The following is a 72,089-nucleotide window of genomic DNA, read 5'->3' as shown; positions in this document are numbered from 1 at the left end:
TGTATCTTTACTTTGAAGTTTTTAATTTTTTTTACATCTTAAAACAACAAAGTAGGCAAGAGCTTAACATTAATGCTTCCTTTACTTTTCATGTTAAGTTATTTTTAATGTCACATTCTGTTTTGTTTTTCTCCTTATGTATATATTTGTTGCTTATAGCTATAGAATTTTTTAAATACACGTTTTTTATAGTAAAATATATGGTGTTTTTCTTTATTTCATGGCATTAAAAATTTTAAGTAAAAAAGTCCTAAAGGTCTTTCTGTACAACAGGTCCTTTGAAAAAATGTAATATGTCGATTACTTTATCGTATGCAATAAACCACTACTTAAGAGTTTTTAGAAAGAATAGTTATGTTGGCCTAAATTAAAAATTATATTTTGGCAGCTAGCTAAATTGTTCACTTAACAAAAGAAAGTACAACAGTTAAATTTCATGCTTTAAAGTTTAAACGAAATATAAATTTGTTTGATTGATTTTAATTTACAAGTTAAAAACTATACTTTAACATAATGCAAAACATGTTTGTATAATTCTTTAAGTACTTATTAGTAAGTTTTACAGTAAGGTACGTTAAATACTAAAACATATTTTATCAAAAAAGATAGTTTTTACCATACACAATTAAAAGTAAAAATATATTTTGTTTATTTTGTTCACATAACATTTTACAATAAAACAGATGTCTAAGCGAAGTTTTTTAAGGCATTATAAAACATATCTCAAAAACACAAAAGATTAAAATAAGTAGAAGATGATAAATAAACACTACCACTAGTAAAAAAAAACACTTCTCGTTAAAAACTTACAAGTGATAAACCAATCAAATGATTGTAAGTTAATTTGTGACAAAGTTTCTTTGTAAAGTGTTCAACCATAAGTTTTTTAATTAACAAGAAAACATTTAGATAAAATCCTAGACTATATTTTTACAAATAAATAATATCGCAAATAACAGCAAGCAAAAGAAAGAAAATTAAGTTAAAAGTTCTATTAGATGAATTAATGTCTCAGTTAAAAATAATATTTGTATTGAATTCTAGATTAATAATTTTACAGGAAAACTGTTTCTTATAAAACAACCAGTAACCTACAAAAATTAAAGGATAACAAAAGATCTATAAACTTATAAAAATAAAAAATTAGATCATTCTTCACTGAATCGTGGGAATAAGTTTCAAAATATTGAAAAAGTGAACAAATTGTTTAAGATTCAGATAAAATATGAAGAAGATCTTGATTAGATCTTCATTGGATCCTAGGAGCTCCGCAAGTGCATCCCACGGGTTGCACCTCCAAATATTCTTCCCCGCTCCCAACACGTTCAACCTGGATGAAACTCGGCATGGTGTAACTGAACCTGCTCCTGTCAGCCGTGAACGTTGAATTGGTGCGATGGTGCACCACACAGTGGCGACACGCGCAACACGACCACCCGATCACTGGAGGGCGCCTTTCAGTGTTCATCTGGTTTCTGTATTAGTTTTATCTATATTTCATATAAGGTAAGTTATACAAAAATAAATTTTTATTGTTTAAATATCTGTTTTATATATATATATATATATATATATATATATATATATATATATATAGTTTACACTGTTAACATAATGCCAAGTAGAATTTTTTTGACATTTTGCTGTTAAAACAAAACCCCTGTTTTTTTTTTTTTTTAATAGTGTTAGTTGAGTTTCTGTTCAAGTTATTTTTATTCGAGTTTTTACTAGTATGATATTTGAAGTGTGTTTTTAACTTGACTATGAGTTGAAAATAGTTTAAATACTTACGCTTGTGTTAAGTAACTTTAGTTTTTTTTTTTAAGGTTAAACTTTTCATTGTTGTGCTTATTGATAAAGCTATAAAAACCGATAATTTTATTTTTTTTCTGAAGTTAAATATTCAAGGTTATTGGAAAAATACTATCAATTCGAAGACTTTAAATAAAAGTAAATATAATACAAAAAAAAAATTGGCGCTATACAGAGTTCATCTAATTTATGTATAAATTGTAATATAATTTTTTTTTTAATTTTAACTGTTAAGCTAATGTTCATTTATTAATGTTTAAGTGAAACTTAAGTTTGTTAATTTTTTTTAAATTTAGTTTCATTTGAGCCCAATTAAATTTGAACCTAGTCTGATTTTTTATTTGAGCCGGTGTTTAATTTGATAGTTTAGTAGTTTTAGTTCAGTGTCTGTTTGAGTTCTTTTTATTCTTATTAGTAAAACTTATAAGGACTATTTTCACTTGAATTGAAGATAATCTAAAAGGTAACTAACTGTCTGTAATACAAGTGAAAAAAATTTAATAAGTTTGCTTTATTGCTTGTTTATTATTTTATTGTAGCTGTTGTTAACAAACTTGCTGGTAATAAAATTACGTCTTGGTAAAAACTTTTTTTTTAACCAAATGAAGTTAAATCAGACATTATTAATAAAAACATATTTCTAACATTTGAACCCAAGGTGCAGTGCTTCTTTTGTTTAGTGGCCATTTGTAGAAGGAGTTAGGAAAATAATTTTTGTTGAAATTCTTGTGGTAAGGACAGTAAATTCCACTTTTCACTATATCGTGGCAATTCATCTGTAAATATTTATTTTTAATAATGTTTATATTAACCAGAAGTCTTAATTTTGTTTTTATTTTAATAAACTTGTAAAAATTTTTGACTATGACTTTTTGCATCAATAAGTAAAATTGTTAATGCCAGTACAAACTATAATACTATCAGGAAGCAAATTTAACTAATATGACTATAATAGTAAAAATTTATAAAAATTATAATTAACATAAAATATATTTGTGTGTTAAGTGTGAAAACATTTAAATTGGATCGTTTAGCATCTAAAAAATGCTGTTGAAACTTAAATAAACATAAAGTTACTGAAGCAAATTTATACCATTTTATTGTATTACTTAACTAACCTGACGACTTTTTATCAATATACTGTAAGTCGATATGATAAAATATTTAGTTATAAATTTGTGTTTCATAACTACCTATAAAGTTTAAACTATATCAAAAGCAAATAACATTTTAAGCAAGCAAATGTAAAAATTAGTTCAAAACTTTTATAAAAAGAAAAATTATTAAACACTACCTTGTATAAATATTTATAAAAATTTTTTAATACAACTTTTTTTAGTTTTAACTTACAGGTATTTTGTTCATGACTAGATTTCCACCGGCGACTATTTTTTTGTGAATTGCAAAAGTGTATTCTTTATCGGCCTTATTTGTTCTATTAAATGAATAATTTAAACAGATACTTACTTTTACTTAAGTTCTAAAGTTTAAAAGTATATAAATAGTTTTCATTGATGAAATTTATCAAAAACTGCACAAGCTTTGGCATGTTTTTGTTTATAAAAATAAACACTATGTTGAACAGTACTAATGTTTTGAAAGTGCTCAAAAGCTTACCAACAAGTAAACTGTTTATTCAACAAATAATTATACTTTCACGCTATTCTAATTGAAAGGAAAACTTTTGAAAGTTCTTTCCTTATTACCTGTTAGTAAGCATTAACGATTTTAAAACTTGAACTCGATTAATTAATGTTTATCTTAATCAAATTGACAATAGAAAAATATTTGCCATGCTTAGTATTTTTTAAATATGTACTAAAACATGATTAAGGTAACGATATACTTTTGATAAAGTTTCTCATAGCCTTAATACTGTACTTTTAAAAGACTTTAAAATTGTAAAAAAAACAAATGATTTTAATTACCTCGTGTATCCAGCATTGGCAACTTTTGGCGCTAACAAGTGAAAAAGCAAGTATATGAAGTACGCCTGAAAAGATTCATAAACCTTATTAGATTAATGATTAGTACATTAAATTATTTTTTTTTTTTCAGAATCTGTTTGTTAGCTCTGTTTTAGCTATTTGTTCGCATTTATAAACTTAGCCGCACTTAAATAACAAGTATTTACACATTGTAAAAATACAGCAGCTATTTTAAGTATGAAATTTGGAATGAATTTTTTTTTTGAATTGATTAAAAACAAATAATTGATTCTAAATGTTACTTATTAAACAATTTTTTAAAAATTAAGCCATATATTTAACTTACTTTGCTGACAGACGTTAACATTTCAAAATTTAACAAAATTAAACGAAATCGTCAGAAAAAATTAAATTTGGAAAGTAACTGATTACTTCGCACTTTTTTGTTTTTATACTGGTGTTATACATTTGAGAGAATTGTGCTTGAATTACCAATTACTTTTAAAAACTAAAACATTTTACCTGAAATTCTATATAGCTGTACTGAAAACAAAAACTTAAAAAAGTGCTGCAATCCATTGCTTTTTAAATTTCATTTATTTCTGAGTTTTCGTTAAAAACACGTTTTTCATTTAAATCCTTTTTCTGTAACATTACTTTATTTTGAAATATATTTTTCAGTTAAGCACATGATATTTCAATTTGAAATAAAATAAATTTAAGTTTGTTACAAGTAACATTTATATCGCTGTTATACCTTTTTTAGTACCGTTTATTTTTATAACTATCAAGTTATAATAAAACAGTCTAAACATTTTTTAATTTTTTTTTTATTTTAATAGAAATGTAACTTAAGTATGTCTAAAGCATATCTAAGTGCAGTTTTGAAATGACATTGTACATAAATATTTTCAAAAACTGTTATTATAAAAAACTTGACTTACTTACTACTTTTAAACACGTGGCTTTAAACATGCCCCTACTTCAGCTGTACAACCCCAAATCAGTCAAAAAAAAATTTTTTTAAGCTGAGGAATTGAGCTTTAAAATGATATAAAAATATTTATATTACCTTATAAAAAATAAAGTTAATTTATCATGAAATTGTACAAAAAATACAGCCAAATATGTACATAAACGTCGTTAAATTCCCTGCTAAATTATTTGTTTTCAAATTTTATATTTGATGTTCAAATGTTCGTAAAATTAGAGCTGCAAGCTCAATCTGTGTCAGCTGCATTTTAAACGTTTACAAGTTTTTAATACAAAATATGTTGAAAAGTTTGTATCTAGAGCTGCATGAACTTGCAGCACCATGTGATTTAAATCATGATCGTTGTTGAAATTTGCTACAACGCGAGCACAATAAGACAAGTTGAACTCGAACAGAAGAAACTCAAGCAAAGAAAACTGGAACAAGGGCAACTCGAGTAGATGCAACTCGAGCAGGAAAAACTCAAACAGGGGCAACTCAATCAGGGAAAACTCGAGCAAGAACAACTCGTACAGGAAAAACTTGAGCAGGTACAACTCGAAAAGGAAAAACTCGAGCAGGAGCAACTCGAGTAGGAAAAATTCGAGCAGGGGCAACCTCGGTTTTTAAGTTACTTGCATGACTTTTTTGTTTTTTATTAACAGTTAGAAAAATCTAAAAATTAAGTTAGTAAATTTATAATTGTGCAAGTGCAGAAACTTACATGGACATAAATAAAAATAAAAGTAGCTATAGTTGTTTAGAAAGGGTGATGATGTACGTGGGTATAAGATATGTGCTTTTTTATATTATATTTAATATTCTATTCATTATTTAATCAAACAAATTTGTTCGATTTTTTTCTAAGAAATTTTCTATTTCTTCATAAAATCTTTATGATTTAAATCTAAGTGTTTCAGACTATGACATTTTTCAATTTGACAATGTCAATCTGCAGCACCCTCTAACAAAGTGACCACGCGACGCCACTGGTTATAGTCTAACATAATTTTAAATGTTTCTTACACTAATAAAAAGTTTTGTCATTTATTATTTGTTTCGCTAGTTATAAAGATGTGTTAACTATCACTGAACATACAATTCTTTATTTCTTATTTAAATCATATATTTTTCGTTTCATGTGAATTTGATTAAACATATTATATGTTTTGTTTATTTTACGAAAAATATTTCAAAACTAATACTTGATTTTAATACTTATAAAAATGTTTGTTTTTTTAATCTAGCTAAACTCGTTTTCACACGAATATCACATTACAAATTAAACCTAGTTTGTAACATAATAAAAACATTGATTCAATTCTTTTTAAAGAGGCAAAAATAAGTAAAACCTATCGAAAAATTATCTTTTTAAAGTGATATTCACTATACAGTCTAATTTAAATTGTAATGTATATCTTTTGAAACGAGACTTTATCTTCCAAACTGTTACTGTATATTACATATTCTTGGAAGTAATCTTAAACTAATGCATGTAATACGAACTTTTGCATATGATAGAAAAGTATTAATTTGTTGCTATTTTTGCTGTTAAAATATTTCTCTGGGTAGCTAGACAACGATGAATAATTGTTTGACGATAGTTACTTATCTAGTGTACTAATACGTAGATGTTTTTAGCTGCCAGCTGCTATTTTTAAATGAAAAACTTTGCATTGCTTTTCTCACTTGTATATTTGAAAGTGTCATAACAATATCTAAATAATTTAGTTTGAAAACGTACAGTCACTTTATATTATCTGTAAAAACGGTTAACTATAGTGTTTTGAACTTGTAATTTCATAATTGAATTTTTTCAAATTATTATCAACTTTATACACTTTTTTAAATGAGTAAATTAGCAATCAGTAACTTTTATTTACACATTAATAAGTTTTTAACTTTATTATTCTTACTCTTCAGCCTTTTACTCAAAGTTTTACTAAAAAATTGAGGACTAAGTAATTTAAAGCTTTATAATTCAATAAAAAGCTCAATAAGTTCAACTACGCAGTTTATAAGTTGATTCAAGGATCAGCAAACTGTAGCCAGCTAGCATATTCTTAGTATAAATGGGATTTGGCTCGCGAGCAAATATGTTTCTTAAATTTAACTACTTATTCTGATATTTTAAAAATAAATTAAGGTGTAATTGGAGGGAATTAAAAACAGGTGACTAAAACTACAACTGCAACCAACAAAGATTTTTTTTTATTTCGCTTGCGGTTACCAGCCGACCCATGAGCTAGGCGTAAGTAGCTAACAAATACTGAGACCCGAATGTCCTATTACCTTGTCCTATTAAAAATGAGTACTACATTTATTATTTACACATCAATTTTCAAAATTTGAAGACCGTACCATTTACACAATAACTGTAGAAAACATAATTACTTGCCTTATTATGCTTAACAAAAACAAAAATCAAGTAGAAGAGTAATGCATTTAAATATACATTTAAAAACTTAGTTTCGGAGTTAATTCTACTTAAAAAAAATTTTATAACATGTTAATTTGTTTTTGAAGTGTGTTTTATGTAGAAAAGTTCAACTAAGGCAAAAATTTTGGAAATTTCATGACTTTGAGCAATATTGTTTAAGCAAATAATTGTGGTATCCAATATTATAGTTTTATGTAAATATAACACTAAATAAAGTATTCTTTTAACCAAATAATTCAAATATATAGACAGGAACTTTATCCAATAGTCTAGGTTTTTTTTTCTATTTATTGTATAGTATTACTTAAAGTATTAAAAAAAACTATTTTGTTACTATTACTTAGAAAACATTTTGAAATAAACAGTGTTACGAAATATATTTTACGTAATTTCTGTAATGATTACTTATACTAATTTTGATTTTATTTAATCTCGTTTTAAAAAAACTTCATCCAAATTATATTTTTATCAAGTAAAATACAAATTTTATACAACTTTTATATAAGTCATGAAATTTAAAGGTGTATAGAGTTATAATAATTAGAAGCTTATAATCGTTATTCAAGTAAGAAAGTTTTTTTTTTCAAATTACCACAGTTTGTAGATCATTGTTTAAAGAAGAAGTTACAAATATTTTATAAATCTTAGGCCAGTTTTCTTATAAAATGTTGCTCACGGGTCAGACTACATAAAAAATAAATATTCTGCAGGCTGCAGTTGGCTTAAAATAAAATAACCAGCCTAAATAGATAGATAAGATAAGCAGAAAAAACGACAATTTAAGAGTAGATTTAAAATCAAGAGTCTTATTGTAATTTTTAACCATAATATTGTTTTAAAAGGTATGTTCTTAATGAAATTACCCTACGGACACTTGACCCGAGAGCTGCAGTTTGGTTTAAAGCAATCTGAAAAGAAAATACAAATAGATTATAAGTAATTAGCTTCACACAAAAAAACAAAGTTGTTCGAATACAATAACGAACAAACTTTTAATAATAAGTTAAAGCAACACCAAAGGTTATATTAGAAAATTTAAACTTATCTACACATTATCAAGATAAATTAAGTTAAAACAAAACAATCTCGTATTTACAAAAAAAAAGTCATAGCTTGAACTTAACTTATGCTAGATTAGCTTGTATTACACTTACTAGAAATAAATAAGTGTAAGTAACTGAAGCTCAAGGACAAATAAATACTTTGTGCAGTAGTCAAATGAAGAAAGCAATTAAACCAAAAATAAAAAACGTGTAATTACATAAAGTTCCAAAAGGTAAATACAAGAAAATTCTTCTGAAATTAAAATAAACCAACAAAGTTTGAAACAAATTTTGTTATAATATACTAAAACAGTTTTTTTTAGTTATTCGGTTTTTAAAGAAGTTTTAGTCAAAATTATAATTTCATATAATCAAAATTAAAGATGTTCTATTTTTTCTAACACTTTAAATAATAATTTTATTTTTATTGAGAAATACGTGCAAATATTTTTTATTTATTTATGAATTTAAAGCATATTATAACGACTTTATTTTGTTACTATATAATCGAGAATTCGAGGTAATTTACGGGTTTGCTTTCTCAGAAAATATTTATACTATATTTAGTACTTAAACCAATACTTTTAAAGGTTTTAATGATATAATTTATACGTGTTTTAATGTGCTTAGTGATATTACGTAAAGCTATAGTTAAAGAGTTAAAAATAATGAAAACGAAATCAAATGATTTAGTGAACAGCTTTTGTCAATCAAAAAATTAAAAGATAAGGTATAACAAAAAAAAAAAGTGTTTATAGAGTATTAAATATTCTCATCATTGTATAACTATTATAAAATTTTCAATATAGTTATTTGTTGCTTTGAACAAAGTACTTCTTTTATTAAACATGAACTTATTTTTTTACAAAAAATACGTATGTCGACGTCATAGGAATGTAGGCTTTCAAAAATTACTTTTTTTATTCATACTCAAGTATTTAATTCCTTTGCTGTGTTGTTTTTTTAATACAAGTTAAATTTACACTACGTTATGTTTGTATTTTTTAAAGTAAATTGATCTTATTTTGGTTTACTTTTATAAAAACTTTTTGACGTTATTGATTTAAATTTATTTCATACTTAAAATAAAGTTTTTTAAATGCGAGTTTTATAAAACGTTTGTAAGCTTAACAATGTTTTGTTGTTAGTTAACATTAGTATTTTCGTCCATAGCTTAATGATTTTCACAAAACAGTTTTATTCTATCAATAAAATAGTTGTATTAATATTTTTTAACGCTTTTTGCTTTGTAAAATAAATTTAATAAACTTTATTTGTAGAAATCTATTTCACTAAATTTAATACATATTTTTAGTATTTATAGAAATTTAAAACGAAAAAAAGTTTCAGACAAGATTGTTTAAGTTGTAAAACTACTTATAAAAAGTGACTGAAAGTTATTTCACTTAGAGTGGAGCCGCAACTCATAATAAGAAAAAAAGATTAGTATAAAGTGCTCTTTTTGACTATCAAAATTTATCAAAACCAAATACGTGAATTTTTTTTTACAAACATTGATTTTAAAGGAAGTTTCATTTCCAGTTAAACATGATTAGGGTACATTGTGTGATTCTGTAATAAAACAAAAAATTACAAATCTTTTTTAATATTGTTTTATAGTAAATTTAACTAATTTTTTTATTAATCTTTAAGCTACCATCTAATTTCTAACAAAACTTTACAAAATCAGATTTATATAAAGTTCAAAAATACCAAATTAATTTTACTTGTATATTAAAATTTAAAAACAAGTTGTATAAGGTCAGATTTCAGAATTTCAAATAATTTGGAAATAAAAATAGACAGATCAGTTTTACTTTCAAACTCAAATTAAAAGAAATACAGAATAAACTGAGAAACAAACTAATAGATAAATGGTTTTAAGCATCGACTTACTGGAAGGCAGAATGGAAAACTTTTGGTCGCTAGGTGGCAACGTTGAAACGTGCTTCTACGGGCATTTCGATCCCGACGAGGACGTGGTTGCTGTTACGTCACAAGAAGAAGATGACGTTTCGGAGATGATGCGCCGCATGTCCCTCCATGGCAACCAGAAGACCCTCTCCCGTTGCTACGGAGTGGAGAGAGTAGTGTACGAGAGGTACGAGTCGCTGAGGAGCTTCGCAAACAGATCCGTCGAACGCAACAGGGCCAGGGTGCGACAGGTGCCGACCGTGGAAGGGTGTCAGCAGTTGCTAGGCAACCTCAACCGGGACTTTATCAGGTACAAGGCCAGCGGAAGCGAGCCCCTGAACCTTACCGGGGAGTTTTTGTCGTTCGCCAAAGATGCGGACCAGTTTAGGACGCCAGAAGAGCTGATAGGGGACATGAACACGATCCACGTCGCTATTTTGCAAAAATACCTGAAAATAAGAATTCAGGAAATTTCAATGATGCATGCTTATTTTTGATTGTTAAATTTAAAATAAAAATTTACCTAATCTTTCTTTAAACAATGTAACTTCAGTTTTATGCAAGTACGTGTTAGTTAATATATATATGTATGTATATTGAAACTAAAATACACAAAATAAACTTTTGGAACAGCTGTTTTTGCGTTTAATACGCGTCTTCAGCTAAGTTTTATTCAATAAAAAGCAAACTTGTAAGTAGAGCAATAAAATTATATAAAATTAGCTATTACGTTATAATAGAATAGTTAGTTGATTTTAGACAAAACTATTAACAGAGTTTTTAGGTAAATGGTTTCCGATAATGTATACAGCCAGTTTGTAATTCGTTTCTTTTGTCTAGAGATTCAGATTTTTTAACTTTTAAAATTTCGATATTCTCCGCATTCCACAATTTACATCAATTTTTTAAACTATATTTGTTTTCCGTACTTGTAAGTATTTCCCAGTGAATTTTAAAATTAACTTGGTTATTTTTTGTTTCCAAATGTAATGCAATAAAGTTGTCGTATTTCTATGTTTTTCGTGTTTGAAGCTGTACTTGTGTTTAGTGTAGCGATTCTTGAACGATAGTCCAGTAGAGCCAACATAAAACTTTGTCTGGTTTTCAGTTATGACTGTCGCTTTATATAAAAGTTTTCCATTAGGCAACTTCCATTTACCGGGCATTCTTGTTTTTTTGCAGTCACATATTAGCCTCTCTTTGTCCTGCGTGTCTAACATCTTTCGATTGTGTGCCATTATAAGTTGTTTCATGTTTGATATGCGGGAATAAGAAACTTTTAGTGTCTTCCTGTTAAAAACTTTACAATATGAATGGTCTTCAGTAAAGTTTTTGTCCACAATCTCTAGGAAGCACTTCCCAGCCCGCGTTGCCACGCTTTTGAAGAATGGAGCATTGAAAAATAAATTATTTTTTCTCCTTCTTTTCTTATTCTGACCCTTCTCGTTTTTTTGGCTATAGGTTAATTCGTGATCGCACCCATTTTCTTTTATAGCTTCCTGGTATTGTTGGGTTGTTTCCTTGAAAATGCTTTGACTGCTAAAAATCTTCTGGAGGCGGTTATTCACTGCGACCGGTATGTGTTTTAACACATGCTCTGGATGGTTTGACTTGCTTTTCACATAAACTGTATGCGCATTTGGTTTTCTATATGACTTATGGCTTTCATTTTGAAGATCTAAAGTTACATTTAGGAAGTCTGTTACAAACAGACTGGTTTCGATGGTAACATCAAAACCAATGTTTTTAAAAACTTTTCTCAGATGTTTGACTTTTCTCTCCATATCTGGTCCCGATAGAATGTCCACAACTGCTAAACCATCTTTACGGTATATGCCAAAGTTACCTTCTCTAAAAATCTTTTCCTTCTTCAATATATTTAAAATATATAGGCCAACCAGTTCGCAAATTTCTGCGCCATGAAAGCTTCCCATTGGTACATCAAAGCTGTTTTTGTTATGCTTTTTCAACCATGGTTCACCTTCGTGGAGCAGTACTGATTTGCAGCAATGTCTAATTAACTCTTTTTCATTTTCCGTGATTTCTATATGTATATATCAACTAAGTTTTTGAGAATAACATGTTTTTAAAACTTAACAAAAATTAAAAAAATTATACACTTTTACTTGTAATCTTTAACATCCAAACTTAATACTTTTTTAGCTTCCTTTTCATTAAAATTTACATTTGAGAGTATTGTTACTAGAAATTTCTTACAAGATGAACAAGATATTGTTTTAGTTTGAAATAATTAAAAAAAAATTAAAAACTTATAATTTTTTTTGCTGACAAACTTTGAAAATTTGTTTAAAGGTTTCATAAAGTTTGTTACTTTCAGTGGCACTAAACTAATACTGTAACGATTTTTAAATATAAAACTTTGTAAAACAAACATATAATAAGTTTTTAGGTTTTTATATTTAATTGTAAGCTAATTAAACCAAATATCGAAAACAAAACTGTTAACTTAAATAACTAAATAAAACTACAATTTGTACAACAGAGGTTAAATAAATAATTTTCAATTCAAACAAACTCATTGAAATTCAATTTGTTAGTGTTTTAAAAAATATAAATTAGAAATTATTAAAGTTCTTCTATGTTTTTTTATAAATTGTTATGAATTATATTAGCAGTTAGCTATTCTCTTACTAGTATATTATTATATTAAGCAGAAGATCTTAATTTGTTTTTGCTCTTACTAAGTAGCTTAATTGCTCGCTATTTAACACTTATATTTAATTAACACAAGCCTCAGAAAATTTATTAATTACACATGGACAATCTTATCTTGTTTATTCTAAACACTGGAAACTTTTTATAGATTGTTAATAATGAAATATTTAAGTTATATAAGTTCTAGTGATATAAGGTATTATTTTTAAATCATAATACTAAAATATACATTTGTTGTATTGTAAGGCTTTATGTTCAAACTTTAAAAACTTTCTAGATCATATCAAAGGTAATGCACTAATTTTTCTTAAAACTAAAATAATTTATTTCAATTGCAATATAGTTTTAATAATTTAGAAACTCGATTTTTTAGCAAATCGTGTCTTAAAAGATAAATATACACTACAAGTTGTGTAAAACACCTAAACACTTTTTGTTTAATAAACATAAAAGAAAATGAACGTTAATCTCAATTGATGTTGTCTTAAAAATTGATATTATGTTAAAACAATTGCTCATAAAATATTCTATAATTTAATATATTCACAATCTTTCAAAAAAAATCGAGATTAGCTAATTCTTTTTTAAGACTTTTCAATCAATTAAACGTTTTCTAATAAGTTATAGTGATAAGTAACAAGCACTAATCTTATTTAGATATATAAAAGTAGTGACTTTTTATATTTGTGTTTTAAAAAGTTTGTATATGTGCAGTGTGTACAGGAGCTTTTGTTTATCACTTAATATTGTGGTATTTTAAAATTTTCAATTGATTTATGAGTTAGTGTATATATTTTTTGTAAATTGTATTAGCACATACAGTTTTATTAAAAGGATATATATTTATATACATCTGTTCAGCTCTAAATAGGAATCACAATAAACAAAGTAATTTAAAGTAATAAACAAAGCTAACTGATGTAATTTAAAATGTAAACCGAAACATTTTAAACTTTTAAGTGCATACTTGTACAAATTTTAATGTAAATTTAATCAAACTTTTTTATTAGTTTGACGAAAGCAAGTATAAATCGAATGCGTAGGAGTACAATAGTAACTTAAAACGTGTGTGAAGTTTAAAAAGATAAAATAAAACTGTATTTTAAACCAGTGTGGTACATATAGTTAAGTAAACACGTAGTAGTTTGTATAGAAGTTGTTTGAACGATATGAAATATGTTGCTTTTTAATTCAGGTAACTAAATTTGATCTTATAATTTACATCATTTTTTAAATACATCGAGAAAAAAAACATTTTTACCAAAGTTTATTAATAACAATAAATAGTAGATTTATCAGAAAAAAGAACATAACATTTAGATAAAAAATTTATAACTTCTTCGTTAAAGTGTTACTAAGTTTTTCCTTTCATTTTAATTTTTCTTAAATACAAATACAGCATACTTACTTTTATAACACAAAAAAAATCAACAAAAAATAAATAGAATTTGTAAACTTTACAAAAAAAAATATTTAAACACTAATCAAAGTCCAAACTTAATTCTTCTGTAACTGCGTTGTTGTTCAGATATTCCAGCAAATTCTCCTCATCAATACCTTCACTTACGTCTTTCACTTCAGCTGATGCAGTTGATACAGGTTTTCTTTCTGTTAAACTTTTCTTCTCGTTCCTTTTTGCATCGAATTCTTTGACAGTTTTTAATTGGCTGAGCAAGCCAGAAAGGTCTTCGTCCACATCTTCTACGTGTGTTTGCTTTACTTTCACCTTTTCAACCTTCTTTTCTTCTTTGTGTTTATCAAATTCAAACATTTTAAAGGAGCTGGCACTACTGTTTGTTTTGTCTCGTTGTGAGAAAAGCTCGTGGTCGTCGTCTGCTTTTTCTTCTTCAAACAAGTCGGAGCTGTCATCCGATGAGTCTTCGTCAAAGATGTCGCGCTTCTTTTGAGCCTGTTCCTTTTTATCAGCTGCCGATTTTTTTCCAGATGACATCTCTTCCGTTGCAGCTGCCAGCTTAAACCCGAAAAAGCGCAAAAAAAATTCCTGGAAAACGATCTTTTTCAGATCGCAGCAAATTTTGAAGAGCGAGTTGATGTTCTCCACCCCACTTCTGGCCTGGTTCCGCTGCTCGATCAAAGTCGAATTGCTTTGAACTAAACTCTTGGGAAAGGGCGGGAAGTAGGTGCCGGAAAACTTTTTGTCCAGCAAATTTCGAAGCGTCAGTATTTCGTCATAAGATTTTTTTATACTGAACGTCACGTCGCTTCCGTCTTGAACTTCCCGCGCTTTTTCCGCACTCCTGCAGCCCAAACTGGCCGCCTTATTGGTGCAAACAATCAGTTGGTAGCTAACTGAAGTTTTCCCGCCAAAAAGTTTTCCCTGCTGCTTTGTGAGCCGGAAGTCGGTAGCTTTCACTTGGACGCCAGTTGTTTTGTTTGTTACTTTTTCAATTGAGACTGCAACTGATGGTATGGGAGCTGACTGCATTTTTGATAACAGTAATTTCTATGGTAAAAACAATGTTTATGAGTGGCTAGAATAAAAGTTATATAAATTAAAAGTTCACATATTTTTTTTTTTGGTTCTTAAAGTGTTTAATAGTTGATAAGAGATAAAACTTTAGTATAAATAAGAGTTTAACTAACACTTTTAAAAATAATAGTTTAACTTTTTTTCCTGCAGTTTTTATATTTTTTTTTTAATTAATATTATCAAAAAAAAAAGCTTTTTTACAAATGTATACAGCAAATTGATTAAATTTGCATAAAAATGACTAGCACTGAAAACTAAAGAAACTAATTAATTACAAAAATACACTTATTTAGTAATTCATCTTAGAATACTATCTAATAAAAAAATTAACTTTAATTTGTTTAGTTAAAAAAACGAAAAATATATTACAAACTACTGATGCAGTACTCATCCATTTGTTAATCGTAATGCAGCTATTCAAAGCAAAGCAAATAAACAAGTTGATTATTAACAATTTTATCGACTATTTGAACAACTTCCGTATGTTAAAACCGATACGTTTTCTTTATCTGATTTAAGTAAACACTTTAACTTTTGAAACTTTATTTTTAAAAGTTGATTAAAACTTCCAAACAAAATAAGCTCGGTTATACAATGAAAATAATAACATGTTTAATTTTTCATGTTAAGTATTATAAACTTAAAAAATGTTACTTCTTACTAATTAAACTATAAAGAGGTATTATTTTTGCAAAAATCTAAAAGCACACCAATATTTAAACATTTTAATAAACATATACAATTTAAAGTTATTAAGCTACTTTTAAAAACTAACAAGTAAGTTAGTTTAACTATTAAAATGAAAGTTAAACTACTCTAATATATCAACAATTATATTAGAGGCCGGCAACATTCATAAGTCCTAGTTCAAAATTTTTTAAAGAAAATAGTCTTCTGATGGCCACAGTTATTTCAAACAACTGTAGTAGTCAACATATAAATACTACTTTAAACAAAAAATATGGTAAAATAAGTGATATAGTAATTAAGAAAATAAGAACCTTATAGTAAGTTTTTACCACAAACATTTTTGTTATTTGTTTTAAAAAAAGTTGTTTTAGCTGAAAAGTGCATCACAGGTCACTTTTGGCCCGCAAGCTTAAAGTATGCATTTGAAATAAGTTTAATGTAAGTAGCAACATGTAAAACAAGTCTATTTTTCAAAACATAAGAAATAAAAAGCTTGTTTTATTAGTTTAAGAACTTATTTATATCTATTGTTCTTCAAACTTATGTAATTTCTAACAATCGGGCTTTTCGTATAATTAATCTTTCTAAAATAGTAAAAAACTGTCATTTGATAGATACTAAAAGTTTGAGTACTATTTTTATTATCACATATATATTTAAAAAAAATATTTAACGTGAATATTTTAATTACTCAAAAACTTTTTCTCATACAGCAATTACTTTTATGTACACTACTTTGTACATGTCCGTAAAATCGGATTTATATTAAAATGTGGAAGTTTTGAACTATTAGAAGTATGGCTATTATCATAACAGTTTGAAATAGCTAATATAAGTTAGTTTGTAAACCTATTTAAACTGTTATACGTTTTATTAGCAAAAAGTGTAACATTATTACTTTATTAATACTTAGTAGCAGAATTCGAAGAAAAATAAAACAAATTACAATTAAACTATATCTACTACAATAAAGAAAGTTTTATAAAACACGTTTCAACGGGCATTTTAAAACAAAGCTATGATATTAGAAGTTTTACTTGTTTGAAGTCAAACTGAAATACTAATCTTAAATTATTAAGAAAATTATTCAAACCGTTAGAATAATATACTTTTATATTGTTAAAAATACTAATAAAAACGAATTATACAGTAATCTCCTTTATTCTACCAACATATGTTTCTGTGTGTCAACGAATCAACACACTTCAACTGGGTTCTGTAAAAAAATAATTACTGTAACAAGAGAACAGAAGCATAGAATAAAGTAGGTGTATACATGTTTTCATTAAAATAATATATTTTCTACAGATAATAGTTATTAATAGGTGAAATACTTAATATTAAATCCGACTGTTATAAAACTATATGATATTTGTAATTTTTAAGTCTAAAATAAATAAGTTAGCTAAATTACACAACAAACATAATATAAACAAACAACTCACGTTAATAGGAAAGATAACTAAATCAAAATCTATCGTTGTTAACTAATGAAACAAATACATTCATTACAACTAATAATTACGTCACAATATAAATGAGGTTATTTAAACTATTTAATTTGTATTGTGAAGAACATTAATTTTGTTTTTATGTACTCTATTTTGAACAAAAATAAAACATTAACCATTAGTTAGTAAATCAATAAAATTTAATAAAACTTAACGACGCTGAAGGCAATAAAAGTCACAGAAACTCAGTGTAACATGTATATTATATATTGAATGTTAGTAATGATTGAATCAAAGTTATAAAGAATTAGGAAGCAAATTTAGTTCAAATGTAAAAATCAAAAAGTGAAAAAATGAAAAAACTAAACTTTAAGGAAAAAAATTAAACTTTAAGGAAAAAACCAAACACAAAAAACATAATTATTACTAGGCTTACAATGTACTGACCGATAATTAATTTACAGCGACATACATAAAATCATAATGACCTGAATTAAATATATATTGTATTTTATAATTAATAAAATAATTAATTGGTAAAGTAGGAGTCGGCTGTTTAATTTAAATATCCCATACAGATATTTTATATATTTAATAAGTAAATTGTGTTATATCATATAGTTTTATAACAGTCGGATTTAATATTAAGTATTTCACTTATTAATAACTATCATCTGTAGAAAATATCTTACTTTAATGAAAACATGTATACACCTACTTTATTCTATGCTTCTGTTCTCTTATTACAGTAATTATTTTTTTTACAGAACCCAGTTGAAGTGTGTTGATTCGTTGACACACAGAAACATATGTTGGTAGAATAAAGGAAGATTACTGTATAATTTGTTTTTATTTATATTCCAGTGAAGTTACTTTACTAGGATCTTTTGTTAGCAAACAATTGAAACTATATTTTGAACAGTTAAAAATACTAATATTAACCTTGAATTTAGTTTAACGCTTTTCAAGGTTTTTCTGAGTCATTTAGTAAAAGAAATAACATCAATTTAACGAATCGTAAAAAGTAAACTAAGCTCACATAAACATTAATCATGTTTAGAGTTATTATAAACTTATTTTTTTAAGTCATTAAAGTGTTATTACGGTTTTTTGTAAAGATATTATAAAGATAGTCTTAAATTGTTTAAGCCTTTAAATAACGGATACGTGCATTCTTCATATAACAAATAAAATCTTAAAGTTTTATAGTTAAAATGTACAATTTCTAATAACTGTTAAGTTAGTTAAAATTAAGCTATGACAAATTTCAACTGCATTAAAGCATTTAGATTTCGAACCACATTAAAAGTAATTGTTTATTTTAAATTTAATAACTTTATATTTCTAAAGTTACAAAGCAAAAATAATTTATAGTTGTTATCTTGATGAGTAACGCACTAACTTTAAGTTTTAAAGTCTTATAAAACATATGTTTATTTACTGACTAAAACGCTTTTTAGTTCAAATATTCCATGTAATTAAAACAAAGATAAAAAGTGCTTTACGTTATTATGATAGTATCTTTAATTATATAAAAGATAGCCAATCTCTTAAACCATAACATATCTAAAAAAGTTCAAAATATATTAATTACAATTTTAATTACGACGTATATATGAACAAGTGTAGGTCATTAATTTTTTCTTTGATTCATTCTTTAAAGGCTAGCTTAGAATAAAATTTCATAATAAGACAGGACAAATTTCAATTCATAAAGTGTAAAAAAATTATGTTAAACTCAAGTTAGCTATAGGTAGTGTTGTATTAGTCGTTTAATTTTTTTTTCTAATCTTTTTAATTGAAAACATAAGCTTATTTTTCATTTGTAATTGTTCAATACTTATGTTCTACTTTGCCTCTTTATAATATTATCAGAAAATTTTAATTTACATATTAGTGCATGCTTTAAATTTTGAGTACTAGTTTTGAAAACTATTATGATACTATTTTGTTTCAAATATTAATAAGTAAATCATTAGAAGAAAGTAAACTTTCTGAGGTCTGTGTTATTTTGTTGTTCGATTTTTTTTTAAGTTAATAAGTTGGTAACAACAAACTCTAATACCTTCTAGCTAGTAAGGTAGTACATTAATACAAGAATAGTTAGTCATCATGAATCAAAAAGTGTTTTAAAACAAAGAAAATGTAAACACTTTCTTTTGATTGACTAAAAAAAACGAACTTATAGAATAACAAAATCTTGTTTTTGTTATAAAGTAAAATAAGCATTTATTAAACAAAAAACAGCTATAGTTAGTTATCAAGTTGAATTTTTTTTATCTCTTAAACATTGGTATAAGTTGAAACATCTTAGGATCAGACAAAAGGACCTTAAGGGGTTTAAAAAGTATTTATTTGTTAAGTAAAGATTTTTAGTTATAAAACGTTACAACTAGTTACAATATAGTATTGTAAAAGTAATATATTTTAAATATTTTTTATAAACGATGTGTTGTAATTGTAGTACTTTTGTTTTAGTAAGTTAGTTTTTAGAACTTTCGTAAAAGGGAATTTTTCAATTACTTGTAAATTTTCTTTGTCCTCTAACAAAATAACCATGCGTCGCCACTGGTTACAATGTTTATATAGCTTAGGGGTTTATAATCTTCCAATTTTACTAAATATTACCAATTTACTGTTTATTTATCAATTTAGTTGTTCGAATCCTCACTGACTATTGTTGTCCTTTAAAAAAGTTATTACCAACTTTGGGGTACCCCATTTTAGATACTAAAGACTTCAAAAGGAATCTTAGCAAAAAAATTCATTAGTGTATTATTTTTGTAAGTCTTAGAATTTTTTTTCAATAGCAAAGTACTCTTCACTGGTATTTATTTTTGAAGTTATCTTTCGAAATAAAATATTTATTATAATTTATAACTGTATTAGATTCTAGAAAATTAGCAACATTTAACATTCCTTTAGTAAAAAAATTGGTGTAAAACATAGATAATTTATTTTTAAAACTTATAAATGACTTAATGAAGGATTGTATAATTTAATTTTGCCTTTTAATAACTATTTATTTTATATATTCAAAAATTTATTGTAAACTAGTGTTATAAATTTCTGCTACTAAACTGTATGAAAATAGAGCCAACATAAAGTTTTTTTGATATTAGATTATGTATTTTCTTTGCTAAATGACGTTTAAACGGTGCTCACTCTAAATTATATTTCAAGTATGCAAATTTATTGTTTTATTGAAACGGTTACTGACCCTTTCATATTACAATTTATTAGTCGGTTAAAAATCTACAAGGTGTTAATTTATACGTCAGAAAGTTAAGCAAGTATACTTGAAATATAGTTTTTTTTTTCAACAATGGTATAACTTAAGTTTAATCAACAAAAGATAAATATACGCAGTGGTTTAAGAAAATAAATCTTAACCCTGTTTCGTAACAACTTCAAAATCGTTTGACTTATATAATTAGTTTAATGGCGTTCAAGATTAACTGACCGAAAAATTTCATTTTTATATTCTTTTCAGCGTGCTTTTAAAAAGACGAAGTTCAGATTACTCAAAGTTCAGCTACTTACATTTACTACTTTTATTAATTTTATTTTACATTTTGAAACTTTTGTTACTAAAGGAGATTTTATTTAAAAGATGAAGCTATTAAATATGTTATAATAAAGTTTAGTTATTATAAATTTTACATAATTTTTTAAAGCTTGATTTATACATAAGAAAATTAACCCTTATTAATAAATATCAAAGTTAAACCAAAATAACAAAATTTCCAAGTATAAAAAATGTTTTAATGATTATTTTTTATTGTGTAAATAAAACTATTCCTAGTTTAGTTATTCCTTAGTTTTACTTCACAAAATCGCGTAATATTTTTTTTTTGTTTAACGTATTAACAGCTACTCTTTCAAATTATTAAACAAAGGTGATGACATGGTTGCTTTAAGTTTATTAACTTGAATGCTTTTCTTAACCCAATGTATTAATTTTTTTTTAACATTTTTAATAATGATATCATTACTTGAAGAAAAATTAATAATAATAAATGCAGTTCAATAAAAACCTTTCGAGTATACTAATAATTGTAAAGCAAAATAATAAGAAACTTTTAGTATTCTAAAAGTTTAAAAAAATTAAACATAAAAACTAGACTTTTTTAAATAGATAATAACATGCTTTAGTACAAGAAAAACTGTTTTTTTTTCATTTTTAATTTTTTATAAAGGTCAAAAAAAAGTAAGCTACAAGGTTTATAAGTATTTTAACGTTAATTGAAAAAAAAGATCTAAAACTAAAAAGCTTAGAATCATAATAATATAGACTTGTATTAGCTTACTAGAAATAACTTTTAAAAAGCGTAAATTCTGTGACTGCTGACACTTTTAAGCAGTTAAGTTTTATCAACATATAACAGCAAGTTCATCTAAAGTGTGTTTACCTGGTTATTGAACATAATCAAACTAGTAGTTTAGATATCAGAAGTATGTGAATGTTAAAACGTTATACTTATAAAACTTTGTAGAAAAAAAATATTTAATTAAAAAAAAAAAACTTGTTGGAAGTTTACAAGTTAATTTGATAAATTAATTTTAATTAATCGGTTGATGACTAAAACCATCAGAAAAAAACTACATAGATGTTTAAAAAGTTTTGTGTTAACTTAAAAAAAAAGTATCAACTGTAATCTACAATTAAAGGTTGTTTTCTAACTTTCTATTAATATCAGATATTCTATTTTCTACCAATAATCTAAATTTTGTAAGATGCAAGTAAAAATGAAAATATTTAAACAACTCCCTTTATAGTTAGAAAAGATAAACTTTGAATTTTTATCAAATCAAAACACCAAAAAAAAGAATCTATATACTTTTATAGCTAATTTTTTACTTAATATTCTTTTAAAAAATAATTATTATCATATTAATACAACTGGACCATGTTGAAACAAGCTTAAACAAAAGTTTATCACTTTAGAAAACAAAATGAGGAAAAACAAAATATTTTCAGAATGATAAACTTTGTTTCCTTTTTAAAGCAGCTATGGGTGAAAAAGGACAGATATTAACAAAATAAAAATAAAAGTTAAAACTTAACTGAGTAGTTAAAATGTTTGCAAATACTTTAAAGTATTGAGTAATTGAATTATTTTTTTAAACCAAATTAAGTGTAAAATTAACAAAAAAAAAAAAATTAAAAATTTTTTTTAGACCGTGAAAACTAGTGTAAACTTATTAAGGCTTGATAAATACAAGTGCATAATTTTTATACTTATACTCGTGATAAAAAGGTAGTGTTCTTCTGATTATAATTATAAACTCAATAAGCACTACACTGCACCACCAACAACAGTCCAGGCGAAAATATGCGACAATGTTGTCCTTATTAGGACACATCAAGTAGACACTTTGAAGTGCTTGAAACTTTTCGATTCTAGCTAGATCAAACAAACGTAAGCTGTAGTTTTATATTGAAACTGACAACGTTTTAACAATGAGCTGTGAACGATCAATTGACTGGTGTGTCCTAATGAAGACAAAACAAAGTCGCAAAATATCACATGGATTGTTGTTAATGATCGTGTAATACAGTCTAGTGCTTTACTGAAGATAATAATAACGATAAAATGTTTAAAAACTTTGAAATTATGATATAAAAAAATTACTTTCAGAAACTTAGTTCTTAAATAAATCTTAATAACTTATCTTTGAAATTTTAAACTCGAAATTGCAAACATGAAAATTCCATCCTTAAAAATAACTAGTTTTATGTTATTTAAAAAAATAATATTTTTAAATTAGGCAGAACTTTATTTTAATTTTTAACAATCAAAAATAAGCATGCATCATTGAAATTTCCTGAATTCTTATTTTCAGGTATTTTTGCAAAATAGCGACGTGGATCGTGTTCATGTCCCCTATCAGCTCTTCGGGCGTCCTAAACTGGTCCGCGTCTTTGGCGAACGACAAAAACTCCCCGGTCAGGTTCAGAGGCTCGCTTCCGGTGGCCTTGTACCTGATAAAGTCCCGGTTGAGGTTACCTAGCAACTGCTGACACCCTTCCACGGTCGGCACCTGTCGCACCCTGGCCCTGTTGCGTTCGACGGATCTGTTTGCGAAGCTCCTCAGCGACTCGTACCTCTCGTACACTACTCTCTCCACTCCGTAGCAACGGGAGAGGGTCTTCTGGTTGCCATGGAGGGACATGCGGCGCATCATCTCCGATACGTCGTCTTCTTCTTGTGACGTAACAGCAACCACGTCCTCATCGGGATCGAAATGCCCGTAGAAGCACGTTTCAACGTTGCCACCTAGCGACCAAAAGTTTTCCATTCTGCCTTCCAGTAAGTCGATGCTTAAAACCATTTATCTGTTAGTTTGTTTTACAGTTTATATATCCACTACTTTTATTTTGAGTTAGGAATTTTATTACAAAATTTATATGAAGTTTGACTTCATTCAAAATTTTATTATCAAATGCTAGTTGCTTAGAAACAGAAAAAAGTTAAATTTTTTTTACGAAATTTAGTTTTTAGAAGTTACAATTGAATAACTATTGCTTAAATTGTTTTTTGAAACGCTTCTATTTATAAAAAACTGATCGCGAATATTTCAATAAATTCTAGTTTAATAGTTATGGCTTTAATTATAATAAATAAATCAAATAAAATACTACATAAGATGTTAAGTTTACTAAATATTTTTATATAAAACACTTGACTACAAAGTAACTTTTATACAAATAGTACAAATGTGTATGAAAAGACAAAACTTTAAACTTCAATATTCATTCTTTTACTTACAAAATCTAAACTATAAATCCAAAACCATAAGAAAAATAATTTGATTGTCTGCTTTAAAAGTTTATACTATAAAAACAGACTTATCCAAACAATTTTAGGAGTAAACATTTTTCAAGACTATAACTAACTTTTTCAATAATAATATCAAAAATAAAACTCAAAAGTATGAAACAAAATTGTTCTGTTTCACTCAACTCAAGTTCAAAAAAAAATCTTATTTAAAACAGTAAAAGTTAAAAGAATTGAAAATATAATTGTATTACTATGCTCAAGTTCAAAAAGAAGTTTAATGCTGTTTGCATTTCTTGAAAGAATTTCACAAATGCTATGATCGCAAATAACTCGTGATCGCTTACGTAAGAATGTGACGTCATAATACGCAGCTACATCCTTCAAAACCAAGTTCAGTAGTGTATTGTGAGAAAGTAACATCATACTTGATATCTAACTTGAAATGTAACTATTTTGACTAACTAACATTATTTTTAAACGTCCGAATATTTTTAATTGTTTTTTTCATAAGCTTTCATTTTTACCTTTTCAATAAACACATTTAAAACGCTTATGAGTTTTGACTATTTATAATTTTGTAAGCATTGTTATAAATAAGCAAACTAACCATGTTTTGAATATATGTTTTATAAATTTTTCTTTACAAACTGTACTTATGTTTACAAGTTTTGAAACCCTTATGCACCATTTCAAAAGTTTGTATAGCTTTGAAGTACACTAGATGACTAGAACATAAAAATGCATATTGTAATCTACATGTTAATTTATTAATATCTCATTTATAAAACTTATTAATACCTATGCTGAATTTTTTTTGTTATCAAATAGTAAACTGTCTCTTTCTTTTTTATTTAATAAAAACAAATGTGCTTAACTTAAATCGTCGTTAATTTTATCTAAAATATCTAGTAATGTAAAGCAAGCACTTTCAGCTGACTATTAAGAAAGTAATTGATCACTTCAAAGTTTGGACTGATAAAATTTACTTTAAAAACAAAGAAGGTTGGCTTATATAAACGCAAATAGCGTGGTTAGCACATTCTACAAAGCACATTCTACAAACCGCTGGCATCCTTCAAATCACGAACATGCACACTTTTCTCATATCACTTGCACTTGAATGTTTTTTGCTTGTGTAGGTAAGTATGCAGAAAGCAAAGTGTTTTGAATGCGGAAATGAAATAACTAGTTCTTTAATGGTTAAACTAAACATATTGCTTAAACTTTGTTTATACAGTACAATAACCTACTAATATATTTGCTCGTAAGTTTTTAATGAAAGTTTTGTTTTTTTATTGAATTTTTAATTTTTAAAAAACATTTTACCTATTACGCAAAACAAGAATGATTTAATATAAAGAATTTGTGGTGCTGTTGTTTTGGATCTTTTTATAAGTTTTAAAACATACATAAGATTAGTCACTTAAAAGTCTTTTTTACCCATAACTAATAAAATTAGTAAAATAAGCCAAGTAAATTAGTAAGATCATATACATACTACCTATAGTTTTTAGTAAAATGTAAAACTTTTATTTAAAGTACTTAAATATAACTCCTAATTAACAAAGTGTTTTTAAACCATTCTAATTATAATTTTACTTTTAAAGTAGTATGTCTTATACTAATTTACTAAATGCTTGTGGTTTTAATACGTTTAAGCAGTAGTAAACATTTTAAAACTTTACTTTCTGTAGAACTTTAATGTTTACAGTATGAAGTCATTAGATAAAATAAGTTTGTAATATTTTAATTTAATAATATTTAAAATGTTTAATATCTAAAAAACTTAATTTAAGTAATATAAATAAAAAGCTCATTTGCAAAGAAAAACAAAATACTACAGTTCTTCATCTAACTATATATATACTTTTACAATATTTAAAAAATAACTGACACTTCCTGTTAGTTAGTACTTAAATATTTTGTTTTCGGGATTTCCGCTTTTATACGACACTTTATATTCTTACTTATTTAGCGAAAAATAATTATACATTATTGCTCAACTAATTCTTTTTATTTTGAAAAACTTCCGCTTATTAAAGTTAAAATAATCAACAAAAACTGGTATTTGAGTTAAATGGTAATAATGCCAAAAGATAGGTACAGCTAGCTGGTAGGTTTACTTTTTCTTTTATTTACTTATTTCATGCAACAAGGTTAAGTGCAAAAAAAAAATAACAAGCTAGTTGTGGATATTTATTATTTACATTTTAAAGGAAAAATAAAAGTTATTTTATCTACTTGTTTAAAAAATTTAAAAAAAATCGCTTCTCTACATTAACTTGTTTTTTTTTTATACACTCTCTACAGTTATTAAAAAATTATGTTATGAACTGAAAATAAAAACACTATGGTGTATAGTTTTGCTAGTCGATTAAAGACTTTTAAAAAGCAATAATCAAAGTGATTTAGTTTTAAAACTTACTATAAGTTTATTCTCGGATATATACACATCATATAAATAGTTGTAGTAATTTGTATAAGATCTATGCCTATCACTCAAAACTCGCAATAACTTACAAAAGTTAAAAATCTTAGTCAACAACTCTTTATTTATACTATAAAAATTATAAGTAAGACTGTATTATGAAATGTGCCCTCTTTAGATATATTTTTTAAAAGCTACCATAAATTTTTTGAAATAAAATATATTTATATAATACTAAATACAAAAATTAGATCTACATAAGAGTATATATTTTGTAATTTAAAAGCTATACGAAGTTTGAGATAAAAATTTAATTTTAGCAGATCAGACAAGTTAAAAGTGCAACTATGTACTCAGCATATAAAGTTATACAGAATTTGTCACAAAATAATTTTTACTTTTAAAACCACTAAAATGAACCGCACGACCATAAAACCATGCAACATTCTGCAACCTAATTTCGTCCTTATTAATTTCATAATTTAAAACGAAAACATTCTAAACAATAAAGACATTTAAAAGTTAATTTATTATCATAAAAGCAAAACTCAGTAGTTTTAACAAAATTTTAAGCTCACATACGTATATTAAAAAAAATAAGACCATAATTAGAAAAATAATTAAATGATGAGTTTTGATTAACTCCTAGTTTTCAAACAACAAATCTAACAGAACTTCAAAACGTTTATTTATGAGATTATTTGAAATTGTAAAACTTTAACGGGGTTGCCACTGGTTTTTGAGAAATTTCTTCCAAGGTTTATACGTGTTTGGGTCTATTTTTGGTTTAAATTTAAGTTAAAAAACTGTGTTGTATAGCATAACAACAATGAAAATATACTATTAAGCTACTTTAAATGTGTTTTTTAGTAAAAAAAAATTATTGATGATGACAAACTTTTTGATCTATATGATTTTTCGTGTCGAATTAAAAATTTTCTTCTTAATATATAAAAATTGTTAAAAATTCTAGGTTGTTTAATGATTTGAGTTTACAAAGTTTTTTTTCCAAAAATTCCTAAACTCCAGGTTTTCAAGTCTTAATTGTCAAATTCAAGGTTTTGTGGCAACCCTGTTTTAAGTATCAAATTAATAAATTATTTTCTTAAAAGTTGTATATCTCTTATAAATTGTCGAAATTCTGACAGAAAAATTTAAGTTATAGAACTGTACTTTATTTCAATTTACTTGCAAAAGCCTAGGGACCGAAAAACTCCGCGGTGTACTTTTTAGCTGAAAACCTTTCCAGAGTTTCACCAAAACAATTTAAAATTTTGGTGGTAAAAAGTTATTATTCAGGCTTTTAAATTAACAGTAAATAGTAATAACTTATGATTTATTATGGCTTATACTCTGAACTTTTTGTTCAAACTAGTAACATTTTACTGAAAAACATATTTATTATAACTATGGCCCGTGAAAAAAAATTTTTAGAAAAAAAGCGGCCCACAACTTATAATGGCTGCCAATGTCACCGAAGAAGCGATAGTGGTACTGAGAAAAAAATAAAATAAGTCAGTACAAAAGACAAAAAAATTTATGCTACGCAATATTTTATTTTATTACCCATAAGTATAAAAACATATATAAAAAACAATCAAATAAAAAAACAGCTAGCTAGCATATTTAGCAATACACCAATACACAAGTAAAGCAACAACATATAACAAACATATATTCTAAGTTTACCAACATTACCAAAAGACAACAAAAATTTATGCTAAGCAATATTTTATTACCCAAAAGTATAAAAACATATATATATATAAAACAATCAAATAGAAAAACAGCTAGCTAGCATATATAGCAATTCACAAGTAAAACAACAACATATATTCAAAGCTTACCAACATTACCACAAAAAGTTTTTACTAAGTAATAATTTGCTATAAATGAAAAATTTAAACTTTTGTTTTACGGTAACTTTTGTGGCATAGTTGTTGTTTTTAAAATGATAACAAAGAAAAATACTGTAAAGTTTTAATTAAAAAGTTATTAAATTTTTTCGTTTTTTGTTTTAAAGGAAGTTTGAAAAATCATATATCAAAACAACAATAAATGGGCTTGACATTTTTCAAGATGTTAAAAATGATAGCTATACAAATAATGAAACATTTAACAACTTTGAAAAGTTATAGGTATTTAACTTGAACAATTTAAACTGTTAAAATTTGTTTTGTAGTTAAACAAATTTGAAAGTAATTAAGTAAATGTATTTAGCACCAGTAGACTAATTTTTAGCTTTACACATTGACAATTAAAAACTAAATATTCAGAACACTTATAATTCAAACAAACACTTTTATATTAACTTAATAAGACATAGGCTTTAAACACTTTATTATAATCTAAAATAATGTCAGTTTTTTAATTTTATTTTAGGTTTTTATATACTCATATAATAAAGACATCTATATGCTTTTAAAAAGAATGTTATACCATTAATAATGCACTTTTTAAATATATGTAATTAAACTTCACTCTTTTTTCAGATTAACTTTATATAAGAAGAAAATTAAAGGTAAATATCAAATTAAAAAAAAAATTAATTCATACAATGCTAAACTTATTTTAAGATCAAACACGACAAAAATAAAAATACTAATAAAGAAACTCAATTAAAAGTTAAGTACTTGCATGGCAGTAAAAGTAAAGTAAAAATATAATAACTTCAGCTCCTTTTTACTTCTATATTTCACCTCCACTCACAAGTTAGCAAGCTTGAACATAGAGCTGACAACTGTAATTATTTCATAATGTTAACAACATATAAAAAATATGATAAGAGTATAAAATTTTAAATGATTCACACTAAAATTGGTTTAATTTTACAACACTTTGTAACAAAAGTATGTTTACAAGTGCACAAATAATTCAATTAAATTAGAAGTATAACTTACTGCTTTTAGCCTTGACGAAACATTCCATGTAATTTTGTGATTCTTGAGGTGTCATGCGCTTAAGTCTTTCCTTGTCAAGAGTTATTTCTGGTTCAGGCTTCTGTATAAAATTTTAAGGTCTTAATTTTTTTTTAATAATAATTTACTAGTGTACACACCTAATTGAAAATAATAATACAATTAAATCAAAATAAATAAATTACATTACTTTTTTTTTATTACTGATAAATAAATTTACTATGTAAAATTAGTTAAAACGTTTAAAATAATTTTGTTTAAGCTTTCAAAAATGTAATCTCAATTGAAATTATCTGTTATACTAAACATTCTTAATAAAGCTCAAACATACTTTTATACTGTTTTCAGGAAATTTGACGCCTTTCTTAGGTAAAAGTTTGTTTTGACTCAACAGTTTTTCTTTATTAGTAGTGGACACAAACTTGAGAACATCATTTTCTTTTTGGAAATAAGTTTGTTTCACATATTCAGAACATCTAATCAGTTGTAAACTTAGTTATACATGTTTTCTAATAAAAAACATTCAAAAGTAGTTTAGCCTCAAACTAAATCACAAAGCTGCCACAACATCAAACAGTATATTTAATTTCAAATAAATTTACCACAAACTTTGCTTTGAAGTTTAAAACATTGAAAAAATATGTTTACAAGTAACTTGTAAACATATAACCATACACTCAAGTTAAACAAAATGTTTGAAAAAGTTTTTTTAATAAAAATATTTTAAACGTACTTGTTTCTGTTTGATGCTTCTTGTTGAAGCTTTGGTTGGCTCAAATCAGGTGAATTTTCAGTTACTTTTTCCAATTTCAGCCTTTTATTAAGAGGGCAATTCTGTTTAAAAATATACACTTTTTTAAACTCGTAAGCTAAGTACTTACAATTTTTTTTTACAGTGTAACTGCATAATATTATGTATTCATACTACTGACTAACACCAACATCATACTTAAAATTTATATAATTTTATGTTTAGTTATTATAGTTTTATCTCAAACGTATTTTTTTCTATGATAAACAAACAATTGTAATTTTAATAATCTTTAAATTATAGTTTAGTTAATTTCGTGTAACAACGGCCATATGGGGTCAACCTGTATTTTTACAAATAAATAATAGTTTGAAAGTTTTTATCTTAACTAATAAATAATTTTCACTGATTTAAAAACTTCAACATTTTTTTAAATTATTGGATTAAAGGTATGTAAAAACAATTTTTAAGAAGTTCTATTTGTGTGCCTTGTCCTAATATTTCAAAGCAATATTTTTTTCAATTGACTCATTCACATTAAAACTGTATTAGATAATGCAGTTTTGTATTTTAAATATAAATGATTAATTGTTTTTTTACCCATAAGGGCCTAATATTCTTTTATAGAAAAAACTGATATTTGTATTTGTAAGAACTTTTTAGTATAAAATTAACTACAGTTTACAAAATGTTGCAACATTTTTATCACCTATTGAGATTTTTAAACTTGTAACGAGCTTTCGCACACAATTATGGAGAAAAATTGTTCTCTTTTGTCAATTCTCTCAGAAAGATAAAAAGTTTCAAAAAACTACTTTTTTAAAAGTTAATCAAGCTACTGGTTTATAGTTTAAAGGGATTGTTTCTAACATAACAAAATATTGTAATCAAAAAATAAGTTTTACAAAGAATAAGGTCATTTAAAAAAATCTTTTTTAAACTTTAATAGAAAAATTAATAACAATAACTTTGTACTTTACAAATCTCAATAGTACTGAATAAAATTTTAATTTATTTCTTTTAAAACTGAAGAGAAAAATACAGTTTTAGTTAAGAAGTTTTTGTTTACCTTAAGTAAAAGAAAGTTTTTATAAACACTCTATTTTTGATCCGTTATGTTTCAAAAACTACTGCGAGCTTTGTAAGTAACTAAAAATTATGAGACAGTTTGAAAACACTACAAAACAAAAATTAAGTTTTTAATAACAAAGTGTACTCCTTTCCTTTTTGTCGATTAAAGTCTAACATTAAAAGGCTTTTTAATTAGATTTAGTGAATATTTAAACTCCTCTGCATTAGATGTATAACATTTAGTAATTTTTGAGAGAAAAAAATGGCTTGTATAAGTATGTATACTAGGGTGCTTATTTTTACAGCAACTTTTTAGTTTCCAGCTGGAATTAAAAAAAAATATGTTTATGAAATATGAAAAAAATACCCTGTGCAAAATCTTAGATAATTTGAAGAAACTTTCACCTTGGCACCGATAGATTTTCTAAAAACTAACTTAATACAAACTGTATGAGTCCCAAAAAATTCAACCTTTGAATTCTTTGCTGAAAATTTTTACATGTGGCCAATTATCACAAAAACACATTGTGCACAATTAAATGCACAATAACAAAGTTTTATTGAGGTGAAACTTGATTTTATGTAATTTTTATTAATTTTTGTAAGTTTTCTTAAATTTCCAGTTTTTTTTCAAAAAACAAGAAATGTTACTATAAACTTTCTTTAATTCATAAAAATTAAAAACAATGTGTTTTTGTGATAATCAACCACTTTGTATACTTCATTAATTTTTAAATGACTCCTTTTTAAACTTAAATAAAATGTTTATACTCTAAAAAGTTAAACATAAGTCCTTATAACAATTTTTTTTATATGTGTGAATAGAAACTTTGATTTTTAAATAAAACAATTGATTTTTTTATGCAAAATTACTATCAGAAATTTTCTCTAAAATCATTTTTTTGCTTACCTCTCCACTTTCAACAGATTTCTCTCTTTTTAATGCTCTTTTAGGTGCTGTCTCTTCATTAGCTCTTTTTTGAGCTTGCTTTTTTTGCATCTTGCTTATTTTCTCATTAAAACATTTTTGTACTGATATAGCCATTTTAGAAATGTAATGATCAGGCTGAGAATATATAATTAATTATAATGTATTAAAGCAACTAAATCAAAACCTAATAGACATTTTTAAATAACATTTAGTATTTTCAAGTTTTAAAGACATTCATTTTAATCAAATGTTGTTTTTAAATGAGAATTGTCAAATTTAGTTATAGTTTATTGTGTGTTATTTTAAGACAAAAAACTTTTTTTTAGTTTATAAAGTGCAAATGTTTAGCTATTAGTAAGCTTGAAAACCCATTTTTTTTAATAAAAAATATTTAAAAAAATATAACATACACCATTGTACTTGCAGCAGTTGTCAAACATAAGTTGAAAATCATCACAGCATTCATTAATGCTTTCATACTGATTATTTTGCAATTTTTTCTTGATTGTTTGCAAGCACATGGGGTTTTTAATAACATCAAAGTAGTCCTGTTTTTATACAATTGAAGTAGAATTTTTCATAGCTATACAGAACCCTCCTGGTACTTATAAAATAGGTAAATAAATTGTTATTAAGCCATTTTGTAAAACTTTTATAATGAAGAAAAAAATATGTTTAGAAAATAACTAGTATTTTTATAATAAATATACATAATAAATAAATGTATTTAATTATTTAAATAAGCTCTTTACATTTCAGTAAATTAAGCAATCTTTTTTAGTTAAGACAAATAACTATATATAATAAATATACTAAATTTAGATACAAATATATGGTTAAAATAGAATTTACATAAAACTAAATTAAAATAAAAGACTCATAAGTTGAAGAATATATATTTTTTAAATTATAACAAAAATTTTTTTATAGTATATTAATTAAATACATAAACAAACTAACAGGAATATTGAGTTGTACTGGATCAACAGGTTTTTTAAAAGGTCCACTGTAAGGATGTTTTAGTATGGAGGGCATGACCTTTGTTTTGATGTATTTGAGTTGATAAGTTGTTGAGTGCATATTAGTTTAAAATATTTAACTGAAAATTACTGAATCTGGTCAAAATTTAAATAATGCTTTGGAATATTTTTTAAATAATTTTCTTAGTTTTTCTAAAATACATGATTTTGACTCTATAATTTACAAATTTAAAAAATATTTATGCTTTAAATTTTGTTATGTAAAAACAAAAAAAAATTGTTAAAAAAAATTTTGGTAATATAAAACACTTTTTCTAATAGTTTAAGTTTTTCACAATCACAAGCAAACTAACTTACTTTAGGTTTACTTATTAACGAATTTGAAGCTGTTTAGTTAGTTTTAGACTGTTATAAGTACTTAATTTTTACAATAAAATTAAAAACTTGATTTAGTTATAAAGCATATAATCAACATTAGAATAAGTTTTTTAATTATGTTTATAACATAGTTATAAACACTTAACCTATCAAGTTTAATAAAAGAAAACTTGTAAACAAATTTTAGTTTAACAATTTAGAAAGTTAAAAGATATCAATATTTATAAAAATATTTTATATTTAGTATATCTTATTTAAATATACCAATTTTTTTCACCATTTATATCACTAAACAATTTTTCTGGGTTTTTAAAAACAATTGTGAATTTTGCTTTATCAAATATATAAACTTGAGACTGAATAAACAATTAAAAAACAAGTATAACATGTATTTTGGTGGTTAATTAAGCAAAGTTTTAATGTTTTTACAAAGCAGAATATAATTTCAACATTAAAAATAAATTTTGGAAAAAATTAAGAATTTCAACAGAAATATTATATTGTTCAAATTGCACTTTTGGACTTAAACTCAAAGCATGTGCTTATAATAACTTTAATCAATTATTTGAAATTTTGTAAGACATATAGAATTACTTATATGCCGTTTTACTTGAAAACATGCAGTTAATATAGTGTAATTCCCAAATTAGTAGAAGTGATAAAAAACTAATAAGTTGGGTTTGTTCAAACAATTGTATATTTAAAATTTAAGATAATTCTAATTAAAATATGGTTTGCAGTAAAAACCAAAAAATTTTAAGTTTGAATATAAACTGCTTTAATGTATACAAGCACTTTAGACTGTAGAGTTAAACAAAAAAGTTCTAAAATGTAAACCAGAAAACTCATAAACTTAGTAATAAATGTTTAAGGTACGTTAAGGCTTTTTATCTTAACATAATTAAAATTTAAGTTATGCAAGATATAGACTACAGATATTTGAAGTGAGCGACGAATTAAGAGACTAAATTATTTTTTACTGCGTTTCAATTGATGTATCTGATTTGTGAAAAATTTTCATGAAAAAGCATGTAATGCACTGAACAAAATATCAACAAATAAATATTTTGATTAGAATAGCAAAAAAACTGTTGTTAGTGAACAATTTAAATCACTTAAAGCTTGAAACTAAACATTTAAATATTTTCCTTGATAAACTTTTGTTATATTATATCTTAAGAGACAAGTAACATTTCAACAATAACATTTTTGATGCATGTCACTTAAAGAAGTTTAATGTATTTTTCATACAAATTTTTGAAAACCTACAATTTTCATAATGTGCAAGTTCATGTAATAAGTATGTTTGATTTTCAGTTATTAAAATGAAACTTGTTATAAAGTTTAGATAAAACAAATTTAGATATAAACAACAATAATGTATAAACAAATAACTTACAATCATTTAAACAACTATTTTACTTTTTTTACTTGATCAATGGTTAAGATATAAAATAGATTTTAAAAAACTCAGAAAATAAACTTATGTTTTATAGGCCACTTTCACTTCATAGTTTTTTATTTTAATTTTAACTATACATGAGTTTTTGAAATTACAAGCCACTAATAGTTTGTAACTTATTAGTTCACTTTTTAATTACTGTTTATAGGTTTTAATTAATAATTATAACTTTAATAATTGCTCTTAAAATATTGGTTAGCGGCAGATAGAACTCACGGCAGATAGACTCACGCATTAAAACTTTAAGCTGTCAAATATACTTTAACAGCTTGAAACTCTCAGATACTTTTTCTTTTTAACTTTTTAGTGATTTACAAACCTTTATGTTGCACAAGTAGTTGTTACTAAAGGTTTCTTTTCTTTAACAACAAACTCAGCATGTTTTATTTAAACATATGTAAATATGTAAACAATTAAATCTTATCAAAGTCATACTTTTAACAGGAAGTAAATAATTTGATTTTATAATTCAGTATTCAAAAGTTCTAAAATAAACTAAAACATTGTTAATTATTATAACAAAGAACAACTTCTTACAATAAAAAAAGTTAATATTACACTTTAACTACAAGTTTGTTTTTCAGAATTTCCAAAGCAAAAAATATTTACTTAAAATAGATATAAAAAATTTAGTTTTATAACATTTTTAAAATTACTATCAGTTTCTAAATAAAAAGGTTTGTTTAAATTAGAAATATAATTTAAAATGATCGTTGCAAAATTTTTGTCTAAATAATAAATATAACTTTTTATACCCGTTTTTGAAACAATTAAATTGAGGTTAGTTTGGATTTAAAAAAAAAAAAAAAAGTAAATAATAGTGATATTATTTGACTTAAAGTCCTGCCTGACCTAGACCTAGATTTTATACAAAACAACGATATAAGCAACTTGAGGCCCTCAAAATAAAATGTCTAAATGTTTTCAAATTGGAAACATTTTGTGCAAATCAATAAATTTATTTTGAACTCCTCAAATCAAGTGTACTGTTTATTTTATTTATAGTAAGTAAAATACTGAACGGCAGCATTTATAAACTTCAAGTAATAAACAGTTCTCAATGCTGAATAAACTTGTGTTTTAACTTAAAATGAAATACTCTAATAACTCAGCGGTGATTTTCTCATAAAAAAATCATTGAACGATTTAGTTGTGATTGGCTACGAGCAAATTAGTAAAATATATTCGAGCAAGATAATTTAAGTTAAAACATATAAAATTTTAATCAAATGTTTAAAGTTTAGACATACTATTTCTGGAATTCTGGATACCTTACATTAATTATTAATTTACTTTTAATAGGTTGTTTTTTTCAATTTTTATAACAATTTTTCATAACTAGGCTACTTAATACTTTTACAACTTTTGAAAATTTAGCGCTAATCCTTACTTTCTAGAATGAACTATTTTTGTTAACGTTAGAATTTCTCATTGCTCTTTTTAATTTTCAGCAGAGCCTTTATAATTAAACATGCATTACATTTAGCGTTTTTTTAAAAACTTCTACACTTTTGACCTTAATTCGTGATAAAAAACTTTTGGCTTGAAGTTTTAAAAGCTATAACATTTACAACAGTTGAATTTACGCCACACTCATATTTTGACGATTATGGTCTAGCCCGCAAAACACATTATCTAAAAGGTTTAAATTGCTTACTGGAAAAGTTGCCTTACACTAATAAACTTTACTTAGTAAAACCTAAAGCAGTAACTTTTAAACTAAAGGGCGATGCTGCTTATTTTGAGAACAGCTGGTTTACAACGATAAAATCGTAATGCTTAATTGATTTAGACTAAGATTTTTTCAAAAAAAAAAACCTTTTAAGAAACTAATTTCTAAAATTTCCCTATAGCAAAAAAATAATTTGCCCGTTTGCTATTTAATTACCAATTTACTTTTCATCCTTTTACTAGTTACTGTCCCTTGGTAGTAAAAATCGCCTATTTTGGAAAACCGTGCTTTTTAGTTGTATTGTGTTCTAAACAGACAATAAATAATGTTTCTAATGTTTAGAAAAAACTTTAAATTCAGTTAGCACACATTTATAGAATGAGTGACATTACCACCATAATCATTTTATCTAGTACATATACAAAGCTCTAACTTATGCATGTTTGTTTATTTAACTGTAGTAAACTATAACTAGTAGTTGACGGTGTTAAAAGTTTTTACACCAGGTTTCGCTTAAAACTTATTAAAATTGTAATGGAAAATGTGTTTAGCTTCTACGTTACGATAATTGTATTTAAACTAAATAAACTAAAACAATCATAATTTTCTACAGTTAAGCGGTGTAGTGCAGCATATAGCTTCTTAAAGTTTGCATTTAATTTTTACAGTTTTGAAACTTTTTTGGAAAGAGGTCTACATTATATTCTATAGTTTTTTATATAGTTTGTATGTACAAAGTAGTAATAAAGCAATTATTTATAACAAAAAAGATTTTAACAATTTTTTAAGAGGCGAATTCGCACAATATTTTAGAAACTACTAGCGTATTAATTGGTATATAGACACTCAAACTGTGTGCTTAATAACAGCTAAACACTATTTATTTCCTGCTTTGACATAAAATGAAGGTGAAATGTTAAATTAATTTTTGTTTTAATAGTCTCGTTAAAAAAAAACCAAAGGTGAATAAACTGTGATACAAATTAGAATATTAAATATACATCTAAAATCACCTAATTACTATTTAAATAACTTTTATTACTAAAAGATTTTCAAATTTTTCTTCATAATTTCTTTTTACCGTTAATAATTTTAGATAACTTTATATTAAACGTATAAATGTTAAACAAAACTTATTCATGGTTTGAACTTCTATAACCTTTGCACCAAGTTTCAATTTATAGCAAAAAAGGTCGTAAAATCATAACATGATGTATTTCCGGCACTTTTATTGAAAAAAAGTTTTCGAAAATTCAAAGAAACTTTAGTTTTAATATATTTAAAACATGTCTGTAAGTTAAGTAATGTTTAGAACTTTTTACTTAAGCTGAAGACTAGATTAAAAACAAAGAAAGTTTTGTAAGTACAAATAAAACTTCAGTTGATTTTTAAAGTTTTTTATTTTTATTTTATACAAATATATAAAAAGCTACTTCAATTTGGTTAACTAACTTGGTTTTTTTAACTTTAAAAACGTTTTAAATTTAAAAGATCCGAATAAACGTACTTATAAAGCAAACGTTAGTGGTATTTAAGAAAATTTAGAAGTAATTAAAAAAAAAAAAATTATTGTGAAAATTCAAAAAGTTTGTTTAATATTATTGTTCAGTTTTTCTCAAAACAAAACTGACACTAGTATAATTTGATTTTTAGTATAGTGTGAAAATATTGAAAAATTAGTAAAACTAGTTAAGTTATAAACAGTTAAATGAAAGTAGTCTATGAAAAAGATTAAATTCCAATTCGAGTTAAAAACAACAGAGTTAATATATTTAAAACTATAGATAATTTTTTAAAAACTTATTTAAAAAGTAAAAGATTAAAACTAAGATTTATAGAAATATGCTATTTGTATAGTTTTAAGTTGTACAAATCTCGTTGTTTAAAAACTTTTGGCTTGTGAGTTCGAATAAACAAATATTTTAGAACTGAGAGGTTGTAAGTGATTTTCACTCTTGATAAAAATTTGAATCTATTTTTAGAGCACAACTAGGATTATTAATAAGATGTTAATGTATAGATGACTGTTAACCTTTGGGTTTTCATCGCCAACTAAAACTAACTTTTTAATTTTTTATAGTTTTTTTTTATAGCTTTTTTTTGTAGGTTTTTTAAATAGCACATTTAAGAGTGTCACTTAACTTTTATTTTTTATTCATACTTTAAAATACATATTTAGAAAAATACTTTGATACTCTTTTAGAGTACAAAGTTAAAAAAATAGAAGAATGTTTTAACCTTATGTTTTTTTACTAGATTTTTATAAAAAACTTGGTCTATACTTATTTGCAAGCTTAGTATTAAGTTTGTTTTACTTTGAGAAAATATTTGTTCGGGTTTATGATGTTATTAATTTTGTTTTTTGCAGTGCAGGTTTGGATTTAATTAACTAATATGCTTAATATCTGTATTAAAATATGTGCTTAAATAGTTTAAAATTACTATGAATTTTTTTAAGAGAACGGCAATCTTTATTTTTAATAGTTTTGCATTTCTTGTTAATGTTTTTTCAAAAAGTTTTTATACAACTTAATTTGTCACCATATCTACTGACTAAACAGTCAATTATTTTAAGAAACATTTATGTTGAAGTAAGCAAATAACAAATTATTTAAGTTTTTGCTTTACATGATTAGTTTACAGATTCTGTCTTCAGCATCAAATGCAAATAACGAAGACTATGAAATTTACAATTATTTGGAATACAATAATGTAAATTTCAACAACAGTTATTTAGAGGACTATAATGAAAATTATGGCCATAGTGGTTTTAATTACGGCGATTATACAGGTTTGACATGAATAAATTTAAATTAAAAGTTTATTGACTTGTTTTTATTTTACCTATAATGACTTTTTTTTATACTAAATGCTATTTTTTCTTGTTAATTAAGTTAAAAAGGTTTTTATTGACTCACAAGCTATCATCTTGATTTTTATGCAAAATAAATATATATTATTTCTCAATAATTGTTTTATAGGTAAACTAACGGATTTTTTAGATCTAAATTAAAGAATTCAACGATAAGTATTTAACATTTAAAACAATAATCTTGTTAAACTGAATAAGACTTTATATTCAAAAAAAAAAAATGTTTAAAGAATTTAAAGACGAAGTTTTGCAATACAATACAAGTCTACAACTATTCTTTGGATCGGAATACAAAAAGTTTTTCGATTTAATCAACCACAAGCCAGAGAATTACTGGATATATAAAAACTGCCAATTAATTCTCGAAAATAGGATGAAGGAGGGTATTTTTAATTCAGACTTCTAACTAAATAATATTTATTAACAAAAATTTTTATCGGCACAATCGTAAAATAGTTTATGTGTGGGTTTTATTAATGTTAAAAAAAAAGAAAGTTATTTTGACTATGTACTATTTTTTTAATAGTTTAAATACGGATAAATGCTTAAGTTTCTAAATCAAAATGTATTTACGTTTTAATTTAAATTTTTTAATTGAAAATATTTTTTTACTTACTTTTAAGATACGAAGAGTTGTCGTAAACGAAAATAAATGCATTTTTATTTCTTTACAAGTACCAAAAAAGACTTTATATAAAAAATAGCTATACTCCAGGACTACTATAACAAAGTTAAAATAATTTAGATTGAAAACTTTTAACTTCTTAGTTTTTTAAAGATAAGATATTGGAACTTTTTTTTAAAGTGTAGTTGATCATTTTAAACTGTGAATATAATACATAACAAAATTTAGCTGTCAAACACGGAGAAACTATTGAAGGAGAAATTAAGGAAGTTGAAAAACTCTTGTCAGTTCAACTGGAAAGTTCTAAGATCGCAGAACTTCCTTTTCTTTTCAATGAATTTGCCAAAGAAAGGTTTATTAAATGGTCATGATAAACTTTTTATTGGACTTACATTACAATTGGGTCAATAAAAATTTGAAGAAAATTATTTACCGCTTATTTATGATTAACAGTTTTAAATCGTTGAAAAATAGTTTTAAGAATCCTTGGTATACTGACATTGAAAAATTAATAAAATCAATAGTTTTTATGACGAGCTTTACACTAATCCAGTCATAAATTTTTATAAAAAATTTAATAGCTCAATGTTCATATTGATCAATTTTATAATAACAATTGTTTGATAAAATTGTCTAAAAAATTCTTAAGTAAGCTCATGTTATCCTGTCTTTAACATTTTTATAAATACAGACACTTAATTGACTGCTACAAAGGAGAACAGGAAACGAATTACATGCTGTCTAAGCTGTATTTTTGCCTTCACTTCTATTACAAGTGCTCAGAATGCATTTCTCCTTTGTGGAGCTTAATCAGACCTGAGCCCAACAGAAAACCAAAGTGCGATTTCAGGAAATCTCTCAAACTTTTGATACGACTACAAAACGTTAGAGAGTGTTATAGTATGCCTAAAATATCCTTATCAACTGTTTATTATAGAAGCTTACTTTTTGCAGCTCTTGAAGTATTACGATGACACGCACGTGGATGATATTCACTGGGACTTTATTATTTTGTTTAGCAAGCGTGAAAACCAGCACATTTTAAGCACATATGAAAAAAACTACAACAGAACCTTTGACTATATTTGCTATGAGCCCAAGTAAATAAACAAGTATTTTTAATTGGTTAAATTATAATTATTTATAACAAACTTGTTGTGGTAATTTTATCTAAAGCATTTTAGGTCATTTTAGGCCAGAAATACAACTATATAAAAAAAGTTTCTTATTTTTTAAATATTTTAACTTAAAAAGTCTAGGCAATAATATTTATTTTTTTACTTCAAGCGGAATCGACCTGGTGTATCTAAATCGACAATTAAAAGCAAGCCGTGAGAAGAAATCACCAGAGAATTTCGATCAATTACTGAAAAAATTGCAAACACTCAAGTTTCAACTGGACCTGTTGCATCTTGTATACAGAATCGATGTAACTGATACTTCCCGCATTATATACGTACCTAGCTATTATCGCGAAGTGCGTAATTTGACATATGAGTACATGAATGCTCTTGATGAATTTTTCAAGCAAAATAGCAGTATTTTAAGTGAGGTAGTTTAAAAATTTGTTCTGTGTAGTTGAACCATCTTTGAAACATATAGGGTGAAACTTGTTTAAAATAAATGTGATGAATACATAGCAAACGATAGTTTAGTTGTTATTTTAGGTAATATTTTATTGAATTGTTTTTGTAAAGTACTTTGATAAATCAGGATGAAGTAGTACTTGTTTTAAATGGTATAGAATGAATGATAATTCAATTTCTTTTAAATGTTTCTGCTTTTATATTTAGAAAACTTTTGAACTGTTATTAGTACTTATTGTGTAACAACTAAAAAAGAATTAAAAAAAAAACAAAGTTATAATTTTTACAAAAAAAATTATTCAATTTTAATTAGGTACGAAATATTATTTTTCGTTAAACTACTTTGATTAAGGTAGTTACTAGAATTATAGTAAAACTTACTTTGAATCTTTTAGAAGTATTCTGCTGAAGATATGGAATTACTAAAGGATATTTTAGACTTGAATGAAAAATATTTTGTCCAGGCAGTAAAATTTTTACTTCGAACTGAAAAATGTTTCAAACTCGATTATCAGTTTTTAGAAATTAGTATGGTTAAAATGGGAGGTAACGTGAAATATTTTGTTTCTTTTAAACAGTCTTTCCTTACAAAATAACGGTGGAAAATTTATTTTCAAATATATACAGATAATTTTTATAAAATACTCTAAACTGTTTTCAACTATTTTTAATAAACTAGTTTAATAAACAATATTAAATTAAACCATTTCAGTTTTTATCAAAATTGTTTTAGATTTAAGCTTGAAGTTTGTTAAAATATAAAATCAAATAGTATTAGAACAAAATAATGTTGAACTTTTATATGTAGTTTAAGGCGGTTTAAGACTTTTGTATGCTTAAAACTTAGTATAAGTGTTTTAAGTAGCACTACTAAAACATAACTACAAAAATATAGCTAAACTTATTTATTAAAAAATAAGAAAGAAAAGTATATTTTATTTATTAATTTGTGTTTTAAACTAAGTAGCAAAAGAAATAAAAGTATAAAAAAGTCTAAATCTAAACAACAATTAAATGTATCCAAATATATATAAAACACTAATTATTGTTTTTATAGATGAACACGACATTGTAAACTTTAATGGTACTGAAGCAAGTATACAGCTTTTAAAAGCAACAAATTTGTCAACACATGGTAATAAAAAAGCATAAAGAGTAAATGTAAAAAAACTATATTTTTTTAATTATGTCATTTTAAAAATACCTTTAGTTTTGTTGAGATAATAGTTACTCTTAATAAAAAACAGCGGTAGAAATTGTTTACAAGTCTTGGTTGAAACCCCTAATAAGGAAAAATTACTTCAACAATATAGATCTTACAAATACCAACAAAGTTTTCATCAGGAGTTCGAATATAAATTTTGCAAAATACGCAATAAAGGAATACAATGAGCAGACATTTTCTCCAGTTACTATAAAGTAAATTGTATTTACAAACTTATTTCTTATTTAAACTACAAGAAAAGTATAAGTTTTATATTTTATGAAAGTTGTTTTATGGGACTAAATGCCAACCTCTTCATGCCAAATATAACAGAAACAAAAGTATTTTTCTAATTAAAGTGTTTTAACATTATCTTAAAAATATTTAGAAAAAGCAGTGCTGTGTTTGTTTTTTTAGTATGTAAGCATGCTAAAAAGTATTTATTTCATAAAAGACTGAAGGTTTTAAACGATGAACTGTCTCATTGGAGGAGTTTTTGCATGTCTTGTGAGGAGAGCAAGTGTGAATACAAAGATGAGTTTGTAACTTGCCTCTGCGATAATTCCACTAATTTATCTGCATCTATTTCGCCTTGGAAAGAAATAAACACTAATTCCTTTTTTCTGGAATCTGTTAGTTTTTATATTGAAATTATTAATTAAAAAACTATTCTTTATAAATTCTTTATTTCTTTTTTTTTAAGCTAATTACTTTAATTTAAAGTCAAATGCAAAACAACTTGACTTGAACATTTAACAGATTTTGAGAACTTTTGAGTACATTGGGTCATCAACTAGCATTCTAAGCCAGATTGTTACATTAACAATCTTTATATTAGTAAGAAACAATGTGATACATTTAAGATTTGTTACAGTTGTAAACACGGCGATTTCACTGCTTTTTGTGCAAATGACGCAAGTTAGTTTTAATGTTTCGACAATAAAAACTATCTAATTAAAGATTCCTAAGAAAGTTTTTTTATTACAAATAATACAGTTTAATCTTGCTTTGTGTTTTTGTTTTTAAGACAATTTATAAATCGTTATAGGTGACAAAAACAGCAGAACTGTTTCAAGATTTGTGGTGTCCACATATAAATGTAGTTTACAACTTTTTTGTGATGTCTGCGTTTACGTGGATTTTTATGAACGGATTATTTCTATACTTTTCCAGCATTGAAGCAAGTTTTTTTTATATTCACTTACTAAAGTATATAAAAACATTTAAAATTTAACTTTTTTTAAAGTCAGACTATTTTTATGGTGTTAACTTGTTACATAGATTTATTAAAAGCAGATATTTGTAGAAAAATATAGAAGAAAGTACGAATTGCTCTAAATATCAGTTCTTTAATTTTACTAACAAACTAAAAACTACTTTTAGTGGTTTTTTCTTTAAAATTGTAAGAAACAATTTTAGAACAAGTTACACTAACTTACAATAAAAAGTATGACACTTTTAATACTTTCTATAAAAAAAGCAATACTGTAGCTATAGATATTAATATTATTATTTTTCTTTTTCTTTTTCGGCTGGATTTAATTTCATAACGCAACATTTCTAACACAGCTCAACAAGAAAGTATTATTCTTCCTTAAAAGAAAAACTTGTGTTTATATAGTTGGTTGGGGAATGCCAATAACAATTCTTATAACAGCAATAGTAATATCAGCTTACACACCAACTCAATCGTATTTTCAACCTGACAACTTCAATTCGTGCAATGCAGAAAATGAAATGATTCCCACGGCAACAAGTAGTTTTAACAAAATTAAAATCTCAGCTAATTCTAAAAAGTATTTTCGTAAATCACAAAATTTGAAAAAACTATGTAGTTTTCATTAGTAATTTTTTGATAGCGAGTTTTTCAATGTTTCATACTCGTAATCGATCAGACAAATTGGATAGTTGAAATAATTATAAAAAAAAACAAACCTTTTATTTTTAGACTAAAATATTCTGTATTGAAAGGTTTAAAATATGCCAAGTGTGGATTTAGCTTTCTTTCGAAAATGAAATGGATTTGCGTTATCTATGCTTCCATCATTGTCATATGTGATCTAGTTGTTTTGATAAAAGTTGCACAAGTAAGAACTTTTTTTACTACTTTGAAAAAAAAATTAACCCGTATTATATTTTTCTTTTAAACAAATCATAATAAATGCATTTATTAAAGTTTTTACCCGAACTAAAGGTAATATATTTCTAGTTGTTTTGATAAAAGTTATACAAGTAAGAAAAAAACATCTAAAATAGTTACTAATTACTTTAAAAAAACAAATAAACCCGCAATGTATCTTTCTATAATTAAATGTTTAAAAAATTAAATCATAAAAGTATCCACTTATAAAAGTTTTTACCCGAATCAAAGGTAATATATTTCAATCAATGTTTACAAAAACTACCATAATTCTTCGATTTAATAACATTGACAATAAAATACTTTTTTTTAAACACACTAAATATAAGACGTTATGTAAGTGATAAGAAAATATAAAGTTTTAATTTTTTGATAGTTGTAGGTTTAAAATAAGCTGTGTAAATAAATGTTTCATAAGTAAAAATAATATAAAGGCGAAAACACTAGACAACAAAAACCAACAAATGTTTAACAAAAGAAGAACTGAAAAAGATTGTAGTAATAAGACAAGAGCAACAGAAAAGAAGAGAATAAATAGTCAAATACCAGTAAACTCTATAGATGGAACTAATGAGTTTAAGTACGTTTTAATTAAATAAATAAATTAATATTTTTATTTTTAGAAATAACTGTGTAAATATTTAGTTAAATTACAGACAAATAAAAATACAAAAACTAGCGGTGCTTTGAGAAATAAGTAAAAAAAATACGCTTTTTTATTTTTTTTATTTCTTTTAACTTTTAAATACATATTTAACTATCTAAATAGTACATAGTATTTGCTTTGCAGTTTTAGTTTTACGACTTGTTTAGGCATGTACTTAAAGAAAAAGATAAAAGTTTAAAAGTTTTGATAAAGAACGCTTAAAGACTTCTTTTCAATTAAGAATTAAAAAGACAATAAAGACAGTATTCCTACAACATAAATACTTCTGTTGTAAAATAATTTCTTATTGATTTAAATGAAATAATTGTTTGGGAAAAAGTCTATAAAACTAAACTTAAAAAAGCTGAAGGTAAATATTGCTTTCAAATTTTAATTTTTAGAACAGTGAACAACACTAAGTTGTCTCAAAATAATTTAATTGATGAAGAAACTCCTATTTACTGCCAAAAGAAATTGCAGAGAACAGATATAAAAACAGATGCAATAGGTTTACTGTTACCTTAAATAAAAAATGTAAAAAGTTTATAAGTTGCTAAACTGAAAACTAATAATACATTAAATGTAATAAAATAGTATGAATTTAAAATTTTTGATGTTTACATATGTATTTGATTAAAGTAAGCGAAATAATGTTTTTAATTTGATTGTACGTTTCTTTTAAACTTGCTAAATAAACAAAACTTGCTCAAATAAATTAGCGTTTTGCCAATATAAACAGTTTTATTTTGCAATTAAGTTACATATACAACAACTTCTAGGTAAAACACGATAAATTCATTAAAAAAAAATATTACATTTTGCACTGTTTTCATTTATTTTTTATTAAAAATAATTGTTTAAGGTAATTTGTTGTTGCTACCAGTATTAGGATTGCCTTGGCTCATTACAATTCTTGAGGGAAAAAACTCTTATTATTATTTGATATTTGATGTTTTTAATGCTTTGCAAGGCTTCACTTTGCTGATATTTTACTGTGCTTTAAGTATGGAGGTTAGTGTAACAATAATAATTATAGTATATTTTTTTAGCTTTGCTGAAAATTTCAACTATATGATAACTCAAGAATTTAATGAATTAACTTACTTAAAAATTTTAACATGAAAACTTAGAAAACCTAGTTATCTATTTAAGTCAACATAAGTTTTTTATTAAATTTTTTGGAGAACAACATTTACCTTATGATTATTACAGGTTAAAAAAGCACTAAGAAGCAAGACTTGATACAAATAAAGTATTTTTGACTACACATAGTTGTCAATAAAACATTTATTGCTTTTGTATACATAAATACTTATAAAAAATTTTTATATCAAAACTATTGTTACATTAAATAAAAGAGTTTTTTGTGTTTAGTACTAAATTTGCTAAATAAAAACAGTAAGAGTAATAAAAAGCTTATCAACTAACTTTCATAACTAATAAGGTTAAGTTTAGTAGGAAAAAACAGCTTCAAACTAGTGTTTTTTTTGTGTTAAGATGTTTATTTTTTATTTAAAAGTTTTTTTATCGCTAAATGCCGCTAAAGACATATTTTGATAAGTTTACTTCTAACCTCTGATTTATTAAAACGTTTGACTTTAACAAATCAATTGAAACGTTTTTTAAATAACTGTAAAACTAACTACAACTAGCTGGTGATCAACTTAACATATACTGCTTAAGTATTAGCAATTATAATTACTATTCGTAATAATGAGATAAATACTAAGTTTTAAGAAGATGAGTACAACATATATATCTAAATATGAATTCAAAATAATACAGGCAGAACATTTTTATAGTTTAAGATTATTCATCCAAACTGTTACGGTTATAATTTTTTTTGTAAAACTTATGATAACTTTCTAATTATATTTAAATTAATTTAAAAGCATTATGTTAATTAAAAAATGATTTATAACAAGTTATAAAACTAAATAGTACTAAATGCATGACAAAATACAATAAGGCATAACAATAAAATATACAAACATAAAAAGACTTCGATATACATGATTATTTTTTAAATTTACCTTTAATAACTTTAACATCTACACCTCAATAGTTTACTTCACATGTTTTTTTGTTAAGAAGACTTTTCTTAAAAATTTCACTTACATTTTAACTGACTGACCGTATAAAGTTAACAAAAATGGATCTGTTATAATATCAAAGTGAGTTAAAGTGTTTATTGGTTTTTAATAAACTTTCTAGACTAAAACTTTTCAGTTAGCATATGACTACAATCGATAATTAAAATTTAATTACCAGCAAAGTTTTTAAAGCAGTAAAAGTTATTAAGTACGACATTTGTTTTACAACATTCTTAAACTTTTTATTAAATAAAAAAAGGTGTTTCATTTTATATAAACTTGTTATATTTCATTTTAATCAAAGTTGTTTTTAACTTATTGTTATGTTTAATTGTATTAATACTTTTGTTATAAGGTTTATTTTAAAAAAGTTAGATTAAGCTTCATGTAATACTCTACTTTTAAAACAATTATCAGTGTAAGTTTTTTTAATTATAATCATGTAATAGCATTTGGTAGAAAATGAGTTAATAACCACTATATGACAAATATTTTTCAATAAAAATTCGGAAAACTTACTTAAGCTAACAATTTTTCTTTTTAACTTTTATACGTTTATCAATTCTTATAAACGATTTATTTAACATTCCTCTATCTCATTTCTTCAGTTTATTAAATAACGAATTATAATACAAAACAATAAATTATAATTTATGTTAAATTTGTGATTATATTAAAGTGCAAGAGTTCTATTCAGTGAATTAATGAGCATTTATACAAAATAACTATATATTTTTACAAAATGGATCTGTTCATATGCATAAATTTATAGTCAGCTTATTAGAAATAAACCAAAAGAAAATGATAACAACAAAACTTGTAAAACATTACTATCAATTTATTAAACTACAAATCTTTTTCATGGTAGGAAATATTTGGGAAGCTGACACCAAAGTCGCTGCTGAGTGCTTCCGGTAGCCCACTGTCCCTGTTGACTTGTTGACCGACAGTTGTTGAACTTTCCTTGTTCTCCGATACACTTCCACTGTTTGACTGTTATTTAATAACTTACGTTACTGTTGTACAAATAACTAACTATTTAAATTTATGTTGTGAAACTTCGAAGTTTCAAGCTAATTTAACATAATCAAGTAGAATTTCGTTTGTAAAAAACTTGTGTCATAACCATGGTATTAAAAATAAATTGTTGTTTAAAAATTAGTCTGTTCAGTACTCAATATTCTAAGCTCCAAAAGTTAGATGATTTTTCTTTTAATTATAACCAACTGAAAACAAGATTTTTAATCTTTTTATTTAATTTGGTAGGGATTAACAACAAATACAAGATTAATAAACGAACCCCTCCTTCGCTCGACGACATATCGGATTAGTTTCTCCGGTAAAGGGCGTCTTCCAAAACTTGGGAAGACTTACTTTCAAATCTAATCCCTTACATTTATTGTATAAATTAACTAAAACGGTCATGTAAAAAATTACATATTAGATAAATAGATATTTAATTTCAACTTAAGCTTGTGTTTCTCAAATTCTTATAAATAACTATATGATTTTTTTAAATTTCATATTAGTTTTAAACACTAAGGCTTGAATATAACAAATTAATAAACACTTTATCTGTAATTAGTACTTTAACTATATAAACACTGACCCGTTACAATGAATTCGATACCCAGTAAACAATAAAGCAGCTACCACCAACAACGATACCAATTATAAGGCCTGTTAAAACTCCTGAACCAACTACATCGGTTTTGTCACCCGACATCTGTATTGTTACGTCACTAACCTCGTAGTCGTTTGTTGCTATGAAACAGTACTTTTATTTCATAAATTTTTTAGACATAGTGCGACATTGAAAACAAATACATATACATATTTAATAAAAACGTACAATTTTGATAAAAACAATCTTTTGCAGTTTACATTTTTCTATTATTAATAATAACTTTTAAAATAAAACAGTTTTGTAACAGTTTTAAATCAAATTAAGGTAGAAATATGTAAACAAGTTTTCGGCATAAAAAATAAGCTTTATACTTAAACTGAAAACTTAATAAAATTTTTCTCTAAATTTTCAAGATAAGTTAGTTAGTTTAATTTTTATTTGTACTTAAATAACTTCAAAAAATATTATAAAAAGTTTAAACAGGTACCTGAGTTTTGTTCAATGTAAAACTTAAACAAAGAAGTAGAAACTAAACAAATATAACAAAAAGAGTTTTTACTGCACATTTGTTCTGAAATATTTGCGGTTGCACATGTCTTTGTATGGTACCACAAACGTATACTTCGTTTTAGGTAGCTCAAAACAGCTTTTTATATCAAAACTAAGAAATAAAGTATAGTTTGAAAATTTAATATGTTATTAGTTAACATACGTAAACGTAAAAAAATAAGGTTAGCCATTTGAAAATAATCAAAAATTTCCAGCCAGATTTATTTTGTTGAGAGTAACATAACTAGGCACATTTATTGTAACATTTGATCTGTCGGCAAGAGTAACTCGATCTTGCTCACAGGGAACCTTCAATAAAAAAATTAAATATAAATGTATCATAGTTTTAGTTTTATTTTGTAAATTAGATTGAAAAAACATAACATAAAACAACAACTACTAATCTATTAATTACAATAGTATCGTGTACCTGTGGCGTCGCGTGGTTTTTTTCTCAGGTAGTCCAAAAAAAAATTCGAGTTGCCGGTGTTTTAATTGCCCCTACTCCAGTTGTCCCTGCTCGAGCTGTCCCTCCTCGAGTTGCTCTGCTCGAGCTGCCTCTGGTCGAGTTGTCCCTGCTCGAGTTGTCCCTGCTCGAGTTGCATCTGCTCGAGTTGCCTCTGCTTGAGTTGCTTTTGCTCGAGTTGCGCTGCTCGAATCGCTTCTGCTTGAGTTGCCTCTGCTCGAATCGCTTCTGCTCGAGTTGCCTCTGCTCGAGTTGTCCCTGCTCTACTAATTTTTGTTTTCATTTTTTGTTTACAATCGCTTGTTAAGTGATACTTAAACCGGTACTGTTTTAGGGAGTTGTCAACTTAGCTTACTTACCGCAAGATATTGTTTTTGCGGTAATTCTTGAAGAAATTTTGCTTTTTTGAGTTCATTTGCGGCAGTGTAGTGAGCAAAATGGTCGTTTTTTAAATTGGAGTTTTATAAGAGATTTTGTACTAAAAAATAACGAAAACGTTATAGATACTTAATTTTGTCTTACAAAGTTTTAAAGTGGTGCAATTGCGGCAGTGTAACACCACAAGCGACGCCTCTGGTTTAAGTCAATATTTAATGAATTTTTTAAAGTGAGATAAAAAAAAAGCATATAGTTTTTTACTTTTTTTCTAATAAGTTAATTAATAAAGTTTAGATGTTTTAATAAAGCATATACGAGGATCATACAACAATACATTTTTACTGTATATAGTTAGAACAATAACTTATATAAAAATATAAAAATCAAGCTGTCAATTTATAAGTACTTATACTTTAGAAAATAAAGCTTTAATAAATTTAAGTTTTACCACAAAACTACTTGATTTTAAAAGATTTTTCTAAATTATTCCAGTACATGATTAGTTTTCTTATCAACAATAAAATGTTTTCAATGCGATGGTACTACTACCAAATAAATTAAAACTAACTTAAAGTTTGTATAAAGTTACTTAATTTAAAACTTGCTTAAGTAGACCTACTTAAATAGAAAGTTTTTTTGCACTTCGTATCCATTCAAAGAAAAACAAAAATCAGTAAACTTTTAAAGCTGAAATCTTTTTTATATATATAAGCTGCAAATGTTTTTTGGTGACCAAGTAAAATAAATTTTTTTAAATAACGGATGTTCAAAATAAAGTGTTTATTTCAACAAGTTATTTTTAAATGTGTACGTTTTACGATTAATATTAACTAACTGTTAATAGTTTAGTTAAATATAATTTTAAAAGATGCTTATTTTAAGTAAAATTTGTGCTAAATCTTTTGAATCACAATATAACATACAAACTTTGGACTTTAAAGTTATAATCATCATTTGTACTAATATCTACAGAAAAAAAAAGTGTGCGGATGTTCTAATAAGTAGTGTCGAGTGTTTAAGTAAACATTAGCTTGTATCAATCATATAAAGTCTTAACTTTTAAAATTCATAAAAACGTATTCCATTTTAAGTTTTTGCTGTGAGAAAATGTTAGTTTTATATTCAATACATTAAAAAAAAGAATTTAAGTAAATTAAGAAAACGTATATAAAGATGCACGTTTTTCAACTAGAAGAACAATTGTTTTAAACGAACTCAAAAGTCAGTTTGAACTTGACTGATACTTAACAGTTAGTTTAATCAATAGAAAAACTCGCTAAATTTATTTTTTGTCACAAACTGTTAATTGATGATTAAATTTTGAGTTGGGTCACGTTTTTTATAAAAATAAGGCGTAGGTCAATAAGCGGATGCTATTTAACTATTTTTTCCAACTATCTTAATATACTTTTAAATATTTACTGTTATAAATGTTTAAATATTTTCTTACCTTAAGCAAATAATTATATGAGGGAAGCACTTCATAACATTCAATAAAGTTACGCTAAGTTGCCAAGTACAACTCAATATATCCAATACTTTTATTGAATGGAATAATTGTTTTTTATTGATTTAACAAAAATGTTTAAGTTTGATTGAAAAATCTAACCACAAAAACTATTTTGTTCTTGAGTTACCTTGCTACTTAAATTACAACTCTTACGGCTTTTCAACAATGGTATAATACTCTAAAACAAGAGTGGCGTAACTACAAAATAGTTTCTATTGATACCTTTAATGATTAAGGTAAACATATTCAAAAAAATATATACAACATTTAAAACCATTAAATTTGTTTTCAGTTTTTAGTAATTTAAACTTACAGTAATTACTTTTATTCTAAAGCATTCAACCTAAATGTGTCAAGATATTTTTTTTTAGTTATTTAACGCTTTGGTATAAAGTTTTTTCTTACGTATTTTAAGTTATGACTATAACCAAATATACTAGAATGAAAAACAAGGGAAAATAGATACTTCACTTTAAAATGGCAACAAACTCTTTTCAGAAAGTTAAATGTTGTAAACTATTTGTCATACATCCTGTGATTGTTTTTATACTGAAAAACTGCTGTGTTTTTCAAGCCATTCAGTTTATTAACAACAATACTTTTAAGACGTGGTTAAATAAGTTTATTTACTGTTTTTTGTGAGCTTAAATAAAACGCACGTTTGTTTTAGATTTATTTTTTAGCTTTTTTAGTTATAAGTTAATATGAAAAAAATACATTATATTTCGCTAATTTAAGCACTACTTACCAAACACAATTTAATAATTATTTCAAATCTGAAATTTCATAAACTAAATATAAATGTAAATAAAAGGTAGTTTATATTTTGTTATTTTTAAGCAAATCTTGTCACAAGCAGTTTTAACATTAGGTAAGAATTATGTTTGAAAGTATAAGTTGTTTTTAAACTCTTCATGACACTAATAAATTTTGTATTTTATTATGAAGTAAAAATGTATACAAATAGAAGTGAACATTTTGTTATTTTCTTGCCGATCAAGTCACAAGCAGTTTTTACATCAAATAAGAAGTCAATTTAAATATACGATATTAAAAATATTACAAAATATTCATTACACTAATAAACTAATAAGTTCTTAAAAATTTTAAATGTTATTCTTTGATCTAAAAAACCAGTGACACAGTTTAATAATAAACTTTGAAAAATTAACAAGTTCATACCAAAAACCCACAAACAATTTACTATTCGTTTTAAAGCCCGTCAAAAGGTGAACATGCCTGCAACCTTTTAATATAGAAATTGGAAGCGAATTTATTTTCACAACAATCCGAAGGTAATTAGCTCGCGCGCTCGACACAAGTAAACAAACGCAAAAGCGCAAGAAACAAAAGGTGAACTTTTGCTTCGTTTTTAAGAGTCTCGGGTTTTAATTGCTTCTCTAATGACCTATATGCTGAAAGTTTAAACAAATATTTTCTTCCAATTTTCACGTTTTGTTGGTGCTCTGCAATATACACTTGTCTCCTGTTGGGTGGCCTTCAACGGCAAAAATAAATTGAGTATTTTTCGTTTATGCTTTTTGTCACTTTAAATTAAATTGGCAAGGTGCAGTGTTGTGTGGTGAGACAAAAATACAGCTAAGCCTTGCTCGTCATGGTTTAAAAACAAAAAAATTGAAAACATTTCTTCACAATTTTTTTAAGTTTTCTTCACCAGCGGCGAGTATTTCAAACTTTTTAAGTAAAGTAATGCACTTAAATTAAACTCTTATCTCTGTGACGTAATAACGCAGATAAAAAAGCGAGAGGTGCTCTTAAGCGACGAGATATACCGATTCGTTTTTGGCAGCGCGTCGAATCGGATTTGTGCTTATGCTTGTGATATCCACAAGTTTGCAGGTAGCATACAATGTGGGTGGTCCAAATCACCTGAGAAGTTGAACACACTGAAGTGAGAACTTGAAAGGGAATTGAATGCCGATTTTTGTTATTCGCCGCTAATTTTGATCGGCCCGAACGATACGTCGCTCAAATTTTTTTGCTGAAAAACCACCCAAGGTAATCTTGTGAAAAAAATGCTCGGCTGTTATTTTTCGCGTGTATAAGTTGTGAGTCTTTTCTATTTTGCTTTTTGTAGTTTGAAGAAAAAGTAGCTTTCTGCAGAGTTCACATGTTGGTTTTACACCAATGGTGTTTTTGTTAATCTGATTCAGTATTTGTCTTTGACATTCAAAAAGTTTTTTTATAACTTTAGAAAAAAAAATTGTTAAAAAGCTTTAAAGACTTAAATTAAGATTAAAAATTACTGTCCTAAGAGTAGTATTTTATATTAAGTACATTTTGTGCTAAAAATTATCAGTGATTTTAATTAAAAACTGTATTTTTTTAAGCATAAAGATTAAAAAAAAATTTAAATAAAGTGCTCAAAACAAAAAATTTAAAACTCTTAAAACAATTATTCTCATGAAAATTTAAAAAGTTTAGTAGCAAGTTTTTTGTACAAAGTTGAAATCGCAAATGATCAAACTCGCATCAAAAAGAACTTATTCAGAATAAGATCGTAAACAATATATTAATCTGCAAAAAAAAACGATAAGGACATTCTAAACATGTTTTGAACTTATATCTAACCAAAAATTGTTTTTAAAACTTCAAAACATCTATAAACTAAATTTCAAGAAATATCTTCGAAAGTTCATGGTTTTTAGATAATCTATAAATGTATTAATATAATTTTTCATAAAGCTAAAACATTTTTGTATCAAAACAATCATAATTTTTTTTTTATAAAATTTTATTCAAAATTTTTGGCTATTGAGTATATTTTTTGTATATAACTGACTTTTATTTTTACTCATTCAAAGTCTTGAAATTAAAAAATTATCTTACATTACTATTTATAACTCATTAACGAGCTTTTAATATTGAACTTAATTGTTTTTACAGCTAAAGTTTCAGCTTTATTCTATTATTTTTATTTCCAATGTAGTTTTTTAATATTATAATGTGTTAATTTTTGCACTGTAGTTGATTGACATAAACAACTAAAATATCACTTATGATTAAAGTGTTTACTTATTTTTTATTTAAGTATTGTTTCAAATTACTTTTTTTTAATTTTTACATTTTGTTAACCTCGATACACTTGTGGTTTTTTAATCATTCAATAAAAAAAAGACAATTTCGATTGCAAAGTTGTTATTTTAGTTAAAGAAAATTTAAAATACTTAAGAACAGTTTAAATAAAAAAACAAAACTCTTAACATTAACAAAGTTAATATTTTAAAGTTCAGACAACAATAGCAGTTTTTAAGAATTTCAACAAATTAAATTTTTTATTACCTTCATATATAAGTTTCATAACTATAACCGTATATTATACATTGCATTAAATTTCAGTATTATAAGTAAAATGAAATAAATTTTAAGATAAAAGACATGTAAACTAAGATCTTTAGACACACAAATGTATTCATAAACAATTATTTTACGAGAAAAACCTTAAAACATCAAATTAAAAACCGTATTGTATATTTTGGCTTTGTAAAAAAACACATTAAGTATGTATAATTCTTTTAATATGCATATTGTAAAGAAACGTTCCTTTTAAAGTTAGAATACAAAATTTTCAAATACTTGAGTTAAGCATTGCTGGTTACGAAACAAAATACTTTTTCAAGAATACATTTGAAACAAGCTTTGTTTATTTTTTTTTAAAGACAAACACACAAATAACTTCACATCAGTAATGCTACCAACTAAAGTTTTATGCAACAATAAAGACATAACTAATCTTTGTTTATAATTTATTGTTAATTGCTTTGAACAATTTGTTAGTTACTGTTTTGGGTTTATTCTTGTTATATTTTGACTACTTTTCTGCTTTACTCTGATTTATGTTCGTTTTATTTTATTTTTTAGTGAGTATTTTCGTTTTTTAATTGCTGAAGAAAGAAATTAACTTTCAAAAATTGCTTAAAATTTTGCTAAAATGTTCATTGCATAAAGCTATACAGTGTAATCAAAATCTTTATTGTTATAAAATAGTTTTTTGAAACAATAAAATATATCTTATTATACTGTTATAAATTCATAAACAATCAAAAAATTCTATTTTTGTTCACCATCCATACAAGGAAATCTCTACCTTCTGCCGTCTTTTTCTTCTCCTCTCTTCTATTCGGCTTCCCATCTGATGAGCACTCATTACAATTTCTTTAAGCCGATGATGAGGCTGTAAAATGGCGATGTCTAAACACTTTTCTTAAGTAGACTGCTCATTACAGCTTCAGTTAGGTTACGTTTGTTGCTTTTGCTTATTTTTGTATTTTGAAGTTTTTTATGAATTTTCTTATTTTTTCGGTAATAAACAAATAAAGGTCAAAATTTGAATTTTAAGGTTTTAAATTAAAAATTGATTTTGTTTAGACTTGTTTTCATCTAAGTATATTTAGAAGAGTACAAAAATTTAAGCTTTTTAAAAACATCACGGTTTTAAACTAATTTAAATTATTTAGTTTTTTCAGTAATTTTTTTCTTAATACAACTTTTTGGGTATTTATACATAAAACAATGTCTTTGATTTATCAGTGCAACCTGAAACTTTAGTAATATTAATTAGTTTTGTTTTCCTTTTTATGAAACTTTTATAAAAAAAGGGGTATGAACAAAATATTTAAGACTAATATTTGTTCTTAAACAAAGACGAATCTTGTAGTTTAGTTAAAAGAACCTGCAGCTGTATGAAACTTACTAATTATTTAAAAATATTTAGGTTTAAATATGTCAAAAAATTATTTAGTTTTTGTGTTTTTCTGACTAAACATTTTTTAATACATTTCTTAATAAATAGTCTAATAAAAAAAAGACATCATAAAAGTAAAATTAAGTTTTTAGTGCATAATTGTTAGTTAAACATAAAAAAAAAGATTTGTTAAAACAATTTCTAACTCTAAAAGAGTTGCAGAAAACAATAGTAATATAAAAATCAAAAAAACTCTGAGTATATTACAAAGTTATACTGTTAAAATGTGTCTTCTGAATACAAAAAACAAGAACTATAAATAAAACTGACAGTCGTTGCAATTTATAATGATTAATATGTTTTCGTAAACACAAGCAATTCATGCTAGTTTGAATCGTTTACAAACTTGTACAGTAATTAATGCAAACAAGTTCAAAATATAAAGTTCAAAAGCTGTAAGTAAAGTGAAAAGAAATTTATATAACGTTAGATATCCAATAAAAATTATCTACTTTACCCTATTGCAAAGTTATGACGCGCAGAGTTTAGATTGGAGATAAATGGCTTTTATCGATATTTGCTCGTAATAACTTCAGCTAAACTTTAACTTGTCTACTCTACCACCGTGGTCTTCGATTGTATCGTGATAGGACACTTTTGGTAATAATTTTTTTTTGCAAATCACTGTAAATACCAATGATTTTTTCAATTTTAGCAGTTTAGAGGTATAAATGAAGTACTTTAAAAAAAAAAGTTCTGTTTTTATGATTGCATATGCGTGTCTTTATGTAGCGTTATTATTAAAAGTATTTTGAAAAAGTTAAGTCAGCATCTACAGTGAGTTAAATTTGTAAGAAAATTAGTATACAAACTGACAAAAATCACTGTAAAAGTTAAAGACATATGTTAACAAAGGTTTTTAATAAAACTATAGCTCTTAAAACTTCAGAATCAAGTGTTAAATTTCAAATTTATTTTATACATTTATAAAATACAATGCGAAGCAGAAATGTATTACTTAAGAAAGAATGGTTTTTTATTATTTTAAAGGAATAAATTTAAAAAAAAAAGTACATGAATAAACTGCGTCTTCGTTTGTACTTTACTATTAAATTTCAATTTAAATAGTTTAAATAGTTGTTAGTGATTTAGTAACTTATTTTTGGTCGTGATGAAACGTTTTTAACTAAAAAATGAAAAACAATTATGTTAAAAAAAAAGTAATTTGTTTACAAAAAAACGTACCAACTATGCAACAATGTTTTTAACGGAAAAATGACGATCTAAAAAGTAACCGCAGTAGAGTGATTCACCCATTTTAATTGTTTATCTTATTTACGTAGCTTCATTATTTACAACTTTTGCGTTTAAATATATCTATGAAAATTCAAGTAAGTTTGGTGCGCAGTATTTTGTTGCAAAGTTTTGACAGAGCTTGAGAGTTGTTTTGTTTGCGCAAAGTATTTAGAAAAAGCATCTCACTTAAGCGAGTTTTTAAGTGAGCTACACAAGTAAGCGTTTGACTGTAGCGCTAATAGCAGAAAATTACTCTTAAAACCGATATAAATTTACATGCTTTCAAGTCAGATTAGCTCAAGCGGATAAGTAAGTACAAGAAAATTTTAAACAAAAACTCAGATAAATCTCAAGTGCAACAAGTAGCACGTCAGGTGGTGAGAGATGTACGAGAAATATCAGGCAGCTTGTTCGATACGAATTTAGAAATTTATCGAGATGAAAATAATCCGATACCGGTCAATTATCCACGGATTTCCATTAGATCTCGGTTACCACTGCTCAAAATTTAGATAAGTTTGCGAGATATCTCAATATTATTTCGCCAACATGCTTGCCTCTATATGAAAACTAAACGCATCCGCTAAGCGCGATTTGATTGGCATTGCGAGTCTTTATCTAGATTTTGATTGGCTGATAGTGCACAGGTGCTCGCTTGGCTTCAAAACGCGTCGATAAGCCGGAATCGCAAAAAGACGAATTCTTCGCGAACAAAGCAATGTTAATGGTGATTTTAGGGGTAGCGTTTTAAGCCGATGTTTTACACTGAATGAACAGATACACGTTTGACAGGCAGCTTTTGTCGCCTTTTCACACATCAGCTACCTCGCAAACACTGAACTGTTGAATAAAAAGTGTCAAGATGACACGTTAAAATGGTTTCCGTCCGCTACTAAGGCTTCTGCTTATCTACAGATGCGCTTTTGTGTTCAGATTTATGTGATCTAAAAATAAATGTTAGCTTGATGGCCATTTGTGTGCATCATCGCAAATTTGTCATAAGTTTAAAAATACAACAAGATAGATTTTCCCATCATTTTTATCAATTTAATATTTATTTAGAAAAAGTTGTTAGTGTAAGCTTGGAATAAAAGTTTTTATGTTGTAAGTAGACTATATAAAAAGCAAATTTTTGAGAACAAAATATTATTTATTTATTTTTTATGTTGAATACATCCCTTTGTTTTAACTCCAACGTTTACTACATATAACTGAAAAAAATTGTTAAACTTGAGTAGATAGGAGGTTATAAAATAGCTGCTAATAAAACATAAATTTATATAAACATAGTAATAAAACTTCAATATTTCAACTAATTTGTCCTAACAAAAGATAGTTTTTGTTATATTTGAAAAAAGAGAAGTTGAAAATTAGAATTTTTCTGTAAAAGTATTTTCAGTTTCATGGTTTTTAAGTATACACTACAAAAAAAAATTAAGTTTTTTATATTTTACAGAACTGTAGAACTAAAATTAAAAGCAACACTTAATTGTAACTTTGTAATATTTTACTGATTTCTTCTGACCAAACTGACTTAACTTACTGATTTCAATCGTTAACTTATAATGTTTCTAAAGTTCACTTATTAAAATATAACTAAAGTTTTAAATGAAAATGTTTGTTTTTCTACAGTTAAAATACTACGGTTATTTATCTAAGACTTGCAAATATTGAGCATTGATAGCAGAAGCATAAACTTAAAACATTTATTTAGTATCACTGAAGCATTTTACTAAAATAGAATTTTAAACTACTAAATTAAACGTAAAAATAAATATACGTTATCTTACTTCGGTCGGTAGTAAAAGCTCAATAAAACTAACAATTTAATAAATTCAGTTTTATTAACTAATTGTTATATTTTCATCATGACTAAAAAACTAAAACGTACTTCATTTTGTTTTCTCCTTAGTTTCTGTTTGCTTAAACTATGTATTTTAAATAGTTTTTATTTTGATTTTTATCTATTTTTAATTGAAAACAAATTAAATTAACTATTTTCTTTAGATCTTTGTAGTAGTAAGATACATTTAAAACATTTACCAGTTTCTTTTTATTTTTTTACAGATATATTTATTAATTTAATAAATTTATAATGTTTCCAAACCTGCAAAATCCCTACTTCTACCTGTCAAACGTCGCAAAGCCACCAAACATCAACCTTCCTTCAACACTGAATCCTTCCGGATTAGGGAGTTCCCCTTTTACGAGCTCCCTAAACTTCCCTCTGCGCAACCCGTTGTTCTTCCAGCCTCAGGTAATTCCCCCGTTGTGGAACAGCGCCCTGCACAAGTACAACCAGCTGGTGGCGCAACAGAGGAAGGCGCAGGAGGCGGTGCTGAGAAGTTTGTATTATGACGTCACACAGCGTAATATTATGCAGCGCAGTGGTTTTGCTCCGAGGCTGAAGAAGTTCAGTTCCGTGCAATTGAGACCGGTCTTGCTTAAAATAACTCAAAACAACAAACAACATACGAATGCACTATTGTTTTAGTTTGAAAGAAATGCAAATAACTTCAGGTGCAAAAAAAAAGTACTTCATATCTCAAATGTCACACAGAAAAGCGATTAATGATGTTTTGGGTGAAACTTTTAAGGGCGTGCGAAGAAAAAAAAAACAAAAGCTAAAGCCTTTTGTAAACACCTCACACTTCTGTGTTTTACGGCTGCTACTGCTTTCGTGCCAGTGATGCTGATTGTGACACTTTGTGACGTAACAAATGTTTTGTGAGCTGAGCACCGGCTGGCACGCACCTTTGTTCTCTAATATAATAATAAATTGTCAGACACAGTTTGATCATGGTCGTGGTTTCAGACAAAAGTTTATGTGGTCTAGAAATATTTTTGAACAAAATTTTTAAGTTCACAAGAGTCAAATAAATATTGCTTTGAAATGTCTTAAAAAGAAAAAGTTCTAAAGTACAAGTTTGTTTTTTAATACACTATGTTTTGATAGAAACAGTTTACAAAGTACTCTAGAAAAATAAAATATTTACTCCAACAAGATCGTTTCGTTCGGATATCTATAAACTAACATCATTGGCAATTAATAACTTCAGAACTATTTTTTTTTCATAAACTACTGTTTACGACCATAACTTAACTATCAAACATTTTAAACATTTTCTGTATGTATTCGTGTAATTTTTTTAACAAACATTTTTATCATAATTTCTAGATATGTGGAAAGGAGTTCAAGGCGCAGTACAATCTGACCAGACACATGCCAGTCCACACTGGAGCACGACCTTTCAAGTGCAAGATTTGCGGAAAGGGATTCAAGCAGGCCAGCACATTATGTCGTCATAAAGTCATCCATTCTAAGGTTGTAGTAAGTTGTATGGCTGTTGATAACTTGAAAAGTTTTTAAAAAAGTAAAAAATAGTGTTAAATTAATTATTACTTTGGTACATTGTAAGATTATTGATAGTTTCAAAACGTTTGATAAAGTTGTAGCAAGGTAAATTTGTCAATAAATATAAAGTTTTTGAGTTAACTTAATGTATAATATATATCTTGATGATTTGTATGTAATCTTGTGTTTTAACAACCTTTATTAAACATTAATTTAACTTTGGTTGCCAGTTGAAGTTTATGATATTGAGGAAGACAAACACTGTTTTGCTTTATCGAAGTTTTTATAAATAGCTTAAGTCTGCGATATTACAGTGTCCGAAATTATATTACAGCGGTAGTTTTAAACGGTATTTTAAAGTATTAAGCAAGTTTGCACTGTCGATAACGAACATTAAAATAATATAGCAAACAGCTTAAACCCATCATAAAAAAAAGATCACAACTTATTTTTTAAGATACGAAAAAAAACGTGAGATTTAAAAACAAATTAGTGTGCTTGTACGCAAAGGCGATAAATAATTGTTAAGTGAGAACGGACTTTGGCAATATAAATATGCGGCGGATTTACATAACGCCCGCCTTTTAAACTCCCGTGTGTTTGTTTTGAATCGAAAACACTTGTACATCGGATTACTCCATAAAACACCACTTTACACTGAAGGCGTAAGAAATCAATCGCAATTTCAGCGGACAGATTGAGCGCCATTGTAAGCCAATCACAGTTGCGATAATTCATTGTAAGCCAATCACGTTCCGCGATAAGCCGCTTTGCCACGAAAGTTCTCGTCCATCTAAGTGCTTCTGGCTTCCCCTTCAGAGCGCGTTTATAGCAAATTAATCTTCAGTGAAAAGTGATTGCTTTTAAAGTGCGATTCTGTTTTATTTTTTTTTATAATTGCACAGTAATCGGCAAAGCTGATTACTCTACAATTCTCTTGATCAGCGTGAATGTTTTAATTGTGTTTGCAGTTTAAAGAAAGCTTTTTGTTTCAAAAATAACTTCTTGATTGAATGTCGACCTTAAACACAAAACAAACAGCTTTAAAATCTGAAGCAAGTTTTATCAGGGGTTTTTCTCACGGACAGAAGTGTATAGATACCACAAAACACCTGTTTGTGTTGAATTTTTAGTTTTTAAGGGGTCATTTAGTGCATTAAGTAGATTGATTTAACAGAACTACAAAAAAAATTAAAGTTTTAAAAGAGTAATTAATCTAATCTACTATTTTGTTATTTTTTTCTTAAATGTTTAACTAACAGTTTTGTTTTTGTTAGTATTTACGTCAGCTTACAGGAGATAAAAACAAAGCCGCTGAACGTTTTTTGAACGCTTTACTAACTAAAAATTTTTTCAAATGAGAATGGTTGCTTATTAGCTGTAACACATAACTCTTTCTTTATAAATTAGATATAAATTTGATATACTAAAGTATGTAGTTCATAGCTGTTTAAGCACTTTAGCAAACATTTTTTATAGTATTTGATTAATTATTTTTTTAATTGAACGGAGAATTATTCTAAAGTAAGTCTAGCTTATTTAGAAGTACGTTAGTAGGTAGAAAATTAGTGTTTAAAAACCGGAAAAATTTTGGTAAAAAAATAGTCGTTTATAAAATTTTCTAGACAAGTTTGAAAATATTTCATAGAAGTTGACTTTGTATTCAAGTCAAAACTTTATCAACTTTAAAAAAAAGACAATAAAGAAGAAACTTGTTATAAAACAGTATTTTAAAATACCGAATCAAAATGTTTTATACAATACTTTATTATACAGGCTTTTATGACTTGCTTATAAAACTCGTAGATTTATATCAACTTTGGCCTTTATAGCTTGTCATTATAGCAAAATGAAAAGAATACTTCAAATTTATTACATAAAACCATATGGCGATAATTTATGAGCATTCCAAGTATTTATAAAAATGGCGAATTGATCAGTTTCATAATACTGTATACAATAACAGAGCAATAAAACACCTGATGTAAGATACACCTATACAACTCGCAGACTTTACAACTGCATTTTATTGCTTTTATTTCATAACTAAAATAATATTTTATTAGTTTTTGTTCCATTAGATCCAGGAATAATTATCAATAATTTATTAGTTTCTGTCTTAACATACGAGTTAGATTTTAATTAAAATCGATGTACTGTTAGCTAAGTAATATAACACAGTTATAAAACATCAAATAAATGATCAATATATTTTAACTGCTACTCATTTAAAATTTAATATGACGATTGATTAATGAACTTAACCTAGTTGTTACGTAATTAGATTTTTCAAACTGTAGAAATCAACGTAAAGTTAAAAGTAGTATGTAATATAAAAAACAGTTTAATAAAAATAAAGACTTAAAAATTTACACTGAAATACATTTAAATAAAGTAAAAAAAAAAGTACAACTTAAAAGCTTTTGAAAAGATTGAAGCATTTAAATTTGATTATTTATATTCAAAAATACGAAACACTAAAAGATACAACAACTTTTTTTTATCGCGTTTTAAAACTTCAACAAGCAGAATAAAAACTTACAAGGTATTTGTCGTGACATATTTTTAGTCAAACGAAAAAACTGAAAAAGTTAACTTCTGAAAACTTAAGAAGTACAAGTTTTATTAAAAAAAAACAATATAACGTGTAATACGGATAACATTTTCAGTACATAATACAATTACTTAATAATCTCAGACAGTTTAATTTTATCAAATAGGTAAAAATTGCCTACTTTGTGAATATTAGATAAATACTTTCTAAATTTATATTAGTATGTCAAGTCTAAACGATTGTTTGTACATAAATTTTAGTTGTAAGCTAATTAGAATAAATATTTTTTTAGATAACCTTATAGAAAGAATTGCATTTTCATAATCTATTGAGGTCCTAAATAAACTGTTTGTTTAAATCATATTCGAGACTTATTTACTTTTATGTTTATACAAAAACTTTATATTTAGGCTGATTAATTTTTAAAAATTTAGTGAAAAAGTAATGACAACTCAAATTAATTTGTCGAGTATTACTTGTTACATTAGCTTATTGTTGATAAACAAAGTCAGTTAGAAACAGCTTTTAGGTATACTATTCTTAGTTTGAAATCAAGAACTATTTATATATTTAAAATTTAAAATAACTAGAAACAATTTACTAGCTATGTGTGAAAAAAATTGATGAATACAAAAATTGTTTTGTTTTCCTCATAGCATAAAACAGCTGTACATATCATCACTTTTACTAAAAAACATATATGATTTAGCAATGTTTTAAAACTTGATCGGGATTTTACTAAGGCTTTTGTAGCTAAGCTAAATTTCAAAACAAGGGCTTGGAAACGGGTCGGATTTTTAACGGATTAGCTACAGTATTAAAATTTTGGAAACTTTTTTATACGTTATGTTAGGCTATTGAGGTAAGGTAACAATACAGTCGTACATCAATAACATTAAAACCCTATCTATAACCCATTTTACCGAAATTTTTAAACCTGAACTGTTACCCTTAACCAACTATACCCAAAGAAAATTCAATAAAAAAATAACTTTCATCAATTATAACTTAAAATAAACAGTACTTTTTTAGGAAACCAGATTGCCTAGCTTTTTAAGCCGAAAGCTTTAACGGTTGGAAAAAGTAAATTGCGTTTTGCCGTATAATGTATACTAAAAATAACAGCTGTAAACATAAATTTAAATAATTTTATTAATAAGTTAGCGTGATTGCTTTTTAACGATTAAATTAATAGCATATTGGTAAAATTTTAACATACAATTATTGTATTTTGCGTCTCAGTAGCAGCTGATCTGCTATAATATACTCAACATAGATTGCCGACAAATGGTCTAAGATACGGGTGGGCAACTTTTTTCAATCAACGAGACGGATCCGGAAAATTTAGTCTTTTGCGGGCCGGAGCATTTCAAATTAGTGATTTACCGGGTTTAGCAAAAAAATGGATTTTTAGATTCGAATCCGACTGGATAATAATTTTAAGTCGAGAACCAGATCTCGTCGGATTCTAAATTAAATAAAAGTTTTGGATCCGGCCGGAATCTAATTTTATGGATACAGTTGATCATTTTTTTGAGTCCTTCAAGCTCACAAAACTTTCTCAAGTTTTACAACTTAGAAATGTAGATTGAAACGTGTCAAATGTTTAAATGATGTCTATAACTAGAATTGATATTGAAATTGACAAAGGTAGGTATGTAAAATATCGAACTTAAAAAAAAACACTTTGCTTGGGGTAATTTGACAAAAAGATATTCCAACTAAGTTAGAACTACACAAAATATTAGGACAAAATGGTGTATTAGTACATATTAATTTATAAAGTCATTTTAAGCATTTTTTAAAGTCAAACTCATACAGTTTTGGTTTGTAAAAGTTTATAAAAACTTTTGAAGGAATTTTGTAATATTGACCCTTTGCGGGCCTGAAACTTTGCTCGCGGGCCGGTCGTTTTCATTTGCGTCCCCGATCCCTTTAATTTAAAAAAAAACGGTCAAGGGGCCGGTCATTTTTACTCTGCGGGCCGGATTCAGCCCGCCGGCCGTACGTTGCCCACCCCTAGTTTAAGACAACTAAATAAAGGAAACATTTTGATAGTAAAATTTGCATAAAATTATTACCTTTTTATAAATCAAATTTACTTACTAACCAATATGTATTACGTAGGAGAGACCTCACAAATGTAAGGTGTGCGGGAAGGCGTTCAACCGTAGCAGCACTTTGAACACTCACATGCGTATTCACACTGGGGACCGCCCCTACCAGTGTCAGGTGTGCGGGAAGCGGTTCCACCAGAAGGGCAACTACAAGAACCACTGTTTGACCCACAAGAAGGAAAAGGACTTCAAGTGCAAGATCTGCGGGAAGGCCTTCCATCAGGTCAGTATTACTGTTTTTTTTCTTGACTAGAATTTTAAACTAAGGCGTTTCATCAGGTAAAAAAAGTGTAGCGGTTTGTATTTTGGCTGTTTAAATCTTTTTTATTCCAAGAAAATTTTTACTAGCTTTTTAATTTAAGTTTCCTATCAGCATATTTTAGAACTCGCAATTAACAAAGCAATGAGCAATGATAATTAAAAGACTTTGTTGGTAGAAAAGTACGATTTTTATGTAGTTTTGTCATGTTTTAGTGTGATTAGAACGTAGCTATGCTATTAAACGATGTTTACAAATAAAAAGTATATAAAATCTAAATAAACGGTTAATACTTATACAATATTTATAAAATTTGTTTAAATTTCCAACTATAAACTTTAAAAACAAACTAACTGATAAAATTGTAAAATTTCTCATATTAATTTTTTTATACTATGTAAATACAGTTAAAATTATACCGCAAATGTTTTGAAGTTTAGACAACAGGAAAAACTCACAGGCGCTACTAATCTGGCTTTTTAATAAAACGCAAAATTACAGATTGTTTCACAAACACAAGCGGCCTTTCAAAGTTCCATTTGATTTGTTTGGCATGTAACAAAAAACAAACTTGTTTTCATAACAACTAAGAAAGTAAATTTAGATTCTACTGGAGCACCTGGTTTTACAGGTGGTGTCCGGTAAATTGTTGAGTGTTATTTTTTCCAATTCTTTCATATAAAGCGTTACCTTACTCAACAAAATCTTAAGACTAGATATAGGTATCAATACATTTTTTTAATATACCTTTGTGATTTAACTTTTTTAATGCATTTGATACTTTTAAAAGTCATAAAATCAAAGTAGTACTTAGGAATAGAGTTTTTTTCAAAAAGGTACAAAATAGTTCTTTAGTTGTTGGTGAAAATTTAATGTTAAATAACACATATAAAAAATATTTGAAAACGTTAATTTCATATATGTTTTATATCAAAGTATTTACAAAAGCTTTCGTATCAAACAATAAACATTTGAACTAATATTATTACTTGCAATAGCCTAATTGGTTTAAGTAATTTTTGATAAATACATAAACAAGTATAATATAAATTAATATATATATTGAAATTATTTTAAATTATCATTAGTTATATTTTAAATTTAATAGGAAAAATCATAAAATTTGAGATGTGGAATTAGCTCAGCTCTTTTAAATAAAATATGAAAACTACGTAAACTTGTACCTAATAAAAAATCACAAAATTTTAGATGTCGAACCTTGGTTTCCACATGAACACTCACCTTGCGGTGAAGCCCTTCAACTGCCACATTTGCGGCAAGGGATTCTGCAAGAACTTCGACCTGAAGAAGCACATCAGGAAGCTACACAAGGATCATGTTGAGAAGAACCCTTCATCTTGAATCAACTAACGCAATCCTGGTTAACAAGAATTTAACTCAGTAGTCCTGATTTTTCCTGACGAACGCGTTTAGATATTTTGCCCATTCTTTTTATGTTGAAACTTTTTTTTAACAACCATATTTTGTATCTAATGATATTTTTTTAAACTCTTTTTCATTACGTTTGCTTCTTTTTAACTTTTACAAAAATAAGAGACACAGTAGCGTTTTCATATAAATTAACAAATAACAAAACTTTCTTTAAATTAAAAATAAATAAATTTCGAAACAACTAAATATAGACCGTAATCAATTTCAATTTTCCGCCCCATCACAAAAAAAAAAACATAAACAATCATAACACAAAAGAAGGCAGGTGTTTGATTAAATGTCGTTATCTCCCCTGTAGCTCCGATGCAGCCGACCCGGTGTAATCGCGTTTCACGGCACCCCCGCGACGTTTCCGTGGCAACAGGTGCGCGGGTTGACAGGGTTGACGAGGTTTCTTCGCGGGACCCCGAGATGATCAGTCAGATGCGAGACCTGCCCGTGAAATCCGTGCGACGTTTCTGTCGCTTGACGGTTTTGACTTTTGTGCTTTTTGTTTCATCTCGTTCGATGATGTGCGATAAAGCTATTGTTTTATTTTCTTTGATTATATCTTTCTTTAAATTTTTTTCTCCTTTCGTTATTGATTATCACATAGAGTTAAACAGTTTGTAAAAAATAAACTCAACTACAAAATTTAAACATAAACAATGTCACGCATAGGTTATGTTTTCCTCTAAATAGAAATTTAAAAGAACTTTACTTTTTTCTTTAAAAAACATATTAGCTATGATTTAAGATTTACTCTACTAGTAATTATTAACATACATTAACTATTTATTATCGCTACTTAAATTATAAATATTTTGTTGACAAGTATCTAAATCAAAATTAGAAAATTTAATCTAATGAATTTTTGTAAACAAATATAGTTCAAACGATCTTCAGATACTTTTCTGTCAAGCCGAAGTATTTGTTTTTATTAAGTAATGCTCCATAATTTAAATAAGTATTGTTTTAATAAAGTATAGACTTTTAGTCAAAAAATAATTAATTAACCTTTTTTTTTCTCAGGGTTACTGTTGGAGTTTCTCATGTCAAATGGGATGGGTGTGAATGCACGGGATGGTTTCGGTGCTTCCCTTATTTTAACTGCTGCCACTTGTGGGCACAATGAACAATCAATTGATAATAGTAACAGTTACTATTGAATGGATAGAAGTAGATATAATAATAAAATTTAATAAAATACTTTTGACTAAGATATTTGATTTTACATTGAGCCAAAACTTAAAAGATTTAAAGAAGATTTTAAAGATATTTATTGAGGATATTAAAATATTCTATCTAATTTGAACTAAAATGCTTAAGGTAAACAAAAATCTTGATTTAAATTTTAAGTTTTTTTTTATGTTTTGTAAGAGGTTTTATAGTTTAATATAAATAATTTAAAGAACAATTTTTTAGTTCGCAAACTTTTTGTTTTATTCATTCAAAGTGATTTTTGTTAATGAAACAGCTATGAAATACATAAACCAAGAATTTATTTACTACTTAGTTTTTCAAACAGACGGAGACTTCAATGTGCAGTCAAAGACCAAGAGTGCCACCCCATTGTACGAAGCTAGCAAGGAGGGACACTCTGATTGTGTGAAAACTCTTCTCGCAAGAGGGGCTGACCCCCACACCGAGAACTGCGACGGGGTTCTCCCTATACACGTCGCCGTCTCCCATGGACATCAGAGGTTTGTATTACATTAAAGACCTTGTTCTCACAGGTGAATAAGTAAAATTATTATTGTTTTCTTTTTAAATTGTTTTAGGAAAGGTTGAAGTAACAAAAAAGCAAATTTTAAATTGAAGCAAATAGATAAGTTTGTTGTTATTTATGAGTTTAATTTAATGTTTTATCTTTTTGATAAAAATTAACTTTTTTCGTAAAAAGTTAATTAAGTTGCTCTATAACAAAAATTAAGTTTACAAATTGAACTAGTATATTAACTTGTAAAAATAAAATTTAGTACAATACTATGTACTTATAGTGTTTAACTTTTAATTTGGTATCATAATTGTAACACCGTTTGAATAAAGTCAAATTTTTACAGGGTAGTGATGATTCTGCTGAGAATGAAGAAAATCAACATAGCGGAACATTGCGGTGTTTCTCCATTACATTTTGCCGCGAAAAACGATCACGTGGAAACAATTGAGAATCTGCTCGATGCCGGATATGACGTCAATAACAAGACGATACCTGATAAAATGCTCTACATGTTTGTTTTAATTGTATTTGATTTATTGTGCGTTTTTGAGAATTTCATATTTTTTTAATAGAAAGTATATCGTATATCGTAGGTTTAAGAAGATAAGAGATGAAAATATAAATGACCGATATTGTTCTTTATAGAAGAAAAAGAAAATTTAAATTAATTAAACCTAAAAGAGGCTATTTGAAAACGTACGTATCTACGTAGTATGTTTGAAAATTTTTGACTTCCTGTGACGACGCATGGTATGTTTTTTAGGAAGTGCGGAAACTTTAATAATATTTTATAAACCCTTAATTTTATATCTTTTAAAACTAAATTTAAAAAATAAAAACATTACAATTACAACAAATTGTTTGTTAATGAAATTAAATTTGAAATATAATATTTTTAACTGTTTTATAACATTATAAAAAGATTTATATTTTTTAGGTTGAGCTATTACTAACGCGCGTCCAGTGTTTGCTTATAACTCTACACTGCGTTAATTACTTACTTATATACTTATATACTTATGTTAACTTATTTACAATTAACTATACTTTACTTACTTGTTACTAAGTACTTAAGAACTTAACAACTAGTTTATATTTCTTTTAAACGTAAATCGAGTCTGTTAATGAAAAGTGTATTGACATTAAAATGTGAGCATAGAAACTCACAATAAAATGAAACCATGGCCATAAATAACTAATAAAACAAGTTGCTTTAATTAACTAATCACAACAAGTGCTAACACGACTTAAGTAAACCCACGGTTAAAAGCCAACTGCTAAAATATACATGGCATTGCTAATCAAACAATAGAAAAACTTAAAACTGCTACAACTTGGCTTAACAATAGCAAGCACGAGCAAGCATCTTAAAGGAATGGAGCGTTTATAAACACAAAAGTCATTGAGAGAAGAGAACGAATAAAAAGATGCCAATTGCAGTTTAATAGCGCCGACTGTGGTCAGCTGTTACAGAGAATTTGCTCCAAAACTGCACCCCACACGACTCCTGACCATCATGATACTTTTGATACTTATGTGTGAAAAAAACTAGCAAATTGGCTTAAGCAAGTACTAGAAAAATGTAGTGATTAAAAAAATCAAGTTGAAAAAAGAGTAGTGTGTCAAACTAAAACTAACGTTAATCTTTAACTAATTATTTATATGTGATCGTTCTTTTTTAATTTATTTATTTAAAAAATGCTTGGCTTAAAGAATCAAATTTTTCACATGAACATAGTCTAACTTTTTATACATTTTAAACTTTTCTTTTTAATTTAGATTACATAACATATATAGTTAAATCTTTCTAGGTCATATGGTTAGCAATAATTAGTTGACATTATTGAAGAATTTTTAATTAATGGAGCTGATGTAAATACTTCATTTGGTGACAAACAAACTAATTTTTCTCCTTCCATTGCATTTGCATTGCGCGATCTTAAATTGGTTTGATTTTTAAATAAAGTAAAAAAAATTCAAGATATTATTTTAATGTTAGTTTTCTGAGTATTTGTTAAAGCTATATTTTTGTTCAAAAAACGTATACATGTTAAATGAATACAATTAACATTGATTTACTTTAAAACCAGTTTTTCTTAAACTATACATCTAAAGTATTATCGTTACAAGTTAAAACATACTTTATACTTTTAATTACAACG

The 72,089-nt window shown here is 26.0% G+C and overlaps 2 protein-coding genes across 3 annotated transcripts; both read left to right on the top strand.

The window, feature by feature from the left end:
* Positions 1 to 39,049: 39,049 nt before the first annotated feature.
* Positions 39,050 to 48,937, top strand: LOC145844204 (uncharacterized). Of its 2 annotated transcripts, XM_082951575.1 has the most exons (19): positions 39,050 to 39,167; positions 39,438 to 39,585; positions 39,897 to 40,049; positions 40,520 to 40,643; positions 40,983 to 41,175; positions 41,246 to 41,391; positions 41,579 to 41,843; positions 42,273 to 42,423; positions 42,935 to 43,012; positions 43,125 to 43,296; positions 43,536 to 43,713; positions 43,841 to 43,999; positions 44,130 to 44,261; positions 44,651 to 44,837; positions 45,053 to 45,168; positions 45,656 to 45,801; positions 46,269 to 46,375; positions 46,730 to 46,878; positions 48,829 to 48,937. In XM_082951575.1, exons 1-19 carry the CDS (start codon positions 39,135 to 39,137, stop codon positions 48,901 to 48,903), a joined length of 2,712 nt encoding a protein of 903 aa, XP_082807701.1. In that variant the 5' UTR covers positions 39,050 to 39,134; the 3' UTR covers positions 48,904 to 48,937. The 2 variants fall into 2 exon arrangements, with proteins under 2 accessions (XP_082807701.1, XP_082807702.1); XM_082951576.1 differs by lacking the exon at positions 48,829 to 48,937 and having other exon boundaries at positions 46,269 to 46,401; positions 46,730 to 46,861.
* An 11,649-nt stretch (positions 48,938 to 60,586) lies between these two features.
* LOC145844734 (uncharacterized) lies at positions 60,587 to 68,138 on the top strand. The gene is made up of 4 exons (XM_082952155.1): positions 60,587 to 60,928; positions 61,670 to 61,816; positions 66,528 to 66,740; positions 67,986 to 68,138. Exons 1-4 carry the CDS (start codon positions 60,587 to 60,589, stop codon positions 68,136 to 68,138), a joined length of 855 nt encoding a protein of 284 aa, XP_082808281.1.
* The last annotated feature ends 3,951 nt before the right edge of the window (positions 68,139 to 72,089 follow it).

The sequence above is a fragment of the Thalia democratica genome, chromosome 9 (genome assembly GCF_965202585.1).
Source record: "Thalia democratica chromosome 9, ktThaDemo2.hap1.1, whole genome shotgun sequence".
Classification (NCBI taxonomy): Eukaryota; Metazoa; Chordata; class Thaliacea; order Salpida; family Salpidae; genus Thalia; species Thalia democratica.
The sequence above is the reverse complement of the archived record's forward strand: the minus strand, read 5'-3'. Positions and strand labels throughout refer to the sequence as shown.

Excerpts from the sequence above, each read along its gene's own strand:
- LOC145844204 (XM_082951575.1), top strand. The coding sequence starts at position 39,135 with ATGATGTTATTAATTTTGTTTTTTGCAGTGCAG. Across the intron at positions 41,844-42,272 it reads ATAGCAGTATTTTAAGTGAG|AAGTATTCTGCTGAAGATAT; the intron begins GTAGTTTAAAAA and ends TGAATCTTTTAG. Across the intron at positions 46,879-48,828 it reads ACTGTGCTTTAAGTATGGAG|GAAATATTTGGGAAGCTGAC; the intron begins GTTAGTGTAACA and ends TTTTCATGGTAG.
- LOC145844734 (XM_082952155.1), top strand. The coding sequence starts at position 60,587 with ATGTTTCCAAACCTGCAAAATCCCTACTTCTACCTGTCAAACGTCGCA. Across the intron at positions 60,929-61,669 it reads GTTCCGTGCAATTGAGACCG|ATATGTGGAAAGGAGTTCAA; the intron begins GTCTTGCTTAAA and ends CATAATTTCTAG. Across the intron at positions 66,741-67,985 it reads GCGGGAAGGCCTTCCATCAG|ATGTCGAACCTTGGTTTCCA; the intron begins GTCAGTATTACT and ends ACAAAATTTTAG.